This window comes from Bombina bombina, chromosome 1 (genome assembly GCF_027579735.1).
Source record: "Bombina bombina isolate aBomBom1 chromosome 1, aBomBom1.pri, whole genome shotgun sequence".
NCBI classification, from domain to species: Eukaryota; Metazoa; Chordata; class Amphibia; order Anura; family Bombinatoridae; genus Bombina; species Bombina bombina.
Window position 1 is genome coordinate 1,358,212,124 of NC_069499.1, and position 72,089 is coordinate 1,358,284,212.

At 38.5% G+C, this 72,089-nt stretch overlaps 1 protein-coding gene across 1 annotated transcript; it reads right to left on the minus strand.

Annotated features, from left to right (window-relative positions):
• Nucleotides 1-4,815: 4,815 nt before the first annotated feature.
• On the minus strand, nucleotides 4,816-59,125 carry EFNA4 (ephrin A4). Its single transcript, XM_053719662.1, has 6 exons — nucleotides 59,025-59,125; nucleotides 41,123-41,415; nucleotides 12,829-12,897; nucleotides 12,230-12,319; nucleotides 11,502-12,093; nucleotides 4,816-5,727 (listed from the first exon to the last, which is right to left on the minus strand). Exons 1-5 carry the CDS (start codon nucleotides 59,123-59,125, stop codon nucleotides 12,002-12,004), a joined length of 645 nt encoding a protein of 214 aa, XP_053575637.1. The 3' UTR covers nucleotides 4,816-5,727; nucleotides 11,502-12,001.
• Nucleotides 59,126-72,089: the final 12,964 nt, after the last annotated feature.

The window sequence follows — 72,089 nt, forward strand, 5'->3', positions numbered from 1 at the left end:
AAAAAAATACATCCAATTCATTATTGCATGTATTTATATATATATATATATATATATATATATATATATATATATATATATATATATATATATATACAGGGAGTGCAGAATTATTAGGCAAGTTGTATTTTTGAGGATTAATTTTATTATTGAACAACAACCATGTTCTCAATGAACCCAAAAAACTCATTAATATCAAAGCTGAATATTTTTGGAAGTAGTTTTTAGTTTGTTTTTAGTTTTAGCTATTTTAGGGGGATATCTGTATGTGCAGGTGACTATTACTGTGCATAACTATTAGGCAACTTAACAAAAAACAAATATATACCCATTTCAATTATTTATTTTTACCAGTGAAACCAATATGACATCTCAACATTCACAAATATACATTTCTGACATTCAAAAACAAAACAAAAACAAATCAGTGACCAATATAGCCACCTTTCTTTGCAAGGACACTCAAAAGCCTGCCATCCATGGATTCTGTCAGTGTTTTGATCTGTTCACCATCAACATTGCGTGCAGCAGCAACCACAGCCTCCCAGACACTGTTCAGAGAGGTGTACTGTTTTCCCTCCTTGTAAATCTCACATTTGATGATGGACCACAGGTTCTCAATGGGGTTCAGATCAGGTGAACAAGGAGGCCATGTCATTAGATTTTCTTCTTTTATACCCTTTCTTGCCAGCCACGCTGTGGAGTACTTGGACGTGTGTGATGGAGCATTGTCCTGCATGAAAATCATGTTTTTCTTGAAGGATGCAGACTTCTTCCTGTACCACTGTTTGAAGAAGGTGTCTTCCAGAAACTGGCAGTAGGACTGGGAGTTGAGCTTGACTCCATCCTCAACCCGAAAAGGCCCCACAAGCTCATCTTTGATGATACCAGCCCAAACCAGTACTCCACCTCCACCTTGCTGGCGTCTGAGTCGGACTGGAGCTCTCTGCCCTTTACCAATCCAGCCACGGGCCCATCCATCTGACCCATCAAGACTCACTCTCATTTCATCAGTCCATAAAACCTTAGAAAAATCAGTCTTGAGATATTTCTTGGCCCAGTCTTGATGTTTCAGCTTGTGTGTCTTGTTCAGTGGTGGTCGTCTTTCAGCCTTTCTTACCTTGGCCATGTCTCTGAGTATTGCACACCTTGTGCTTTTAGGCACTCCAGTGATGTTGCAGCTCTGAAATATGGCCAAACTGGTGGCAAGTGGCATCTTGGCAGCTGCACGCTCGTCTTTTCTCAGTTCATGGGCAGTTATTTTGCGCCTTGGTTTTTCCACACGCTTCTTGCGACCCTGTTGACTATTTTGAATGAAACGCTTGATTGTTCGATGATCACGCTTCAGAAGCTTTACAATTTTAAGAGTGCTGCATCCCTCTGCAAGATATCTCACTATTTTTGACTTTTCTGAGCCTGTCAAGTCCTTCTTTTGACCCATTTTGCCAAAGGAAAGGAAGTTGCCTAATAATTATGCACACCTGATATAGGGTGTTGATGTCATTAGACCACACCCGTTCTCATTACAGAGATGCACATCACCTATTATGCTTAATTGGTAGTAGGCTTTCGAGCCTATACAGCTTGGATTAAGACAACATGCATAAAGAGGATGATGTGGTCAAAATACTCATTTGCCTAATAATTCTGCACTCCCTGTATATGTATGTATATGTATATATATAATGAATGACCCCTGTAAGTCTGTGTTTAACCACTGGAAAGAGGTTGAACACATAGTTATTGGAATGGGCCGTTAAAAACCCATTCCAGGGCCAATTATGAGTGGGGCAAAAATGTTTTGCACGCAAGCGATAAGGAGTTTATCTCAGGTGTATTTATGTACGTGTATGTATATATATATATATATATATATATATATATATATATATATATATATATATATATATATATATATAGTGTATTTACAGACATTTAAAAAAAAAACACATATAGATAGATGCATTGGAGCCCTTTGCTATCAAGTAGATTAAAACATGAAAATAATTAAGGTTTTAACTATGTATTTACAGTAAATATTTCACATTCAAATATTCTGCACATAGGGAAATATGTTCTCTGCGTTTTTAATATTAATATAAATATATATATATATATATACATATATATATATATATATATACACACACACACACACACATACATACACACACACACACTTATATATAAGTTGTATGAAAAAGTTTAGGCACCCCTGACAATTTCCATGGTTTTTCATTTATAAATAATTGGGTGTTTGGATCAGCAATTTCATTTTGATCTATCAAATAACTGAATTACACAGTAATATTTCAGTAGCGAAATGAGGTTTATTGAATCAAAGAAAATGTGCAATATGCATCAAAACGAAATTAGACAGGTGCATACATTTGGGCACCCTTGTCATTTTGTTGATTTGAATACCTGTAACTACCTAGCACTGATTAATTGGAACACACAATTAGTTTGGTGAACCCATTAAGCCTTGAACTTCATAGACTGGCAAGTTGGCCAATTGCAAGTTGTGGTTCTCTTTGACTCTCCTCTGAAGAGTGGCAACATGGGGGTCTCATAACAACTCTCAAATGACCTGAAATCAAAGATTGTTCAACATTATGGTTTAGAACGCTACAAAAAGCTATTGCAGAGATTTAAGCTGTCAGTGTCCACTGTGAGGTAATATAGTGAGGAAATAGAAGACCACAGGCACAATTCTTGTTAAGGCCAGAAGTGGCAGGCCAAGTAAAATATCGGAGAGGCAAAGGATGGTGAGAACGGTCAAAAACAGCCCACAGACCACCTCCAAAGACCTACATTATCTTGCTGCAGATGGTGTCACTGTGCATCGTTCAACTATTTAGCGCATTTTGCACAAGGAGAAGCTGTATGGGAGAGTGATGCCACGCCACAAACAGTCGCTTGAGGTATGCAAATGCACATTTGGACAAGCCAGCTTCATTTTGGAAGAAGGTGCTGTGGACTGATGAAACAAAGATTGAGTTATTTGGTCATAACAAGGGGCGTTATGCATGGCGGCAAAAGAACACAGCGTTTCAAGACAAACACTTGCTATCCACAGTAAAATTTGGTGGATGTTCCATCATGCTGTGGGGCCAGTGGCGGTACTGGGAATCTTGTTAAAGTTAAGAGTCACATGGATTCCACTCAATATCAGCATAAACTGGAGAATAATGTTGAGGAATCAGTCACAAAGTTGAAGTTACGCCGGGGCTGGATATTTAAACAAGACAATGACCCAAAATACTGCTCAAAATCTACTCTGGCATTTATGCAGAGGAACAAGTACAATGTTCTGGAATTGCCATCCCAGTCCCCAGACCTGAATATCATTGAAAATCTGTGGGGTGATTTGAAGCAGGCTGTCCATGCTCGACAACCATCAAACCTAACTGAACTGGAGATGTTTTGCAAGTAGGAATGGTCCAAAATACCTTCATCCAGAATCTCATTACAGGCTATAGGAAGCGTCTAGAGGCTGTTATTTCTGCTAAGGGAGGCTCTACTAAATATTGATCCAATATTTCTGTTGGGGTGCTCACATTTATGCACCTGTCTAATTTCGTTTTGATGCATATTGCACATTAACTTCCAGTGCATATGTGCAGATACCTGCAGTGTACCCTAGTTTCTATAATAGCAGCACACATGATTAGAGAGAGGTGCATACATTTATTTAGTGTTTAATGACCCTTTATGGTACTGTTTGGGAAGTGCCAATCAGCAAAGGGAGTTGTACAGCTGGGTGGTGAGACTATTGCCGCTGAATGGGTGACCAGCAGTATGAATGGGAGCCCTTTGTGGGGGTTAAACACAGAGTTGCTGGTGATAAAATGACATGCTCTAACAAGTTAGAGAATGTATTGTTCCCACTATTATGGACCTTTAAATTAGGCGAGACAATCATTTTTACATAATATGCACAGTATATCAGCTACACAACCAAAGAGCAGCATAATAAAAAAAATGGGAGATGTATTTCTTCTGATGCCTTGTTTACCTAGCTTTTCTATAGAGAATATTGCAGCATTCATATTTTTACTATGGGTGGACGTTTCATCAATAAAAAAAACAGCCATTTCCAATGACAAAATAAAGGAGACATTTTGTAAACGATGCAATACCAGTGGGTAAAATAAACTGTTGGAAACACATTAAAAGGGTTTCACGGTACAAAATTCCTTTAAAGTTAAAGCATGATACAATGATGTTTAGTGGGACATAAAACCCAAAAATGTTCTTTCATGGTTCAGATAGAGCATTCAACTTTCCAATTTACTTCGGTTATCAAATTGGACTTTGTTTTCTTGTTGTCCTTTGTTGAAAGGCAGGAAGGCAAGTTCAGGAGTGTGCATGGGTCTGTAGTTCTATATGGCAGGGGTCAGTAACCTTGGGCCCCCAGATATTTTGGAACTACATGTCCCATGATGCTGAGACAGCCTAAAGAGTGTCTCAGCATCATGGAAAATGTAGTTACAAAACATCTGGGGGCCCAAGGTTGCTGACCCCTGCTATATGGCAGCAGTTTTGCAACAATGTTATACATTAGCAAGAGAGCTAGATGACCGCACTACTTCCTGTCATGTAGTGCCCCAGTCATGTGCACGATACCTATAAAGATATCTTTTCATGTCTCTTTAAAGGCTACCAGCATAACAGCCTAGAAATGACATAGTACTGAAAGAGTTAAGACTACAAATATACACTGGATAAACCTACTACGTTTTTGCATCATCAAAATGTACATTAAACAGATCCTATTCAACTCTACATATATCAATTATTTTGACACAGAAGGATATTTGTAATATTTTATTTTTTTTGGCTCAGTTTCTAACAAAATACATACATTAATGTAAATTCATAAAAAAAAAGTTTTTGTAAACACAATGAATACTGCAAGTTATTTATCTTCATAGAAGACAGAACTTCGTTCTCCTGACCGAAAACAATTCTCCTAGTCTGCAGGAGCAGAAATGGCTGCCCTTTTGAAGAAGGACCAATTCCACTTTTTTAACCCACCCTACCTGCAAATCTGTATAGCGTGTGCTTAATACATTGAGATTAAGAAAGGAAGAATCCTGTAGGTATAAAGAAAAATAGAATAAAAATAAAATATTTTGAGTGCACTTTATATACAAAATATAGGAAGATTTTTTTTTTTGCACCAATTAAACTTTAAGTGGAGAGAAAGAGAAATGGAGGGGATAGATGCTGCAGAGGAGGAGGACATCAGAGTGTTAGAGGTCTCTAGTGGGGAAACAGATTGTGCATCTTGTATAATGTAGCCAAGGGAGTTTGAAGCTTTGCAGACATTTTGTTCATACTTTTGTGCAGTTGTGCCTTGTACACTTAGGCGCATATTTTATGATCAACCATCAGCTTCCCTTTACCTAAAGTAAATTCAGATACAAGTAACCCTCCAATCCATGGGTGTATACTTTAATATAAATTTAAGAGTAGAGCACTTAGAAAATAAAAATACAAAAAGTGATGTAGAAAATCGGTTCTCAGGTGAGCTTTGGGCCCTAATTTCCTTAAAGAAGTCCACATCTTTGGTTGGGAAAGAGATCCCTTCTCAGTGCAAACGGCAGGACGTAGATCCTCACATAGTTAGAGAACTCAGGGATATCCAACAATATCTACCAAGTAGCTTTCCACCACTTCTCACTGATCAATCCCCAATTAAAAGGGTCCGTTCTGTGGTACCTGGTCAATAACAGAAAAGCAGAGATTAGAAGGGGTGTATGCAAACTAACTATACAAGGAAAACAAATATATTTTGCACTGGATTGTAGTGTGGAATTAAAGATTATACATAAAATCATATAGAACACATAGAAAGTTGTTATTTAAATGCTTGTCTTAAATTGGTTCAGTTAGACAATTTAAATATTCTATATCAAATCTGTTAAACAGTGTTTTTAATGGTTAAAAAAAATAAAAAAAAAGGATTATGTCAAGTGTCTCAAATATCTTCCAATTGCTAAATTCCTGTCCTCAAGTTAATTGCTACTCATGTTAAAAGGGAAATTTAAAGATTAAATTAATGACTGGTTGATAATGGTTTCTCCCACATCTATGTTGGTGGATACAGACATGGCTCTACATACATGAAAATATTGCAAATATTAAAATGGAACTAAGAAAAATAACTGATGATGCTTTTTTTTTTTTTTTTACAGATATGAAAATGATCAGGACTGCTTCTACACAATAAAAATGCATATTGAAAAATAATAATAAAAAAAAAAAATACAACTCCATATGTATGTAATTATTTTCATTATATATAGCTGGGAATTTCCCTTATTCTTGGGCTATTAAGATACTGTAGGGGGAAAAATCCTATATTTTATATTGGATTGACTAGTAACTTTGGCCTAGATTTGGAGTTTGGCGTTAGCCGTGAAAACCAGCGTTAGAGGCTCCTAACGCTGGTTTTAGGCTACCTCCGGTATTTGGAGTCACTCAAAATAGGGTCTAACGCTCACTTTTCAGCCGCGACTTTTCCATACCGCAGATCCCCTTACGTAAATTGCGTATCCTATCTTTTCAATGGGATCTTCCTAACTCCTGTATTTAGAGTCGTGTCTGAAGTGAGCGTTAGACATCTAACGACAAAACTCCAGCCGCAGGAAAAAAGTCAGTAGTTAAGAGCTTTATAAACCGGCGTTAGCCCAGAAAGCTCTTAACTACTGTACTCTAAAGTACACTAACACCCATAAACTACCTATGTACCCCTAAACCGAGGTTCCCCCACATCACCGCCACTTAATTAAATTTTTTTAACCCCTAATCTGCCGACGCCACCTACGTTATACTTATGTACCCCTAATCTGCTGCCCCTAACACCGCCGACCCCTATATTATATTTATTAACCCCTAATCAGCCCCCCTCAACGTCGCCTTCACCTGCCTACACTTATTAACCCCTAATCTGCCGACCGGAGCTCACCGCTATTCTAATAAATGTATTAACCCCTAAAGCTAAGTCTAACCCTAACACTAACACCCCCCTAAGTTAAATATAATTTACATCTAACGAAATTAATTAACTCTTATTAAATAAATTATTCCTATTTAAAGATAAATAAATACTTACCTGTAAAATAAATCCTAATATAGCTACAATATAAATTATAAATTATATTATAGCTATTTTAGGATTAATATTTATTTTACAGGCAACTTTGTAATTATTTTAACCAGGTACAATAGCTATTAAATAGTTATTTATTATTTAATAGCTACCTAGTTAAAATAATTACAAAATTACCTGTAAAATAAATCCTAACCTAAGTTACAATTAAACCTAACACTATACTATCATTAAATTAATTAAATAAACTACCTACAATTACCTACAATTAAACCTAACACTACACTATCAATAAATAAATTAAATACAATTCCTACAAATAACTACAATGAAATAAACTAACTAAAGTACAAAAAATAAAAAAGAACTAAGTTACAAAAAATAAAAAAATATTTACAAACATAAGAAAAATATTACAACAATTTTAAACTAATTACACCTACTCTAAGCCCCCTAATAAAATAACAAAGACCCCCAAAATAAAAAATGCCCTACCCTATTCTAAATTACTACAGTTCAAAGCTCTTTTACCTTACCAGCCCTGAACAGGGCCCTTTGCGGGGCATGCCCCAAAGAATTCAGCTCTTTTGCCTGTAAAAAAATAAACATACAATACCCCCCCCCAACATTACAACCCACCACCCACATACCCCTAATCTAACCCAAACCCCCCTTAAATAAACCTAACACTAAGCCCCTGAAGATCTTCCTACCTTATCTTCACCCTGCCAGGTTCACCGATCCGTCCTGAAGAGCTCCTCCGATGTCCTGATCCAAGCCCAAGCGGGGGGCTGAAGAGGTCCATGATCCAGCTGAAGTCTTCATCCAAGCGGGAGCTGAAGATGTCCATGATCCGGATGAAGTCTTCATCCAAGCGGGAGCTGAAGAGGTCCATGATCCGGATGAAGTCTTCTATCAACGGCATCTTCAATCTTCTTTCTTCCGGATCCATCTTGCAGACCTCCGCGGAACATCCTCTTCTCCCGACGCCTACTAGCCGAATGACGGTTCCTTTAAGGGACGTCATCCAAGATGGCGTCCCTCGAATTCCGATTGGCTGATAGGATTCTATCAGCCAATCGGAATTAAGGTAGGAATATTCTGATTGGATGGAATCTGACCCAATCAGATTGAGCTCGCATTCTATTGGCTGATCGGAACAGCCAATAGAATGCGAGCTCAATCTGATTGGATCAGCCAATCAGATTGAACTTGATTCTGATTGGCTGATTCCATCAGCCAATCAGAATATTCCTACCTTAATTCCGATTGGCTGATAGAATCCTATCAGCCAATCGGAATTCGAGGGACGCCATCTTGGATGATGTCCCTTAAAGGAACCGTCATTCGGCTAGTAGGCGTCGGGAGAAGAGGATGTTCCGCGTCGGAGGTCTGCAAGATGGATCCGGAAGAAAGAAGATTGAAGATGCCGTTGATAGAAGACTTCATCCGGATCATGGACATCTTCAGCTCCCGCTTGGATGAAGACTTCAGCCGGATCATGGACCTCTTCAGCCCCCCGCTTGGGCTTGGATCAGGACGGATCGGTGAACCTGGCAGGGTGAAGATAAGGTAGGAAGATCTTCAGGGGCTTAGTGTTAGGTTTATTTAAGGGGGGTTTGGGTTAGATTAGGGGTATGTGGGTTGTAATGTTGGGGGGGGGTATTGTATGTTTATTTTTTTACAGGCAAAAGAGCTGAATTCTTTGGGGCATGCCCCACAAAGGGCCCTGTTCAGGGCTGGTAAGGTAAAAGAGCTTTGAACTGTAGTAATTTAGAATAGGGTAGGGCATTTTTTATTTTGGGGGTCTTTGTTATTTTATTAGGGGGCTTAGAGTAGGTGTAATTAGTTTAAAATTGTTGTACTATTTTTCTTATGTTTGTAAATATTTTTTTATTTTTTGTAACTTAGTTCTTTTTTATTTTTTGTACTTTAGTTAGTTTATTTCATTGTAGTTATTTGTAGGAATTGTATTTAATTTATTTATTGATAGTGTAGTGTTAGGTTTAATTGTAGGTAATTGTAGGTAGTTTATTTAATTAATTTAATGATAGTATAGTGTTAGGTTTAATTGTAACTTAGGTTAGGATTTATTTTACAGGTATTTTTGTAATTATTTTAACTAGGTAGCTATTAAATAATAAATAACTATTTAATAGCTATTATACCTGGTTAAAATAATTACAAAGTTGCCTGTAAAATAAATATTAATCCTAAAATAGCTATAATATAATTATAATTTATATTGTAGCTATATTAGGATTTATTTTACAGGTAAGTATTTAGCTTTAAATAGGAATAATTTATTTAATAAGAGTTAATTAATTTCGTTAGATGTAAATTATATGTTAATATAATGTTAGTGTTAGGGTTAGACTTAGCTTTAGGGGTTAATACATTTATTAGAATAGCGGTGAGCTCCAGTCGGCAGATTAGGGGTTAATGTTTGAAGTTAGGTGTCGGCGATGTTAGGGAGGGCAGATTAGGGGTTAATACTATTTATTATAGGGTTAGTGAGGCGGATTAGGGGTTAATAAGTGTAGGCAGATGGAGGCAACGTTGTGGGGGGCAGATTAGGGCTTAATAAATATAATATAGGGGTCGGCGGTGTTAGGGGCAGCAGATTAGGGGTACATAGGGATAATGTAAGTAGCGGCGGTTTACGGAGCGGCAGATTAGGGGTTAATAATAATATGCAGCGGTCAGCGATAGCGGGGGCGGCAGATTAGGGGTTAATAAGTGTAAGGTTAGGGGTGTTTAGACTCGGGGTACATGTTAGGGTGTTAGGTGCAGACGTAGGAAGTGTTTCCGCATAGCAAACAATGGGGCTGCGTTAAGAGCTGAACGCGGCTTTTTTGCAGGTGTTAGGTTTTTTTTCAGCTCAAACAGCCCCATTGTTTCCTATGGGAGAATCGTGCACGAGCACGTTTTTGAGGCTGGCCGCTTGCGTAAGCAACTCTGGTATCGAGAGTTGAAGCTGCGTTAAAAATGCTCTACGCTCCTTTTTTGGAGCCTAACGCAGCCTTTATGTGGACTCTCAATACCAGAGTTGTTTTTATGATGCGGCCAGAAAAAAGCCGGCGTTAGTTTTTCGGGTCGTTACCGACAAAACTCCAAATCTAGCCGTTTGTCTTTAAAGCGACATAAAACAAGTTGAGATAGAGACAAAATATAATAATATGTACATTAATTACTTTACCTGCAAATTTATACTGCAGTACCTCGCCATTAACCCTTTCTTTTAAGTTTCTGAATTATACAGCTCTAATTCCCCACACAATTCCTTTTATGGCTGTAGCTATATCCATTGTTATTTAGGTAAAATGCACAAATGAATAGGGATTATCTGCTGGAGCTTGCCTAGAAGCCGTGAACTCAGTTGAAATACAATGCCTGCGTCTAAACACTGATAAGAGGGGTGGAGCACAGTGTCCAGACAGCATGGCTATTTTAAGTATTTTTGCAAATTATTTTAAAAATACTTCCCAACAATTTTTAAACATTTTTTTTCTTAATTAGCCCTTTTAGGATATGCACAGATCTCAACCAAGAATATCCTGTAAATTGGATTTTGCTGGCGGGCTCCCGGATTACAAAGTATTTGTCAAGCAATTTGTTAGCATAAAATAAAGTCCACTATGTGTCGGAAAAAAACCATTGCAGTTTACATTCACTATTTTGCTTGCCTCTGTGTGAAAAAAAAAAAAAAAAAAAAGGAGCTTGTCGCACCCCCCCCCCCAAAGTGCTTGTAACGCAAATTCTGTCACCCAAGTTTCCTTCAAAATGTCACAGATTGTGCAGTAGACAAACTCATTTATAGCTAACCCTTAGGGCTCGATTTAACAAATCCTTCTCCCACCTTTGATTGCAGGTTCGCACAAGCGAACCTGCAGTCAGGATTTATCAAGCAACGGTCATCAGATCACTCCTTCCTTGCCCTGTTCTCCACCTCTTAGGTGAAGAATTTCAATCTCCCTGGTCTTGTCTGGGCGGGAATATTGACAGTTCCTGCTCACGTGTGATTGGCTGGGCAGGGGGAGAGGTTGCACGTGAGCACACCATTGCTCGTGTGCAATGGTAAATGTGGGCATCAGATTTCTGCCTGCCAGAGGAGAAGCCAGAAGGAGAGGGACAAATATATATGCCATTGTCTATGTCAACAATTAAGGGAGACAAGATCTACTCAGTTTTCAGGTAGCTTTGCTAACATTTATTTGGTAAATAAATATACGTAGTCCCTTGTAAGGAAACCAAAATAATATTCAATATCACTTAAATATTTTACTTTAAATGAACCTTTATTTATTTACTTATTTATAAAGTGAGAGAAGACTCTCTAAAAATGAAGATGCTTGAAGATGGGTGTTAGGTGTGAACTTACCTGAATGACATTAATACGGGGACAGTGGTAAAGGAAATGGGAGATATTGATGATCATGGTGTCAGCCTGGAAACCCGGGAGTGAAGAAAATAGAAACTGGTAGCACAGATGCTCAGCAAGAGAATCCCATCTCAAAGCTGGATTGCTCCTTTCTTTAGTAAGATCATATCAGTCAGGTCAATGAAAAATTCTGCTAGATCTCTCCACACGATAATTCCACCTCAGACTATTCCTTTCCACTACCAGAAGATTATGGTGTAACAGTTCCACAGGCAGAGAGTCTGATCAACAGCTTTTGTGCTTTGGTCCAATGTAGAGAGCATCAGATTTATGGGGCAGGCTGGGGTTTGCCCCCAGAATCCTTCACTCTCCTAAAGTGCAGTGGAGATTATTTGGAGTTTCTCCATAAAATGTCTGAAAAGACAAGTTCTAAGCAACAAAATACAAGAGTCCTGTGCAATTCCGATTGTCTCTAAAGCATGTTCTAGAGCATGAGTGGGTCAGTTCCAAAGCAGAAGAAAGAGGCACAGAGTGACAAGTAAAGGGGATACTTTGATGGAGAATGAAGAGCTTCCCAGAGGCCTCCTGGGATCTGCAAGAAACAAGTACAATTATTACTAAATATTGCTGACAACCATTTTCACGCACGCACTAAAAATAAATAAAATAAAAAGGGGGGGGGGGGGGGGGGCTAAGGGAGCTTAGTGAACTAATTAAACAATATTTACCCCCTTGACCTGAAGTCTTGCTTCCGCCTCCAGCTCCTGGTGCTCCTCCACGTGGTTGAGATTTGGGAACCTCTGTAACAGGTTTTACAGCTGAGAGAGAAGACAAAAGATTAATAATTTGACCCAAGGATTTTCACAGACTATTAGCGGCATGGTGTACAATGAAATGGCATACAGAAAATAAAAATGTGTTTAATAGGACATGGGAAATTAGTACTGAAATAAATAATAAAAGAAAAAAAAAACATGGGTACAAATAGCATAAAAGGAAAAAAAAAAAATATGTCAGGATGTTGGACATTTTAAAACAGAATGTAGGATGTGGTAGACAAAGAATCAGTTTATAATAGTATCTATGTTGAAAATTAAAACCATCAGATGGGATCAGTAAAAGTTTATATTAGATATATAATTTATGATATGATGAAGTCCTAGATCTAATGTTTTGAACAACTGTGATAATTAACAGTTAAAAGCCCATATTATATTAGGGTATTTACACGTTCTGATGGAGTACTTATAAAACACAAACCCTTGCAAAGAAAGTCTTATCTGTGGATGTTGTACCATAATCAATATTTGAATCCCAAAACACTTACTGGTGGGTTTACAGCAAACAGATACACGAAGCCTTAAACAGTCACCAATACTGTCTGCATCTGGAACAGCTGGAAGAGAGAGAGAGAGAGAGTAAGGGAGTCAGAGTTATCTATATCAGTGATTTTTAACCTTTTTTTTGCCGTGGCACACTTTTTTACATTAAAAAATCCTGTGGCACACCACCATCCCAAAATTTTAAAAAAATCACACATTGTAGCCTAATACAGCATATATATATACACATACACACAAACACACACATACTGTATGTATTGTGCTGTTATGCCATGCCTCCTACAAACTACCCCTGCACTGGGAACGGTGTAAAAGCCGGAACGGAACGGAACAGGCCGGAACAGGCCTTTTACGAAGAAAATTGATTTAAAATATAATGGGATGTATTAGAGACTCTTGAGAACAATTTTAGGAACAAGAATATTTGTGATATAATAATTAATTAACGCTTTAACTACCAAAATAGTGTCCGGAACCAAACATAACAGCCCGGAACAGCACCTTCCCAGGAAACCAGATACACCAAATTCACATGTGACTAAATGTAATAAGTGTAATCAGCCACAAACCATCCACAGAAACCACATTCCAATACCCGTTCCGGCCTGTAAAACGCTTTTTCATGTGACGGAACGGCACCTACCCAGCAAAATATACAGACCAAATTCACCAGCCACAAATAACTAGATGTGGTAAGTGTAATCAACCACAAACCATCCACAGAAACCACGTTCCAATAGCCGTTCCGGCCTGTATAACGCTTTTTCGTGAAAAGTGACGGAACGGCACCTTACCAGAAAACCAGATACACCAAATTCACCAATTACACATAACTAAATGTTATAAGTGTAATCAGCCACAAACCACCCACAGAAACCACATTATGATATCTGTTCCGGCCTTTAATACACTTTTTTTTATAAAAAGTGATGGAACGGCACCTTCCCAGCAAAATATACAGACCAAATTCACCAGCCACACATAACTAGATGTGATAAGTCTAATCAACCACAAAACATCCACAGAAACCACGTTCCAATACCTGTTCGGGCCTGTAAAACGCTTTTTCATGAAAAGTGACAGAACAGCACCTTACCAGCAAACAAGATACACCAAATTCACCAGTCACACAAGTGACGGAACGGCACCTTACCAGCAAACCAGATACACCAAATTCACCAGTCACACATGACTAAATGTTATAAGTGTAATCAGCCACAAACCATCCACAGAAACCACATTAAGATATCTGTTCCGGCCTTTAATACACTTTTTTATAAAAAGTGATGGAACGGCACCTTCCCAGCAAAATATACAGACCAAATTCACCAGCCACACATAACTAGATGTGATAAGTGTAATCAACCACAACCAACCACAGAAACCACGTTCCAATACCCGTTCCGGCCTGTAAAACGCTTTTTCATGAAAAGTGACGGAACAGCACTTTACCAGCAAACCAGATACACCAAATTCACCAGTCACACACAACTAAATGTTATAAGTGTAATCAGCCACAAATCATCCACAGAAACCACATTATGATATCTGATCCGACCTTTAATACACTTTTTTTTTATAAAAAGTGACGGAACGGCCCCTTCCCAGCAAAATATACAGACCAAATTCACCAGCCACACATAACTAGATGTGATAAGTGTAATCAACCACAAAATATCCACAGAAACCACGTTCCAATACCCGTTCCGACCTGAAAAACGCTTTTTCATGAAAAGTGACGGAACAGCACTTTACCAGTAAACGAGATACACCAAATTCACCAGTCACACATAACTAAATGTTATAAGTGTAATCAGCCACAAACCATCCACAGAAACCACATTATGATATCTGTTCCGGCCTTTAATACACTTTTTTATAAAAAGTGACGGAACGGCACCTTCCCAGCAAAATATACAGACCAAATTCACCAGCCACACATAACTAGATGTGATAAGTGTAATCAACCACAAACCATCCACAGAAACCATGTTCCAATACCCGTTCCGGCCTGTAAAACGCTTTTTCATGAAAAGTGACGGAACGGCACTTTACCAGCAAACCAGATACACCAAATTCACCAGTCACACATAACTAAATGTTATAAGTGTAATCAGCCACACACCATCCACAGAAACCACATTATGATATCTGTTCCGGCCTTTAATACACTTTTTTTTTATAAAAAGTGACGGAACGGCACCTTCCCAGCAAAATATACAGACCAAATTCACCAGCCACACATAATTAGATGTGATAAGTGTAATCAACCACAAACCATCCACAGAAACCACGTTCCAATACCCGATCCGGCCTGAAAAATGCTTTTTCATGAAAAGTGACGGAACAGCACCTTACCAGCAAACCAGATACACCAAATTCACCAGTCACACATGACTAAATGTTATAAGTGTAATCAGCCACAAACCAACCACAGAAACCACATTATGATATCTGTTCCGGCCTTTAATACACATTTGATAGAAAAGTGACGGAACGGCACCTTCCCAGCAAAATATACAGACCAAATTCACCAGCCACACATAACTAGATGTGATAAGTGTAATCAACCACAAACCATCCACAGAAACCACGTTCCAATGCCCGTTCCGGCCTGAAAAATGCTTTTTCATGAAAAGTGACGGAACAGCACCTTACCAGGCAACCAGATACACCAAATTCACAAGTCACATGTGACTAAATGTAATAAGTGTAATCAGCCACAAACCATCCACAGAAACCACGTTCCAATACCCGTTCCGGCCTGTAAACCGCTTTTTCATAAAAAGTGACGGAACGGCACCTACCCAGCAAAATATACAGACCAAATTCACCAGCCACAAATAACTAGATGTGGTAAGTGTAATCAACCACAAACCATCCACAGAAACCATGTTTCAATACCCATTCCGGCCTGTAAAATGCTTTTTCATGAAAAGTGACGGAACAGCACCTTAACAGCAAACCAGATACACCAAATTCACCAGTCACACATGACTAAATGTTATAAGTGTAATCAGCCACAAACCAACCACAGAAACCACATTATGATCTCTGTTCCGGCCTTTAATACACTTTTTTTATAAAAAGTGACGGAACGGCACCTTCCCAGCAAAATATACAGACCAAATTCAACAGCCAAACATAACTAGATGTGATAGGTGTAATCAACCACAAACCATCCACAGAAACCATGTTCCAATACCCGTTCCGGCCTGTAAAACGCTTTTTCATGAAAAGTGACGGAACGGCACTTTACCAGCAAACCAGATACACCAAATTCACCAGTCACACATAACTAAATGTTATAAGTGTAATCAGCCACACACCATCCACAGAAACCACATTATGATATCTGTTCCGGCCTTTAATACACTTTTTTTTTTATAAAAAGTGACGGAACGGCACCTTCCCAGCAAAATATACAGACCAAATTCACCAGCCACACATAATTAGATGTGATAAGTGTAATCAACCACAAACCATCCACAGAAACCACGTTCCAATACCCGATCCGGCCTGAAAAATGCTTTTTCATGAAAAGTGACGGAACAGCACCTTACCAGCAAACCAGATACACCAAATTCACCAGTCACACATGACTAAATGTTATAAGTGTAATCAGCCACAAACCAACCACAGAAACCACATTATGATATCTGTTCCGGCCTTTAATACACATTTGATAGAAAAGTGACGGAACGGCACCTTCCCAGCAAAATATACAGACCAAATTCACCAGCCACACATAACTAGATGTGATAAGTGTAATCAACCACAAACCATCCACAGAAACCACGTTCCAATGCCCGTTCCGGCCTGAAAAATGCTTTTTCATGAAAAGTGACGAAACAGCACCTTACCAGGCAACCAGATACACCAAATTCACAAGTCACATGTGACTAAATGTAATAAGTGTAATCAGCCACAAACCATCCACAGAAACCACGTTCCAATACCCGTTCCGGCCTGTAAACCGCTTTTTCATAAAAAGTGACGGAACGGCACCTACCCAGCAAAATATACAGACCAAATTCACCAGCCACAAATAACTAGATGTGGTAAGTTTAATCAACCACAAACCATTCACAGAAACCATGTTTCAATACCCATTCCGGCCTGTAAAATGCTTTTTCATGAAAAGTGACGGAACAGCACCTTAACAGCAAACCAGATACACCAAATTCACCAGTCACACATGACTAAATGTTATAAGTGTAATCAGCCACAAACCAACCACAGAAACCACATTATGATATCTGTTCCGGCCTTTAATACACATTTGATAGAAAAGTGACGGAACGGCACCTTCCCAGCAAAATATACAGACCAAATTCAACAGCCAAACATAACTAGATGTGATAGGTGTAATCAACCACAAACCATCCACAGAAACCACGTTCCAAAATCTAGTTATGTGTGTCTGGTGAATTTGGTCTGTATATTTTGCTGGGAAGGTGCCGTTCCGTCACTTTTTATAAAAAAGTGTATTAAAGGCCAGAACAGATATCATAATGTTGTTTCTGTGGATGGTTTGTGGCTGATTACACTTATAACATTTAGTTATGTGTGACTGGTGAATTTGGTGTATCTGGTTTGCTGGTAAGGTGCTGTTCCGTCATTTTTCATGAAAAAGTGTTTTACAGGCCGGAACAGGTATTGGAACGTGGTTTCTGTGGATGGTTTGTGGTTGATTTCACTTACCACATCTAGTTATGTGTGGCTGGTGAATTTGGAGTGTATATTTTGCTGGGAAGGTGCCGTTCCGTCACTTTTTATAAAAAAGTGTATTAAAGGCCGGAACAGATATCATAATGTGGTTTCTGTGGTTGGTTTGTGGCTGATTACACTTATAACATTTAGTCATGTGTGACTGGTGAATTTGGTGTATCTGGTTTGCTGTTAAGGTGCTGTTCCGTCACTTTTCATGAAAAAGCGTTTTACAGGCCGGAACGGGTATTGGAACATGGTTTCTGTGGATGGTTTGTGGTTGATTACACTTACCACATCTAGTTATTTGTGGCTGGTGAATTTGGTCTGTATATTTTGCTGGGTAGGTGCCGTCCCGTCACTTTTCATGAAAAAGCGTTTTACAGACCGGAACGGGTATTGGAACATGGTTTCTGTGGATGGTTTGTGTCTGATTACACTTATTACATTTAATCACATGTGACTTGTGAATTTGGTGTATCTGGTTGCCTGGTAAGGTGCTGTTCCGTCACTTTTCATGAAAAAGCATTTTTCAGGCCGGATCGGGTATTGGAACGTGGTTTCTGTGGATGGTTTGTGGTTGATTACACTTATCACATCTAGTTATGTGTGGCTGGCGAATTCTGTCTGTATATTTTGCTGGGAAGGTGCCGTTCCATCACTTTTTATAAAAAAGTGTATTAAAGGCCGGAACAGATATCATAATGTGGTTTCTGTGGTTGGTTTGTGGCTGATTACACTTATAACATTTAGTCATGTGTGACTGGTGAATTTGGTGTATCTGGTTTGCTGGTACGGTGCTGTTCCGTCACTTATCATGAAAAATAATTTTTCAGGCCGGATCGGGTATTGGAACGTGGTTTCTGTGGATGGTTTGTGGTTTATTACACTTGTCACATCTAGTTATGTGTGGCTGGTGAATTTGGTCTGTATATTTTGCTGGGAAGGTGCCGTTCCGTCACTTTTTATAAAGAAGTGTATTAAAGGCCGGAACAGATATCATAATGTGGTTTCTGTGGATGGTTTGTGGCTGATTACACTTATAACATTTAGTTATGTGTGACTGGTGAATTTGGTGTATCTGGTTTGCTGGTAAGGTGCTGTTCCGTCATTTTTCATGAAAAAGCGTTTTACAGGCCGGAACGGGTATTGGAACGTGGTTTTTGTGGATGGTTTGTGGTTGATTACACTTATCACATCTAGTTATGTGTGGCTGGTGAATTTGGTCTGTATATTTTGCTGGGAAGGTGCCGTTCCGTCACTTTTTATAAAAAAGTGTATTAAAGGCCGGAACAGATATCATAATGTGGTTTCTGTGGTTGGTTTGTGGCTGATTACACTTATAACATTTAGTCATGTGTGACTGGTGAATTTGGTGTATCTGGTTTGCTGTTAAGGTGCTGTTCCGTCACTTTTCATGAAAAAGCGTTTTACAGGCCGGAACGGGTATTGGAACATGGTTTCTGTGGATGGTTTGTGGTTGATTACACTTACCACATCTAGTTATTTGTGGCTGGTGAATTTGGTCTGTATATTTTGCTGGGTAGGTGCCGTTCCGTCACTTTTCATGAAAAAGCGTTTTACAGACCGGAACGGGTATTGGAACATGGTTTCTGTGGATGGTTTGTGTCTGATTACACTTATTACATTTAGTCACATGTGACTTGTGAATTTGGTGTATCTGGTTGCCTGGTAAGGTGCTGTTCCGTCACTTTTCATGAAAAAGCATTTTTCAGGCCGGATCGGGTATTGGAACGTGGTTTCTGTGGATGGTTTGTGGTTGATTACACTTATCACATCTAGTTATGTGTGGCTGGCGAATTTGGTCTGTATATTTTGCTGGGAAGGTGCCGTTCCATCACTTTTTATAAAAAAAGTGTATTAAAGGCCGGAACACATATCATAATGTGGTTTCTGTGGTTGGTTTGTGGCTGATTACACTTATAACATTTAGTCATGTGTGACTGGTGAATTTGGTGTATCTGGTTTGCTGGTAAGGTGCTGTTCCGTCACTTTTCATGAAAAATCATTTTTCAGGCCGGATCGGGTATTGGAACGTGGTTTCTGTGGATGGTTTGTGGTTTATTACACTTATCACATCTAGTTATGTGTGGCTGGTGAATTTGGTCTGTATATTTTGCTGGGAAGGTGCCGTTCCATCACTTTTTATAAAAAAGTGTATTAAAGGCCGGAACAGATATCATAATGTGGTTTCTGTAGTTGGTTTGTGGCTGATTACACTTATAACATTTAGTCATGTGTGACTGGTGAATTTGGTGTATCTGGTTTGCTGGTAAGGTGCTGTTCTGTCACTTTTCATGAAAAAGCATTTTACAGGCCGGAACGGATATTGGAACGTGGTTTCTGTGGATGGTTTTTGGTTGATTACACATCACATCTAGTTATGTGTAGCTGGTGAATTTGGTCTGTATATGTTGCTAGGAAGGTGCCGTTCCGTCAATTTTTATAAAAAAAAGTGTATTAAAGGCTGGAACAGATATCATAATGTGGTTTCTGTGGATGGTTTGTGGCTGATTACACTTATAACATTTAGTTATGTGTAATTGGTGAATTTGGTGTATCTTGTTTGCTGGTAAGGTGCCGTTCTGTCACTTTTCACAAAAAAGCGTTTTACAGGCCGGAACGGGTATTGGAACGTGGTTTCTGTGGATGGATTGTGGTTGATTACACTTATCACATCTAGTTATGTGTGGCTGGTGAATTTGGTCTGTATATTTTGCTGGGAAGGTGCCGTTCCATCACTTTTTATAAAAAAGTGTATTTAAGGCCGGAACAGATATCACAATGTGGTTTCAGTGGGTGGTTTGTGGCTGATTACACTTATAACATTTAGTTATGTGTAATTGGTGAATTTGGTGTATCTGGTTTGCTGGTAAGGTGCCGTTCTGTCACTTTTCACGAAAAAGCGTTTTACAGGCCGGAACGACTATTGGAATGTGATTTCTGTGGATGGTTTGTGGTTGATTACACTTACCACATCTAGTTATTTGTGGCTGGTGAATTTGGTCTGTATATTTTGCTGGGTAGGTGCCGTTCCATCACTTTTCAGGAAAAAGCGTTTTACAGGCCAGAACGGCTATTGGAAAGTGGTTTCTGTGGATGGTTTGTGTTTGATTACACTTACCACATCTAGTTATTTGTGGCTGGTGAATTTGGTCTGTATATTTTGCTGGGTAGGTGCCGTTCCGTCACTTTTCATGAAAAAGCATTTTACAGGCCGGAACGGGTATTGGAACGTGGTTTCTGTGGATGGTTTGTGGTTGATTACACTTATCACATCTAGTTATGTGTGGCTGGTGAATTTGGTCTGTATATTTTGCTGGAAAGGTGCCGTTCCGTCACTTTATATAAAAAAGTGTATTTAAGGCCGGAACAGATATAATGTGGTTTCTGTGGGTGGTGTGTGGCTGATTACACTTATAACATTTAGTTATGTGTAATTGGTGAATTTGGTGTATCTGGTTTGCTGGTAAGGTGCCGTTCCGTCACTTTTCACGAAAAAGCGTTTTACAGTCCGGAACAGCTATTGGAACGTGGTTTCTGTGGATGGTTTGTGGTTGATTACACTTACCACATCTAGTTATTTGTGGCTGGTGAATTTGGTCTGTATATTTTGCTGGGTAGGTGCCGTTCCATCACTTTTCATGAATAAGCGTTTTACAGGCCAGAACGGGTATTGGAACGTGGTTTCTGTGGATGGTTTGTGGTTGATTACACTTATCACATCTAGTTATGTGTGGCTGGTGAATTTGGTCTGTATATTTTGCTGGAAAGGTGTCGTTCTGTCACTTTTTATAAAAAACTGTATTTAAGGTCGGAACAGATATCATAATGTGGTTTCTGTGGGTGGTTTGTGGCTGATTACACTTATAACATTTAGTTACGTGTAATTGGTGAATTTGGTGTTTCTGGTTTGCTGGTAAGGTGCCGTTCCGTCACTTTTCATGAAAAAGCATTTTACAGGCCGGAACGGGTATTGGAACGTGGTTTCTGTGGATGGTTTGTGGTTGATTACACTTACCACATCTAGTTATGTGTGGCTGGTGAATTTGGTCTGTATATTTTGCTGGGAAGGTGCCGTTCCATCACTTTTCTATCAAATGTGTATTAAAGGCCGGAACAGATATCATAATGTTGTGGTTTCTGTGGATGGTTTGTGGCTGATTACACTTATAACATTTAGTTATGTGTGACTGGTGAATTTGGTGCATCTGGTTTGCTGGTAAGGTGCCGTTCCATCACTTTTCAAGAAAAAACGCTTTACAGGCCGGAACGGGTATTGGAACGTGGTTTCTGTGGATTGTTTGTAGTTGATTACACTTATCACATCTAGTTTTGTGTGGCTGGTGAATTTGGTCTGTATATTTTGCTGGGGAGGTGCCGTTCCGTCACTTTATATAAAAAAAGTGTATTAAAGGCCGGAACAGATATCATAATGTGGTTTCTGTGGATGGTTTGTGGCTGATTACACTAATAACATTTAGTCATGTGTGACTGGTGATTTTGGTGTATCTGGTTTGCTGGTAAGGTGCTGTTCCGTGACTTTCCATGAAAAAGCGTTTTACAAGCCGGAAAGGGTATTGGAACGTGGTTTCTGTGTATGGTTTGTGGTTGATTACACTTATCACATCTAGTTATGTGTGGCTGGTGAATTTGGTCTGTATATTTTGCTGGGAAGGTGCCGTTCCGTCCCTTTTTATAAAAAAAAGTGTACTAAAGCCGGAACAGATATCATAATGTGGTTTCTGTGGATGGTTTGTGGCTGATTACACTTATAACATTTAGTTATGTGTGACTGGTGAATTTGGTGTATCTGGTTTGCTGGTAAAGTGCCGTTTCGGCACTTTTCATGAAAAAGCGTTTTACAGGCCGGAACGGGTATTGAAACGTGGTTTCTGTGGATGGTTTGTGGTTGATTACACTTATCACATCTAGTTATGTGTGGCTGGTGAATTTGGTCTGTATATTTTGCTGGGAAGGTGCCGTTCCGTCACTTTTTATAAAAAAGTGTATTAAAGGCCGGAACAGATATCATAATGTGGTTTCTGTGGATGGTTTGTGGCTGCTTACACATAACATTTAGTCATGTGTGACTGGTGAATTTTGTGTATCTGGTTTGCTGGTAAGGTGCCGTTCCGTCACTTTTCATGAAAAAGCATTTTACAGGCCGGAATGGGTATTGGAACGTGGTTTCTGTGGATGGTTTGTGGTTGATTACACTTACCACATCTAGTTATTTGTGGCTGGTGAATTTGGTCTGTATATTTTGCTGGGTAGGTGCCGTTCCATCACTTTTCATGAATAAGCGTTTTACAGGCCAGAACGGGTATTGGAACGTGGTTTCTGTGGATGGTTTGTGGTTGATTACACTTATCACATCTAGTTATGTGTGGCTGGTGAATTTGGTCTGTATATTTTGCTGGGAAGGTGCCGTTCCGTCCCTTTTTATAAAAAAAAGTGTACTAAAGCCGGAGCAGATATCATAATGTGGTTTCTGTGGATGGTTTGTGGCTGATTACACTTATAACATTTAGTCATGTGTGACTGGTGAATTTGGTGTATCTTGTTTGCTGGTAAGGTGCCGTTCCGTCACTTTTCATAAAAAAGCATTTTGCTGGCCGGAACGGGTATTGGAACGTGGTTTCTGTGGATGGTTTGTGGTTGATTACACTTATCACATCTAGTTATGTGTGGCTAGTGAATTTGGTCTGTATATTTTGCTGGGAAGGTGCCGTTCCGACACTTTTTATAAAAAAGTGTATTAAAGGCCGGAACAGATAATATAATGTGGTTTCTGTGGATGGTTTGTGGCTGATTACACATATTACATTTAAACACTAGAGGATAGACAGATTAGGGGTTTAGATAGCACTCACTCTCACTTTCAAAGGTGACATTATAAAACATACATGCTTTATTTAATTAAGTAAAAAAGAAAAGGGGGATAAACCTCCCTAGAAATGGTTAAACTACCCACAACCTTAGAACCAAAAACAACTTTTAAAAGCAAATAAACCGCTAGTCACTCCTCTGTTTCCTGGCCGGGAACTGGAAACACCGGCATCAGGTGGCTAGAGTGACAATGCGGTATTAGACTCTAAAGTTTAAATAACAAACGCGTTTCGGCTCCGTGAGCCTTTGTCAATGTTTCACTTAGAGATTCTAAAATGAATAAGCCGAGGCTGTAGTGTGCGCGGCTTTTTATTTGAACCTTGTACTATTGCTATCCAATCCGGAGGGTGCTACAAGACAACGCCTCATTATCTATCAATGGGCGTTCAGGTATGCTTCCACCCACTGTTAAAAGAACTAGGATTGGATATTAGTTAGGTTCTCTTCTAATGGTCTGCACTATTATTGGTGGATTATATCAGAAAGGTAAAAGTCAATCACGCTCTTTCTCTTGCATTACTTAAAAGATGACATTTATTACCATCCTATAACGGTGAATTGAAGATATATATTATCAATAAAAAATCGTTCAATTTGGAAATTAATCCAACACCGGATAAATCTCTTATAAAGTGTTATTATTTATCATTCATGGTAAGACATCAACCTACAAGTAAGATGCATATTAATTAGAATCCTAATTTCAATCCCTATTTGCTTATAGATAACAATTCCTTAGAAGATAGTCTATAGCTCCCCATTATTGTGTTATTCACAGAGTGTATTTCATGGTTGCCATAAATATCGCACTTGTTAAAAAGGATTGTGTTTATATTTATATAAGCTTCTTAGGTTATACATGCACAAAATTCTTATACAAAGCTCCACTATGTATCTTACAATTATAAAATAATATGACTTTGTACAGTAGGTGATTACAGATATATGTGCAGTTTTGAAAAACAAATATAATGATTCTATTGCATCTATATCACTAGCAATCAGAGCATCTGAAGTCAGTGTGTGAGATGGTTAGGTTATAATGTAGGGTGGTGGGTCACATATGACATATAAAGGCCATTGACTTTCTTTAGCAAAAAGGATTAAACAGGACAAGAAAACGTATTATCGTCTCACTTTGGCCTTGTTTATTTATCATTTACAGAGCCCTTATGTTAGCTTGTCTATGGACTATTTGATATATGCCCAATTCACCGTTACACATCCAATTATTTCGGTGGCCAAATTATTCATTATTGGGAACCACGTATCACTCTAAAATAAAGTGATATTAATTGGAAATACAAAACACATACTGACAGACAGCAATAGAGAAAGTAATCACTATTCAGATATATACCCAATAATTGTTAAACTCATTCATGCCATTGGGTATGACAGTGTTCAGATTGAAAACCCATTTGGTTTCCATCTTTAACAGTCTGTTTTCCGTATTCCCCCCTCTTATTCCTGGTTTCAGTTTCTCTAATCCCCAGCATTTTAAAGCATTGGTTTTCCCACTATGATATTGAAGAAAGTGTTTAGCTACACTCGTTATTTGTTTTTTATCTTCAATATCTTTGTGGGCTGTCCTTATATTGCTCAGATGTTCAGTTATACGTTTACCCAGACTGCGTGTAGTCATGCCAACGTAATATAAATTACAACTACAGGATATGCAGTAAATTACGTTGGTACTTTGACAATTGATGTGTTCTTTTATGGTCCACGTATAATTAAATCTGTCCACTATAGATTGTTTTTTTACCATATGCTGGCATACTTTACAATGCCCACAGCCTATAGAACCCTTGTAAGTTGGAGATTTCTTTGCATTCCTGTCATAGTGACTAGTTATAAGCTTGTCACTGATGTTACTTGCTCTCCTGTATGTTACTAACGGTCTCTCAGGTAGCAATGGTTTTAAAAGTGTGTCCTGGGTAAGGACATACCAATGTTTTCGTAAAATGCTGGTAATGTGATCACTTTGTGGTGAGAAAGTGGTAATAAACCTAAGAGGGGTATTAGATTCTTTTAATTTGGGAGTTAAAAGTTCCCGTCTATCCTTCAGTAATACTCGATTGTAAGCTTTGGCTAGTAACTTTCTAGAATAACCACGTTCCAATAATCTCTCTCTCAGATCTCTCGCAGCTATCTTAAAGTTCTCAATAGTACTGCAATTACGTCGTAGACTTATATATTCCCCCATTGGGAGCCCCCTAATAGTTGCTGGATGGTGATAACTATTAGCATCTAAAATATTATTAGTGGAGGTAGGCTTTCTGTATGCCGATGTTTCAATAGTATTATCGGTTTTATGAATATACAGGTCCAAAAATTCCACTTTTGTCTTATTTATGGTAGATGTGAGGTATAGTCCAAAGGGATTGTCATTGAGAACTGTTATAAATTCAGTCAAAAGGTCTGGTGGTCCATTCCATACGAATAATATATCATCTATATATCTGGACCAGTGGGAGACATATTTGGTCAGATGTTTAAGGTCTTCATTGAAAACCACTGTTTCCTCCCACCAGCCCAGATATATATTAGCGTATGTCGGGGCACAGGATGTGCCCATGGCGGTACCACATGTCTGTAAATAGAATTTATCGTCAAATACGAAAAAGTTGTGAGTGAGTACAAACTTTAACATATCCAAAATAAATTCTTTAACCTCTTGAGTCATATTTGTATTCTTGTTGAGATAGTGTGTGGTTGCTCTACAACCTCACTCAGTTTTTATACTAGTGTAGAGCGATTCCACATCACAAGTTACCAACAGAGCATTTGTATCAATCTGGAGATCATTGATTTTATTCAAAAGATGCATTGTATCCCTCGTGTATGATGGTAGGGATTCTACAATGTATCTAAGCCGAGGTAAATCCTCTGAATTACAGAATTACAGAATTCTACTTTGCAATCCTATGGATATGTTCCTTAACAGTTACAATAAACTGATCAAATCAGCTCTAGCATGTGGTACTATAGATCAAAAAGAATTTAACTTTCTAGAAATTACACAACCCAAAATAGCCACTCTATATTTACTGCCTAAAATTCATAAGGATACTATCAAACCACCAGGGAGACCAATAGTCTCAGGGATCGGTTCCTTAACTGAGAAAGCTAGTAAATATATTGATGCTCGGCTTAGATACATTGTAGAATCCCTACCATCATACACGAGGGATACAATGCATCTTTTGAATAAAATCAATGATCTCCAGATTGATACAAATGCTCTGTTGGTAACTTGTGATGTGGAATCGCTCTACACTAGTATAAAAACTGAGTGGGGTTGTAGAGCAACCACACACTATCTCAACAAGAATACAAATATGACTCAAGAGGTTAAAGAATTTATTTTGGATATGTTAAAGTTTGTACTCACTCACAACTTTTTCGTATTTGACGATAAATTCTATTTACAGACATGTGGTACCGCCATGGGCACATCCTGTGCCCCGACATACGCTAATATATATCTGGGCTGGTGGGAGGAAACAGTGGTTTTCAATGAAGACCTTAAACATCTGACCAAATATGTCTCCCACTGGTCCAGATATATAGATGATATATTATTCGTATGGAATGGACCACCAGACCTTTTGACTGAATTTATAACAGTTCTCAATGACAATCCCTTTGGACTATACCTCACATCTACCATAAATAAGACAAAAGTGGAATTTTTGGACCTGTATATTCATAAAACCGATAATACTATTGAAACATCGGCATACAGAAAGCCTACCTCCACTAATAATATTTTAGATGCTAATAGTTATCACCATCCAGCAACTATTAGGGGGCTCCCAATGGGGGAATATATACGTCTACGACGTAATTGCAGTACTATTGAGAACTTTAAGATAGCTGCGAGAGATCTGAGAGAGAGATTATTGGAACGTGGTTATTCTAGAAAGTTACTAGCCAAAGCTTACAATCGAGTATTACTGAAGGATAGACGGGAACTTTTAACTCCCAAATTAAAAGAATCTAATACCCCTCTTAGGTTTATTACCACTTTCTCACCACAAAGTGATCACATTACCAGCATTTTACGAAAACATTGGTATGTCCTTACCCAGGACACACTTTTAAAACCATTGCTACCTGAGATACCGTTAGTAACATACAGGAGAGCAAGTAACATCAGTGACAAGCTTATAACTAGTCACTATGACAGGAATGCAAAGAAATCTCCAACTTACAAGGGTTCTATAGGCTGTGGGCATTGTAAAGTATGCCAGCATATGGTAAAAAAACAATCTATAGTGGACAGATTTAATTATACGTGGACCATAAAAGAACACATCAATTGTCAAAGTACCAACGTAATTTACTGCATATCCTGTAGTTGTAATTTATATTACGTTGGCATGACTACACGCAGTCTGGGTAAACGTATAACTGAACATCTGAGCAATATAAGGACAGCCCACAAAGATATTGAAGATAAAAAACAAATAACGAGTGTAGCTAAACACTTTCTTCAATATCATAGTGGGAAAACCAATGCTTTAAAATGCTGGGGATTAGAGAAACTGAAACCAGGAATAAGAGGGGGGAATACGGAAAACAGACTGTTAAAGATGGAAACCAAATGGGTTTTCAATCTGAACACTGTCATACCCAATGGCATGAATGAGTTTAACAATTATTGGGTATATATCTGAATAGTGATTACTTTCTCTATTGCTGTCTGTCAGTATGTGTTTTGTATTTCCAATTAATATCACTTTATTTTAGAGTGATACGTGGTTCCCAATAATGAATAATTTGGCCACCGAAATAATTGGATGTGTAACGGTGAATTGGGCATATATCAAATAGTCCATAGACAAGCTAACATAAGGGCTCTGTAAATGATAAATAAACAAGGCCAAAGTGAGACGATAATACGTTTTCTTGTCCTGTTTAATCCTTTTTGCTAAAGAAAGTCAATGGCCTTTATATGTCATATGTGACCCACCACCCTACATTATAACCTAACCATCTCACACACTGACTTCAGATGCTCTGATTGCTAGTGATATAGATGCAATAGAATCATTATATTTGTTTTTCAAAACTGCACATATATCTGTAATCACCTACTGTACAAAGTCATATTATTTTATAATTGTAAGATACATAGTGGAGCTTTGTATAAGAATTTTGTGCATGTATAACCTAAGAAGCTTATATAAATATAAACACAATCCTTTTTAACAAGTGCGATATTTATGGCAACCATGAAATACACTCTGTGAATAACACAATAATGGGGAGCTATAGACTATCTTCTAAGGAATTGTTATCTATAAGCAAATAGGGATTGAAATTAGGATTCTAATTAATATGCATCTTACTTGTAGGTTGATGTCTTACCATGAATGATAAATAATAACACTTTATAAGAGATTTATCCGGTGTTGGATTAATTTCCAAATTGAACGATTTTTTATTGATAATATATATCTTCAATTCACCGTTATAGGATGGTAATAAATGTCATCTTTTAAGTAATGCAAGAGAAAGAGCGTGATTGACTTTTACCTTTCTGATATAATCCACCAATAATAGTGCAGACCATTAGAAGAGAACCTAACTAATATCCAATCCTAGTTCTTTTAACAGTGGGTGGAAGCATACCTGAACGCCCATTGATAGATAATGAGGCGTTGTCTTGTAGCACCCTCCGGATTGGATAGCAATAGTACAAGGTTCAAATAAAAAGCCGCGCACACTACAGCCTCGGCTTATTCATTTTAGAATCTCTAAGTGAAACATTGACAAAGGCTCACGGAGCCGAAACGCGTTTGTTATTTAAACTTTAGAGTCTAATACCGCATTGTCACTCTAGCCACCTGATGCCGGTGTTTCCAGTTCCCGGCCAGGAAACAGAGGAGTGACTAGCGGTTTATTTGCTTTTAAAAGTTGTTTTTGGTTCTAAGGTTGTGGGTAGTTTAACCATTTCTAGGGAGGTTTATCCCCCTTTTCTTTTTTACTTAATTAAATAAAGCATGTATGTTTTATAATGTCACCTTTGAAAGTGAGAGTGAGTGCTATCTAAACCCCTAATCTGTCTATCCTCTAGTGTTTAAATGTATCTTATTTAAAGGGGTAGCACCGGAATACAAATTTCTTATCTCACTTACCTACAGTGTAGTGCCAGTTTTTTTCTTTTTGTTTTCAACATATTACATTTAGTCACATGTGACTTGTGAATTTGGTGTATCTGGTTTTCTGGGAAGGTGCTGTTCCGGGCTGTTATGTTTGGTTCCGGACACTATTTTGGTAGTTAAAGGGTTAATTAATTATTATATCACAAATATTCTTGTTCCTAAAATTGTTCTCAAGAGTCTCTAACACATCCCATTATATTTTAAATCAATTTCCTACATAAAAGGCCTGTTCCGTTCCATTCCGGCTTTTACACCGTTCCCCTGCACTGGGAGTAAAAAACAAGCAAAGTTTAAAAAATGTCACACTGTTGTCAGTCTGCCGTGGCACACCTGAGGATCTCTCACGGCACACTAGTGTGCCACGGCACACTGGTTGAAAAACACTGATCTATATCATGAAAAGGATGAAAGATAAAAAAGGTAGAGTATATAACTGTTCAATCCCCATTGTCTGTCTCCTATGTAGCAGATTATGTATAGAGAGACACACAAGTAACATATCTTTTGTGAAGGAGAGAAGACAAGTGTGGCAAATGCATTTATTCAATGTATAAGAGACACATTATACCCTGGCTAACAGCCTGCCATCCTTAGAGTGCTGTTGCTTCAATTATTAGCCAACAAGGTCTCATGAGAATACCTGGAGGTGTGCCACTCCCTACACTAAGAGCAAACACTACTGAATTCCTGCATGGTGACCTTTCAGTGGCTCCCCTAAAACATTCTTCCTGTAACCCAACCATCACAATTGGGTCACGAAAAATGTAATAACAGGCTTTCTGCCTGCATAAAACGACACGGACTGGTCTGACCGCACATTAGGAATTCTGTTACAAGCTGTTACACAGCCCCCCCCTCCCCAAATAAACAAAATAAATCAGTGCATGTCAATCATTGTATCATAAGAGAGAATCCGATATATAAAATGCTCTTTTTTCCTGCTACACCAAAAATAAAGGTGGGGGGGGGGGGAATATAAATAAAGCACAGAAGAGAGGTTGAAATATAAAATCAGAAAAAGAGCTGAAATGTATTTATTATTAACTATTTGTCCAGAGTGGAATTTTGAAAAAAAAAATCATAAAATAATAATTAAAAATAACAAACACTTTAATATGTATAACTTGAAATATTTAGAAAGCATATAATACATACAAATTTGCATTTTTTTTTTTTTTTAAAACACACACCACACAACTTCAAGGTTTTGGGTAGATTTTTTAACACACTAGGGATAAAACTAGTACAAGAATTACTAAGGCATGCATAAGTATACCCTAAGTATTAGCCCTGAGATTAGAGATATGGGTGAAGTAAAAGGGCTAATTAATGCTTATCTTAAAGCAAATCTAGGTTTGTATACTGAAGTGAAAAAGTTGGAGAAAATAAGAAACTGGAGATCTACCAGGGGGAAAAATAAAATAAAAAAACCAAACAGAAATGTGACCCTTCCCCTCTGTAAACACAGGATAGGACCCCTGACCGCCATGTTTGCGTATCCCTGCTGAGCAGTATTGGGAGATGCATACAACTCAGGAGGAAGAAAAGACCACCAGAGAGGGGAGGATGAAGGCTAGATGACCTAGGGACTGGATAGTGTGCGATTTATACATGGTCTTCATCAGGCCCAGCAGAAACTTCCACCTTTTAAACATCCAGGAATTAGGGCAACGTGTTGGAAACATTATACGGGACCGTTGGGATTAACCAAACAGGAAACACCTGGGCTGCGCACCGGTTCTGCATGGCACGTGGGGGTTAACTGGCCCCAATACACATGAGAAAGTCATTACAGCAAGAGAGAGAAGCTGAAGACTTCCTTATAAAAATGAGCGGGAACTGGTAAATATATATATATATATATATATATATATATATATATATATTTTTTTTTTTTTTTTATTGCTTAGACTAGTAACTAGCCAGTGACTTTTCCCCTTAACTGATGTGACGTCAAATAGCAGTTTAAAGCTCATTTTAGATTTAAAGGGATAGGAAAGTCAAATTTAAACTTGCATGATTCAGATAGAGCATGTCATTTTAAGACACTTTTACATTCACTTCTTTTTTCAAATGTATTTTATTTTCTTGGTATCCCTTGTTGAAAAAGAATACGCACATATCTTACACTAGTGGGAGCTGGCTGCTGATTGGTGCCTGCACACATTTGTCTCTATTGATTGACTAACCGGATGTGTTCAGCTAGCTGCCAGTAGTGAACTGCTGTTGCTTCAGCGAAGGATAACAAGAGAATGAAGCACATTTGATAATAAAAGTAAAATTGGAAAGTTCTTTAAAATGGTTTGCTCTATCCAAATCATAAAATATTTTTTTTGGGTTTTATATCCCTTTAAGTTACAAGAGTAGCATACAGAAATAGGCACACAATGCCCATAGAGGTATAGTAACAGATCCTTAAATCTCTTGGAAATTAAAAAGGGACGCTAAAGACAATGTTAACCTTTCATTTACATACACAGCATGCAATTTTTAGAAACTTTCTAATTTACTTGAATTTTCAAAAATCTTTCACTATCTTTTTATATGCACACTTTAAAAAAGGTGCCAAGTTCTTACCGAGCATGTGCAATAGTTCAGTTTATACATATGTGTTTTGTGAATGGCTGTTACATGATTCTGTGGGCAAGGAGAATGGAATAAACTTTGAAATTTGTATGGGGGGGGGAATAAAAAATGCAGTGTTCATATGAAATTCAGACTAAGCACTACAGCATTATGCATTTGTCGATTATGCATTGCTACTGTATTTAAAAAAAAGGGACAGTATACAATTTAAAATTAACATTGGATTACTTATCTCTCCTACCTCTTACATTCTTTTCTTTAGCCAATACTTAATTATTGAAATTATCAGTATAGATGGGGACATACCGGCCCAAAACAGCTATTTCAAATGTCAAAATAAAAAAAGGTAAAGTAGTCAGTTGTAAACAATTTAACTCACTCCAGCAGCTAAAATGGATAATTGGGAACAAAGTAAAGGGGAGAATATTTGTGCGATCATGAAAGCCAAATACAGTAAGTTTTTCTCCTTTTTTGTTAGAAGCATTAAACTACTCTTAAGATCCCACATGCCACCATGGTAAATTGGGGGCTGACAAATGCATTTAAATTTAGGAGCCAATAAGAATACCGAGAAGACATTGTGCCTGAAAAGCTGTGTACTTCCTAGTAATGCTGACTGGCTAATAATAACATCATCTGCAGATCTATTGCATTTAGGGTTGTGATGTACATAATAAATAGCAACAGCAGCAATGTATTTTGACAGGATTACAAGGTTTATTTAAAGGACCAATACATACAGTAGATTTGCATAATCAACAAATGCATAATAACAAGACAATATAAAAGCATTTAGTCTGAACTTCAAATGAGTAGCAGATTTTTTTCTGACAAATTTCAGTTATGTCTATTTCTACTCCTCATGTATCATGTGACAGCCGTCAGCCAATCACAAAATGCATATAAGTATTATTCAGTGAATTCTTGCACATGATCAGTAGGAGCTGGTGACTCAACAAAATGTGCAGTATTTTTATATGTACACTTTTTAATGAAGTAAAATTTGGAAAGTTGTTTAAAAATTGCTTGCTCTATCTGAATCCTGAAAGTTTAATTTTGACTTAAGTGTCCCTTTAAAACTAATAAAGAACACTCATCACTATCACAAAGTTTAGAGGTTATGTTCTACACTCTAATGTAGATAAAGTCAAAAAGAATATTGGGGACAGAGATCTAACATTTAACTACAAGCATAAAGATTACACATACCCAGAAGAAAACAAATAAACCAAAAAAATATATATAAAGAAAATTAACCCTTTAAGGACACAGCTTTCAGTTTGCTCAATTGTTTTATGACGGAAAAATTCCGTCATATGTCCTTAAGAGGTTAAATAAAAAAATGCACACACACACACACTGTAAAATTATGCAAAAATCCTCTGTTAAGGAAATAGTTAAATTAAACCCAGCCATGAAAGACAGTGAGGAGCCTGGTGGCTGCCTCTTAATATAATGATCTTCACAACTAGTCTAAAGTGGCTGGTTTAATCAGGACAGATTGTGGCCATGACCTTTCACCTCTGAAGTGCCTGTATGTAGATACCCCCAGGGAAAGTGGCAGGTCAAGAAAAGCTACAGCTGATAAGGTATGTCATGTTTACAACCCTGGGAATAAAGATGCCCTGACCTCCAGGACTAGTAGAAGGGTCATTAGGATGTCCAACCAGATTCATTTAACATTTACAAGATACCAGAAGATTTTATGTCAGAGCACAGCCCTCCCAGGCAGACAAGCTGACGCACCCTACTTCATATGCAATACTTGTGGCAAACACCCCTTACAGGAATTATCCTCAGGCCTAAAATTCTCATGTCACAGAATTACCGACTACATGAGAGCAAGAGCTAAATACTGCACTCCCATAAAGCATCAGTAAGGAAACCCCTCTTTTATAGCAGCCATTTTAAGGATTATGGCTTTTGTAACCTTGTAAATGGTTTGGACAATGAATATAAAACGTAACTAGCCATACCTCACATCTATTTAAGGGGATATTAATGCAATAATAAAATAGTGCGATAGATAATGTAATTATTGAATTCATGCCCATTGATGCCCTTGAGCTGAACACTCCAATGAGAAAATATGGTGCAGCATACACACATATCTGCCAATCACCAGCCATGTCCTGTTCATGAAAGGCCCAGCAGGAAGAAAAAAAAAAAAACACACACAACACTCCGGATAAATGTGTAAAACTCAGACTAGTTTCTTGGTAAGTTGTTGCACTGGAGAAATTGCAATATGCTTTTCTCTTCATAGCTGTTAATTACTTCATTTTCAGCGGGCACCTACTCAGTTATTCTTGTTTTTTCATATTCACTGCCTAAGGTAAGAATGAATTGTCGTTCTCTACATATGACGTTTGTTATGTTAAAAAAAATAATTGAAAGCTTTATTTAAAGAAAAACACCCTCCCCCCCCACCCCACATCTGTTGTCTTGCACAGTGGAACCTGCACAGACAGAGGTCATTGCAAATATGCATAAGGGTAATGTGGAATTCAACAGTCTGGAGCCAGGTTCTCTAAAGCTTTCTGGTCTGGCTAAATTCTATAAAAATGCCTTGTCAGTATTATGAAGCCTCTCCCTCAAGGATTGTTTTAAAGGCAATTTTTACCTTGGCAATTGCCTATCACATTAACAGAACATGAAACTTTAAAATGTTTCTTTCATGATTCAGATAGAGCATACAATCTTAAACTAACTTTAAAATTTGCTTCTATTATCAATTTTTTCATTCTCTTGGTATCCTTTATTTAAGGAGCAGCTATGTACTACTGTGAGCTAGGTGAACACATCGGTAGACCAATAACAAGAGGCATATATGTGCAGCCACCAATCAGCTGTTAGCTCCCAGCTCCTCAGCCTACCTAGGCTAGGTATGCTTTTCAGTGTCCTCCGTAGAAAAATGTTGCCTGCTGGGTGGCACTATAAAGTAGGTGGCAGTGTATTACCTTCTAATATTATAACAGTTACTACTATCCAAAACACAAATCAATTGCAAAATTAAAAAAAAATTTGAGCAATAAACATTGAAAAAATGTTAATTAGGTCATTCTAGTTTTTTGGGCTAAAAATGTTAGCAGGGTGGTCAGTAAAATTAGCCGGGTGGTGCACCCATTAAAAAGGTCCTAGTGAGAACACTGCTTTTCAACAAAGGATACCAAGAGAACAAAGCAAAAAGATAACAGAAGTAATTTGGAAAGTTGTTTAAAAATTGTATGCTCTATCTGAACCATGAAAGAAAATGTCTGGGTTTCATGTCCCTTTAAGGGGAGTTCACACCAAGCTGGTGTGTTTTTTTAGAATTGGGCCCCTGATCTGTAGAACTTCATACAGTGTATTCTCCTCCACCTATAGCATTTGCAGTAGTATTTACTCAGAAAAAAAAAAAATCTACTAGTAATTTGTAGTTCAGACAAACTTCAAAGTTATGTATATTTCCACTCCTCCTGTATCATGTGACAACCATCAGCCAATCACAAATGCATATGTGTATATATTCTGTGAAATCTTGCACATGCTCAGTAGGAGCTGATGACTCAAAAAGTTTAAATATAAAAAAAAAAAAAAAAAAGACACTGCACATTTTGTTAATGAAAGTAAATTGGGAAGTTGTTTAAAATTGCATGTTCTATTTGAATCAAAGTTTCATTTTTGACTTGAGTGTCCATTTAAGAGCTCTCTAGATTAGATCTGTAGGTGTCCCAGAGACAAAGTGGTTCCACTTCTATTTAATCTCTTGATATCTGGTCTAGGGAACCACACACAGTGCTGTACGTGCTGCCTCAGTCATGCAGTCTCCACTTGTCTATAACCCCAGGATAACCCTAGAGCATGTACAGCGTTGACAGCTGCACAGTAGTGCAGCCATAGTTTAAAAGGGACAGTAAAACACCTTGTAATTACAAGACATTTCTGTTGTGTTGCACCGATACCATTTTTTTAAGAAGATCGAGTACCGATACTTTTTTTAAAAAATACTTGCCGATACCAATTACCGATAATTTTTTTTTTTTTTTTTTTTAAAGCTCATGTGACAGTTTAAGCACAATACAGACTTTTTTTCAAATTTAAGATAGCTTCTTTATATTTATGAAGAACTCAAGACATTATGAAATAAAAGGTTTTATTTACTTGCGATCACAAAGTTGTAAAAACTCGAAGAAATTTCACAGAACATGTTGATAAATAAAAATATTACAATAAAATATATTAATAACAATACATAACAAATGTAAAATCACAACCAACCAAAAGTGCAATACAGTTAAAAATATAACAGTGCACTGTTTTATCATGGGGAACAACACTATGGGATAGATTGCATTGACTGGTAAGCTTTACAAATGTTCTCATTACATGTCCAACTCCATTAACGTCTATGGAGTTGGAAATGTGAACAGAGCATTGGTAAAACTTACCAATCAAATGTTATCTAAATCTAGTTCTATAAATTGTAGGATGAGTGTTCATAGGAATTAACTTAATATATCCTATGAACACTCTTCCTACAATAATATAAGCTAACGATGTTCCTCAGAGTACAGTATGTTTTGAGCATAATTGTGTAAGATGAGAACTAGCAGTATAACAGGCAATCTAGCAATTAGAAAAAAAAATCAAAAAAAAAAATCAAGTAAGTGGCAAGTTCTTTTTAAGGAACATCTCTGCATGTTCAGCTATAAGTTTCTTTCTGCTATTAGTAAGGAAGTTTGACGCTAAGCTGAACAGTCTTTCACTTTCCACACTACTGCATGGGGCGGAAAGATATTTTTGGGCCATTAAATCCCAGTTTATTAACTGCCCAGTAATTCAGGGGTTTGTCTGAATGAGGTACAGTGATCTCTCCCAGGTAGGCTTCCAGCTGTATAGTAGCAGCTTTTGGAGCACTAATTTAATTTAGGGTTTAATGTCCCTTTAAGGTGATGGTAAATCTGAGCGTTTAACAAGTGCGAGAATTTACCAACACTAAAAAAAAAATATAATAAAAAAAATAAATAAATGGTGCTAAACTCACCCCAACTGTGCCGCTGCAGCTTGTTAAACTCAACGGCTCCGTCCGCCCAAGTCACAGAACTTTTCTACCAGTGAGGTGACGTTTGCACCTCTAAACCAATAGCTGTGCTAGCATACAGAACCCAGAACACTGTCAGCTGACATGCAGAGCTGTTGGTTTAGAGGTGCAAAGGTGGTGAAGGAAAGCCCTGTGCCGTGGGCATCTGGAGCTGCTGAGTTTAAGCAAGCTGCAGCGGCACAGTTGGGGTGATTTTAGCACCCTTTTTTTTTTTTTTTTAATTATTAACTGATGACTTAAACTCTACTTTTATTTTTAGTGATGGTAAATCCTAGCATTTGTTGAACAGTCAGATTTACCACCACTTTAAGTTAAAAAAAAAAGTTACAAGTGTTAGAAAATCATTGTTTAAAGTTTACAGGAGTATTCTGCACTACGATGCTGCGGTGAACATGAACAATGTGCAGTTTTCCCATTTTATAATGACATCAAATAGAGAGAAAAGGGCTTTGTCCATTATAGAAATGAGTGATTTATATTAACAAATAATATCTATGCAAGGTAACCTCAATAGGAGGGTTGTTTGTACTTAAACCATGCACAATAATCATTTTACATTCCCCAGTTAGATAAGTTAAAAGGGATATAAAAAAGTGCAAAATGAAAATGCTTTAATATGTTAAAGGGATAGGAAAGTCAATAATAAAAACTTGCATAAATCTGATAGAATATGTCATTTTAAGACACTTTTACAGTCACTTCTATTTTCAAATGTACTTTGTTTCCTTGGTAGCCGTTGTTGAAAAAGAATATGTACATAACCTACACTACTGGGTGCTAGCTAAATATAACTGGTGAGCCAATGACAAGAGACACATTTGTGTAGCCACCAATCACCAGCTATCTCAGGATATGTACATATTCTTTACAACAAAGGATACCAAGAGAATCTGTTGATCTATTAACCTGCCCGTCCTGATCAGTAACAATAACTACATTTCAAACAAACTACATTTCAAACAAACAAAATTTGAATTAAAAATATCAGTGTAATTCAAAATAATGTAATCTCTAAAACATAACCTGATACGATAAATCCCTATATATACACTACTAAGAATACCTTTACCATCTTAATCTCCACACCAAACTTCATGAAGACAAGTACAGTGCTTTTTGCTGTAGCTTTGTCTTAAAATATTCATATGGCTATAAAAGGAAAAAAAAAAAAAATATATAAACTTTATATCCTAAAGGGATAGTAAAGTACAAATTAAAATTTCATGAGTCAGATTGGGCATATAATTTTAAACAATTTTCTAATTTACTTTTATCAAATTTGCTTTGCTCTTTTGGTATTCTTAGATGAAAGCTAAACCTAGGTAGGTTCATATGCAAATTTTTAAGACCCTCTTATCTGAATGCATTTGACAGTTTTTCACAACTAGAGGGGGTTAGTTCATGTGTTTCAGATAAATAACATTGTGCTCACGCACTTGGAGTTATTAAAGAGTCAGCACTAATTGCCTGAAATGCAAGTCTGTAAAAAGATCTGAGATAAGGAGGCAGTCTGCAGAAGCTTAAATACAACGTAATAACAGAGGTAAAAAGTATATTAATTTAACTGTGTTGGTTATTCAAAACTGGGGAATGGTAAATAAAAGGATTATCTTTTTAACCTTTTAACGCCGTTATGCCGTTCTATTCCGTCATAATTACACTGGGCTTTAAAGCCGTTATGACGGAATAGAACATCATAACAAACGGCTGTCCTGAAGCCTTCTGTGCTTCTAGGACTTGATCGCGGTCTGGAGGGCGTTCCTAGGGTTGTAGGGACGCCCCCCAGATGCGATCCAATAATTGAAATCTCGCGATTGTATGCACGATCGCGTAGTTTCAATTTGTCTACATCGGAACAGGTGTTCCGATGTAGGCACTTTCACCCTGTCACTAAAGGGTTAAACAATAATGTTTTCAGTGTATACTATCCCTTTAAACACACACACACAAAAAAAAAAAAAAAAATTTAGAGAGTTTTTAGTGACTCCAAATCTTTCATGATTTAGATAGGTCATATAATAAACATTAGTAATCCAATGACAATAGGAGTTTATGTACAGCCACCAACCAGCAGCTAGCTCCCAGCTCGTGAGCCTACCTAGGTATGCTTTTCAACAAAGGATTCCAAGACAATGAAGCAAATTAGAGAACAGAAGTGAATTAGACAGTTGTTTACAATTGTATGCCGTTTCTTAATCATGAAGGAAACATTTTTATTATTTCTCTTAAATGAAATTCAAAATATCTGCTCCAGCCCCTCCCCACAAAAGGAAACATTTTTTTTTAAGGTTTTGTTAAAATTAGTAGGTCATAGGTAAGTGGGAACCGTCCTGTTTAGAGTTGTACTTGCATGTAATTTAAAAGGACACTTTACCCAAATTTGTTCACAATGATCCATTTTACGTGCTAGAGTGTTTACCTTTATTTCAACATTTGAAATAGCTGATTTAGCCTGTGGTAATCCCCACCTATACTGAAAGTTTCTGTACTTTAAGGGAAAGTCAAGTCAAAATTAAACTTTTATAATTCATATAGAGCATGTAATTTTAAACATTCCAATTTACTTTCATTATCAAATTAGCTTTGTTCTCTTGGTATTCTTTGTTGAAGGATAAACATAGGTAGGTTCATATGCTAATCTCCAAGCCCTTGAATGAAGCCTCTGATATCAGTGCATTTTAACAGGGTTTCACAGCTAAACAGCGCAAATTAATTTGTGCCATATAGATAACACTGTGCTCACTCCTGTGGAGTAATTATGAGTCAGCACTGATTGGCTAAAATGCAAGTTTGTCAAATGAACTGAGATAAGGGGACAGTCTGCAGAGGCTTAGATACAAGGTAGTCACAGAGATAAAAAGTTTATTTATATAATCGTCTTGGTAAAGCAAAACTGGGGAATGGGTAATAAATGCTTTAAACAATAACAATTTTCAAGTAGACTGTCCTTTTACGTCCAGGCTATTGACAGGCTATGTAAACAAAGCCAGTAGAAGAAATTATACACCCAGTGGGGTGTAGAAGAGATAACTAATAAAATGACAAATTTTCCATTGTTCTCTCTAAGTATTGAGCTTTGGTTTACAGACAAATGTGAGATAAGAAAGCAAGTGTGTGTACACAAAGCAATAGCATAATGAGATGATTTCACCTGTAAGCTCAACCCATTGTAATAGGCTGTGGTTTTGAAGCACAAAATAAGCTATTTCATATACACAAATAAACATGAAAATGCAATGTCTCATAATTGTATACTCCTATGCAGCTGGTATAACAAGTCATTAGAAATACATTAATATAAAAACAATTTTACAGTATACTATCCATTTAAACTTCAGATTTCCATTATAGTGCAGCTGAAAACTGGAATTCCCCTCCATACTCGATTGAAAAGTTAACAGCTATTAAGCCAATGGTCAGCAGCAGCTGCACCACCATCACAATCGTTGGATGCGTTAAAGGGACATGAAACCCCAAACTCTTCTGTCATTATTTAGATTCAGATTATTATTTCAAACAACTTTCCAATTTACTTATGTTAGCAAATGTGCTTCATTCTCTATGTTCCCCAGTTTGTAGTGCAAAAATGACGTGCTCTAACAAAATAAGAGTGTGCGACCTTTGCACTTCAATGTCCCTTTAAAGTTTTGCAAGAACAGACATTTTTGCCATTAAACTCTAGATATATATATATATATATATATATCTGTGCACTCAAGAAATGTGGTGAGCTCCAGAAATCTGAATAAGCTCCAGGACATGATCTAGATCTATTAGCATACCCCTTTTACTCACACTTGAGATACTCACATATGTAATAATACTCTTCTCCTGGTTGGAACTCAAATCCCAGAGAGAATGGGGTGAATCTCTGAATCTTTTCAGAAAATTTGATGGGTCCAAATGGGGCATGTGGTCGATTACACTCCCAGCGTTTAAAAGCACCTGGTGTTTCATAGCAACCTTCATACCCCTCTCTGTTCACCATGTACAGGATGAAAGATTCTGTATGTTCCAGGGGTATTCGAGCATCATAATGTGGGCAGTAAATGTCCAGGTAATCATTTATAGCCAAGCGAACGGTGTAGTCACCTCTAAAGAACCTGTGGAGGACAAGAGACAATCAGTTTAGGTCATAAAACGAGTGTGAGTGTCAGGATAATAGGGCAAACAAGCTTAAAGGGACAGTCAATGAATTTAAATCACGTCTATGATGGATCAAGTATCCTCTTTTCTCTCTATTTGATGTCATTTTAAAATAGGAAAATTGCATATTGTTCACAACAGCATCATGGTGCAGCCGTATTTAAGTTTACAGGAGTATTCGGTGTTAAACACCGATTTTCTAACACTTGTAACTTTAACTTAAAGGGACAGTCTACACTAAAATTGTTATTGTTTAAAAAGATAGATACGCCTTTACTACCCATTTCCCAGCTTTGCACATCCAACATTGTTATATTAATATACTTTATAACATTTAAACTTATACATTTCTGCCTGTTTCTAAGACACTACAGACAGCCTACTATCTATCACATGCTTTTTATTAGCTTTTCACAACAGGAGACTGCTAGTTCATGTTAGCCATATAGATAACTTTGTGCTCACGCCCGTGAAGTTGTGCACAACACTGCACTAATTGGCTAAAATGCAAGTCAATTAATAAATAAAAAGTCATGTAGTCAGGGGGCTGTCAGAAGAGGCTTAGATACAAGGTAATAACAAAAGGTACAAAGTATATTACAAGTATATTAATAGAACTGTTAAAGGGATTATCTATATTTTAAATCAATACATTTTGACTGTGACTTTAACATTGCTTCTGTGTTATCACCAGTGATAAACTTTATAGCAAAATTAAAAGTCTGTTATTAAGGGGGAAAATTGAAAGAATTTAAACCCAAGACAGGTTCATGACATGAGTATGGGATGGTGCAGAGGAAGGAAAAGCAGAAACATGCTGGCAGGTTACATAGCATGGTAAGGAACACAAAAAGCACTGTGAACCATGCGCCCTCTCACTGACCAGCAGCGTGCAGCTGTTAAGGGAACATTAAAGACAACAACCTAGTATCCACTGATAATGAAGGTTGCCATCACACACAGCTGGTTGGTGCAAGTGATAGCACTCTCATATAGAGACCCTCAAACTTCAAAGGCAGTACCGATTGCCCTGGGTGAATTGGGACTCCATCTTTGCTCTGAATGTCTCAGAGGATTCCTTACAGCTAATGCAAAAAACAGCTGCATGAAGCTCCAGGGTTTACATCTAAGGGTCATTGGGAAGGAGCACTGTATTGTATGGAAATACAGTGAATATTATATGCCCCTCCGTTAACACTAATGTAGGGACATGAGACATTGTTGTAATTAGTATAGCAACATGAATATTAATAGTTGTGCAAAATACTTTTAAACATTTGATAGGAACAATCAAGTCAAAATTAAACTTTCAGGATTCAAATAGAGCATGCAATTTTAAGCAACTTTGTAATTTACTCCTATTATCAATTTCTCTTCGTTCTCTTGTTATCTTGAGAGTTCTATGAATACAAAAGTATTAAAAATGATATAAAACTACCTTTAAGTTACACGTATAAGCCGTATTATGACATGTAAATATTGCCTAAATTAAATTACGATATTAATTAACACTTGGTTCCATGCCCTCCAAACTGTCCCAGTTTCCGGAGGCAATCATGCCAAAAGCCAAATCTTCTCCGGTCCCAAGCAGTTTGCCTACACTCTCACTTCACAGGACAACAGCCAGGGTTTGGCCTAATGAAGATAAATACTTGTACAAAAAAAAAAGACCCATACTCACTGGACTTCAAATACAGTGAAAGAATTCTTTAATGTGTGACGTTTCGGGGACTTGCTCCCCTTCCTAATTTTATATACACACACATTTTAAGAAATATTTAGGGCCACACACAGCCTACCTTGCTAATAAAGAGTAGTGTCTGTATTATGAACCCTGCAGTAAACTAATCTCCCAGGGTGCTTATAATTATATTATAATACAGTCCTCCAAAATTGCTAAATTTACCCACAAAACAATTTATTCCTTAAGAGTGTCTCATCTTTCAAAGAAATGTTATAATATTTATTATATGTTATAATAAATGTTATATACTTCTCTATTCCTGAATACTAAGTTATTTTTTTTTACATATACACACTTATGTGTTTGCCTATATCAGTATTTGTTTTGCGTCAGAGATGCCAGTGGAGCGTGCTGCAGGTAGCGTGCTCTCAGCTAACCATGTCTCAGGTAGACACTCCACCCTTGCACGCTATGCGTGAAGAGGCGTGCAGGTAGAATAAATATTTGTAGAATGTACGTGTGCCAGGAAGGAGTGTGCAAAGGATCACATAACCGTACACTGCAGCTGGGGGTGGGGAGATATAACGCTAGGACAAAGGCTTTAAAAAAAAAAAAAAAGGTTGGGGTATGAAGGACAAAAAATGCTGAGACTGATATGACATTGTGGTCAGCAACTCTCTACTCAGGATCCCCACCTTTGGGAAATATTTATTTAAAATGTCAGATTATATAAATAGATTATAAACTCTTAGACTGCAAGCTCCATAGCACAGGGACATTTTTACAGAGTGATGTGCATCTATGCCAGGGGTAGACAACATTTAAATAAATCTGAGAAATAAACCAAGTAGGAGGGGAAGTCAGATATATAGATATATATATATATATATATATATATATATATATATATATATATATATATATATATATATACATACACACATATATACATACACATACATTTTATAAATGTAAAAGGTTTCCTACTTTCTTTTTTTTCTGTCTATCTTTGTAAAAACAGAGACAGAGACAGAGAGAGACACACACACACACACAGACAGAGAGAGACACACACAAAGAGACAGACAGACAGAGAGAGAGAGAGAGACACAGAGACACAGACAGAGAGACACAGACACACACACAGAGAGAGAGAGACAGACAAAGAGACAGAGACAGAGAGAGAGAGAGAGAGAGAGAGAGAGACACACAGAGAGAGACAGACACACAGAGAGAGACAGAGACACAGAGAGAGAGAGAGAGAGAGAGAGAGAGAGAGAGAGAGAGAGAGAGAGAGAGAGAGAGAGAGAGAGAGAGAGAGAGAGAGAGAGAGAGAGAGAGAGAGAGAGAGAGAGAGAGAGAGAGAGAGAGAGAGAGAGACAGAGACACACACATTTAAGAGCAATAGCTACCTTGGATTTCCCAAACTTTGCAATAACGTGCATCTACAACACTTTAGTGAAGAATATAAATCTGCTTTATTGGCATGGCAGGGAGATATAAAAGTGTTGCCAAACAGTTTGTGCACATTATTTTTTCATACTAGCCTCTGTAGGAATGCTGCTCCCCTCAAAATATGAGGAGGAGTGGGGGTGCATGCATCACTGCACCTCCCCCTCTCTAGCCAGGATATGCTGAGGCCTGTACAGGCAGCACACATTCCAACCAGTTACCTGGAGTCACATTCCCAAATCCCAGCACCCTCCCCCCCCTACACTGCAAGATTCCCACAACCCTTTCACTTCTGGTTAAACGAGGAACAAATCCCATCATAGCCACTGAACATGACTGAAGCAACAACTATATCAGATACTCACAGGGAAGTCAAATGTATTTTATACAGAGACAAGGGCTGTGTGTAAAATGGACACATCAGACTGGAAAATCATTCAAACATAAAAAGTATTTATACATACTCCTGCAGAAAGTTATGTCAGTGGGATGCCAAAAAAAAAAAATAAACAAGTTTTTATTTTCTTTAAAAAGGAAAAAAAAAAAAAATGCTGGAAACATTTATATAATTTGTACACAAAACTCAACTACTATTTTTTTGTTTTGTTTATAACACCTCCCAAAATTGGCTCTCAAACACACACATAACTCCCTTTCCTCACTCATGCCCCTCACCAAAGCTCAATCATTATGAGTTATTACACCCACTTCCCCACATGTTCAGACCCCTTACAGGATAATCCTCTACTCAGACAAGGCTCTTACTGCAGGGTTTTTTAACCTTCAACTGGTATTATACATTTTTTCCTAATCAACCCTAATGAGAACATAAATATTGTTGGTCTAAAACATTTTAGTTTGTAAAAATTGTGCAACAATGCTGTTAATTCCCTATGCGGACATTGTTATTCTGCATAAAAAAGAACAAAAATAGAGGAATCAAATATAATTGTTTATTTATTTTTTTATGTCCTTTATGAATGGATCTTTAGAAGAACACAAAAATATTTTGCTATGATTTCCCTGGCACATTTTAATAGATCATCAGGCTTAGACAACACTTTTCCTGATGCATATTATTTTCTGAGGTGCACAAGAACAGATTTAGTAGTCATCTGCCTCAATTGCTTATGAATCAAGGTGTATTACAAAAAAAAAAAAAAGAAAAGAAACTTAAGCTCTGGAAAGCCCCTTGCTTAAAGGGACAGTCTAGTCCAAAATAAATTTTCATTATTCAAATAGAGAATGTAATTTTAAACAATTTTCCAATTTACTTGTATCGCCAATTTTGCTTTGTTCTCTTGATATTCTTAGTTGAAAGTTAAACCTAGGAGGTTCATATGCAAATTTCTAAGCCCTTAAAGGCTGCCTATTCTCTCAGGGCATTTTAACAGTTTTTCACCACTAGAGGGTGTTAGTTAATGTGCGACATATAGATAACACTGTGCTCGCCCGCGTGGAGATCCAGTGAGCCAGCTCTGATTGTCTAAAATGGATGTCTGTCAAAAGAACTGAAATAAGGGGGCAGTTTGCAGAGGCTTAGATACAAGGTAATCACAGAGGTAAAAAGTATATTTATAACTGTGTCGGTTATGCAAAACAAGGGAATGGGTAATAAAAAGGGATTATCTAACGTTTTAAACAATAACAGTTCTGGTGTAAACTGTCCCATTAAAGGAGACATTAAACACCCCAGTTGACCCCAGGACCTTATTAGTGGGTTCACCACCCGGCTGATTTTGATGACCACCTGGCTAAAATGTTAGCCAATATTAAGCTAAAATGAGCTAATATTAAAAATGTTCAATTATGCATAAACAAACCTTACAATGTGCTTTCATTATTTATTTATTTATTTATTTAAAGGGACAGACTACTCAAAAATTGTTAGTTTAAAAATAGAGATAGGCCTTTACTACCCATTCCCCAGCTTTGCACAACCAACATTGTTATTTTAAATATACTTTACACATTTTTAAACCTTTACATTTGTGCCTCTTTGTAAGTCACTACAGACCGCCTTTTATCTTAGTGGATTTTTATTAGCTTTTTACAGCAAGATACTGCTAATTCGTGTGTGCCATATAGATAACATTGTGCTCCCTCTTGTGGAGTTGTGCAAGAACCAGCACTAATTGGCTAAAATGCAAGTCTGTAAATAGCCCTGAGATAAGGGGGGCTGTCTGCAGAGGCTTAAGATACAAGGTAACCAAAGAGGTAAAAAAGTATATTAACCCCTTAATGACCAACAGTGACATATGTTGCTGGTCATTATGGGATTGTCTAGGTATAATAGTGCAGGTCTTACCACGAACAGGAAGACCACGCTACTAGACCCTCCCTCACTCCTGTAGGCTTGCTAAAATAGCGCTATTGAAAAAGTCACCCCCATAGAATATAACTGTGTTGGTTGTGCAATAAAAAAAAAAAAAAAAAAAAAAAAAAGCAGTTGACTGTCCCTTTTACTAAAAATTGTAGTGTTTCCACTCTCTCCAGGGAGGCATTCCATGGAATGCAGGACCCAGAAACAATTATATGATAATACACAGCGATAGGTTGATATGTGCAGGAGCTTGTTTATATAGTGTGCTTGTCCCACATTTTTAATAAACAGGTGAAACTATTTTTTGAGCTTTCTAGGGAGCGTAGAACAAAGCACAATTTTAAACATAAAAGCAAGGAGATATTTAAAAAACAAACTGCAATACTTGTAAAACGGTTTCAAAAGTCAAATTTTAGCACAGAGTGGAAAAGCAAATGTGGGTGAGCAAAAAACAAAGAACAGAAAAATCACAGCTCAACATGCAGACTCAGCACAATTTTCCCTGGCTCAGCTGGACAAAACAAATCCAAGATACACACAGACAGCTGACCTTATGTATCCTAAATCTAACCATGGCACAACACCCAGTCCTAAAACACACAGAGAACACCTCATGCAGCGCCTAGCCATTTTAGTTTACAAAATTACTGTATAGCACTGTGGATAGTAAAAACAAGGGCAGCAAAGCAGGAGCCCCATAAAACAGGTCGCTTTCTTGCAAAGTGAAACAAAAGAATTGTAAAAAGTGAATTGAGTTATGGCAAACATATACACAGTACAAAAAAAATATATATATCTCTCAAGGACAGATATACATTGTTGTTTTTTTGTATGTACATAGGTAAGTAAAACTGCCAAACATTATGGTCCTGTAAGTAATATTTTATGGTAGCTTTGGCTCTCAAAATCAGGATTCTTTAAGGTGTGTGGCAATAACAAATGCTCTATGAATTTAAAAATGGTCACTCTGATCAATCTATGCCTGAGATACACTTAATCTGCTGGTTTGCTCTAATTCTCCCATGTTAACCAGTATAGAGAAACCCACTAATCTAATAGCCAGAACTGCTGTACTTTTAACAGGCTCCCCTTGTGCGCGAAGCAACATACAAGTGTGGATCAGACTTGTCCCATTTAAGTATTCAAAAATGTAGTCCCAAAGTCCATTTAAAAACCATGGGCAAGATTACATATGTGGCGTCGTTCACAAAAGCCAGTGACGCCTGTTTTTACACAGTTTTGGTATCACATATGGTGCCGCATCTAAATTATATAGATATATTTCACCCGTCGCCCGCAATTTTTACTCCCATAAGCTAACATAGAACCGTGTCGCAAATCGGTATCACATATTCAGCGCATGAACTTACACGGCGAAAATAGAGAAATTTCACTTTATTTTCACCTCGCCACACATAGGCAGGCGCAGCAAGCCTTACACTGAACATGTGAGCACCGTAACTCCCATAACTGCCTGAAAATATTAACAAACACCGAACGCATGCGCAATATCTACCGGTCAACCTCCACCGCAATAACTAATAAAGTATATAATCCGCCATTAACTTACATCGCAATAAACCTAATAAAGTATATTATCCGCTAAACCCCCACAACATAAATAACTAATTAAATTACTAAGACGGTGACCCCTAACCTAACACCACCTAAATTAAAAAAAAGCTAACATTACTTAAAAATAAATTAAATTTAAGATTAAAAAAAAAAAAAAGTTTAACATTACATAAAATAATAAATCAATTATCAAAAATAAAAAAATTAAACATAATCCCTATGAAAATAACCCCCCCCCCAAATAAAGACACTCCCTAATCTAATACTAAACTAGCAATAGCCCTTTAAAGGGCCTTTTGTAGGGCATTGTCCTAAATTAAACAGCTCTTTTACCTTAAAAAAAATAATACTAAGTCCCCACTCTAACAGTAGAACCCACTACCCAACAACCCCCCCCCCCCAAAAACACTAAAAAAAAAAATCCTAAACTACCCATTGCCCCTAAAGGGGCATTTGTATGGGCATTCAGCTCTTTTACTGCCCTTAAAATGCCATTCAGCTCTTTTACACTGCCCAAAATCCCTATATTAAAAAAAAAAAAAAAGAAAAAAGTCTAACCCCCAAATAGGTACTCACCGTTCTTGAAGTCCGCCGGAGAAGGTCCTATTCCAGGCGGTGAAATCTTCTTCCAATCGGCCGACATCTTCATCCAGGACTAAGCCGGCGCGGAGCAGGACAGGCGACCGTGGAGGATCCTCTTCATACGATCCCGCCGTACACTGAGCTCTCATCCTATTGGCTGATTTGAATTTGAAAAATCAAATCAGCTAATAGCAATGCAAGGAATGCCATATTTAAACGTGTACCTTGAATTCACTATTAAGTGTATGGCGGCGATCGTACAAAGAGGATCCTCCACGCTCCATGATCGCCAGTCCTGCTCATCTCCGCTCCGGCTTGGATGAAGGAAGTGGTCCCCGCTTGGAAGAAGACTTCACCACCTGAAACAGGACCTCCGCCGGACTTCAGGAACGGCGAGTACCTATTTGGGGGTTAGAGTTAGGATTTTTTTTATTTTTTTTTGGGGGGGGGGTTAGATTATGATTTTAAATGGGCAATCGTAAAAGAGCTGACTGCCCATACAAATGCCCCGTTAGCCTTTAGGGGCAATGGGTAGTTTAAGTTTATTTTGGGGGGGTTTAGTGGGTGGTGGGTTTTACTGTTCAAGGGGACTTAAATGCAAAAGAGCTGTTTAACTTAGGGCAATGCCCTACAAAAAGCCCTTTTAAGGGCTATTGGTAGTTTAGTATTTGATTAGGGGGTGTTTTTATTTTGCGGGGGCTTTTTTATTTTCTTTTGTTTATTATTTTCTGTAATTTTAGACTATTTTTTTAATTTAATCTTAGGTTTATTTTTCTAAGTACTGTTAGGAGTTTATTTTAATTATAATTTAGTATTTTATTATTTTATGTAATTTGGGGTAAATTTAGTGGGTGATAGGTTAAATTAGTTATTTACTTTGTGGGGGTTTGGAGGATTAGCGGTTAATAGGTTAATCAGGGTACTTGCGTTGTGGGGTTTTTGCGGATTGGGTTTAGGGGTTAATACATTATTAGTTGCGATGTGGGGGGGATTGCGGATATAGGAGTTTTTACGTGTCGGGTTTTGGGAGGCGGATTAGACTTTTACTGGAGATTTTATTTATTTTTTCCCTTAGGCGCCGGCAGTTTCTAAAGTGCCGTAAGTCACTGGCAACTCCAAAAACAAGTACTCACATTTCAGGACATCGATAGTTTATTCGACTTACGGCACTTTATGAACTGCCATCGCCATATATGTGATATCCCGATGTGGGAGGTGAAATAACAGGCGATGCAGGTTTCAGCAGTTGCGCTAAAGTCTGTGCCGTATATGTAATCTCGCCCCATATGTACTTAGTTATGCAGTAAAACCAAATTAGATATAGACCACCCCAACAATGTGTGACTTTGTCATAAAATGTTTAAGAATGTGTAGTTTAAAAAAATATTATAATAATAATAAATATACCACTTCAAAATGGATCAGTTTCTCTGTTTTTACTATTTGTAGGTTTGAGTAAAATAGACATTTTTTATTTATTCTATAAAACTACTGATAGCATTTTTCACAAATTCCAAATACAAATATTGTCATTTAGAGCATTTGACAACTGGTCAAAATAACAAAAAAAAGATGCAGCATTTTCCAACCTTGAATAATGTAAAGAAAACAAGCTCATATTAATTGTCAAACAATAGAAAACTATTGTTCTAACGTAGCAAGAGTTCAGAAATCAAATATTTGGTGGAATAACCCTGATTTTCAATCACAGCTTTCAAGCCTCTTGACATGCTCTCCACCAGTCCTTCACATTGCTGTTGGGTGACTTTATGGTACTCCTGGCACACACAAAAAAAAAAAAAAAAAAAAAAAAAAAAAAAAAATCATCAAGCAGCTTGGCTTGGTTTGATAGCTTGTAACCATCCTTCTTCCTCATGATCACATTCCAGAGGTTTTCAATGGGGTTCAGGTCTGGAGATTGGGCTGGCCATGACAGGGTCTTTATCTGGTTGCCCTCCACTCACACCTTGATTGATCTGGCTGTGTGGCATGGAGCATTGTCCTGCTGGAAAAAAAACAATCCTTATATAGAGTTGGGGAATATTGTCAGAGCAGAAGGGTAGAAAGTTTTCTTTCAGCATAACCTTGTACGTGGCTTGATTCATGCGTCCTTCACAAAGATAAATCTGAACAATTACAGTCTTGCTGAAGCACACCCTGATTACCACAGAGCCTACAACGAATTTCACAGTGAGTGCGAGACACTGGCTTGTAGGCCTCTGTCTAACCATTAGACAACCAGATGTTGGGCAAAGCTGAAAATTGGACTCATTAGAGAAGATGACCTTATTCCAGTACTCTACGGTTCAATCCGTATGGTCTTTTGCAAAACTCAGCCTGGTTCTTCTTTGCTTATCATTGATGAAGGGTTTTTTCTAGCTTTGCACAACTTCAGCCCATCTCCTAAGGGCCTGTTTCGATCCATCCTTGCCATGCACTTTACCTAAGCTGCCATTTGTAATTCTTTTTTTTTTTAAGTCAATCGATGTAATCCTATGGTTGTTGAGTGACATTCCAATGAGTTGGCGGTCATCCCGGGCAGTGGAGAGACGATTTCGCCCTTTGCCAGTCTGTAGCTTTGTTGTTCCCAATGTCTGCTGCTTGACCTTGTTCTTATGAACCGCAGTCTTCAAAATTTTAAGGATGGAAGCAACCTGATGCTCACTGTATCCCTCTGCCAGTAAAGCCAGAATGGAACACTTCTTTCCTCACTCAAAACTTTTCTTTTGAACTATTTTGGCATGGTCAATAGTTATTTTCTTATTCCAAAATACTTTTGAGGTACTACTAGCACTGTTATATATTTATAAAATATTTTACTAGGAATGATACATTGAGATTTCTCTTGTTTTTAAGTATGTCCTGGGACCACAAAACATTGCAATGATACAAAAGGGTACAATAAAATTCAAAAACAACAACAACAACAACAACAACAACAACAATAATAAACAATAAATGCAAACATTTAACATAGAACTATATATATATATTCATTTAATATAAACATTTTTATAAAACAAAGCAGTAAATAGTCATAACCATTGTATTATACTATGAGAAAATATCACATGGGGCAATGTTTAGTAAAAGTGTTCTCGTTGAATTTGCAGACTTATGACCCTGTTGTGTAATTTTCGGGGCTTTAAATTGCATTTTATTTTTTTGCGGGACAAGAAAAAAAAAAGTTATGTTAAATAGTGGTCTTTTTAATATAAATAATACAAATTTGTACTTAATGTACCTTCAAAAAGAACAACATTTGGGACATAAAAATGAGAATCAACAACTAACAAAAAAAACCTCTTTAGAACACTTTATTCTTTGACAGATTCCACTTTACCCACATGTGAACACAGCTAAACTTGTATACTGGCACACTTCTGTGACACCCACAGAAAGCACACACGCCAATATCTGCCAATAGCAGGGGTTAAACTCACAGACTGAGGGGAATACTTAAAGGGACACTGTAACCAAAAATTTTCTTTTGTGATTCAGATTGAGCATGAAATTTTAAGCAACTTTCTAATTTACTCCTATTATCAAATTGTCTTCATTCTCTTGGTATCTTTATTTGAAATGCAAGAATGTAAGTTTAGATGCCGGCCCATTTTTGGTGAACAACCTGGGTTGTCCTTGCTGATTGGTGGATAAATTAATCCACCAATAAAAACTTGCTGTCCAGAGTACTGAAACCAAAAAAAAGCTTAGATGACTTCTTTTTCAAATAATGATAGCAAGATAACGAATAAAAATTTATAATAGGAGTAAATTAGAAAGTTGCTTAAAATTGCATGCTCAATCTGAATCACGAAAGATTTTTTTTGGGTACAGTGTCCCTTTAAAACAAAAATAAAATTTCACTGTTTTAACTAAACAGAAACGTTAATATTTATTTTTGTCTCAACATCTGGTAACAGAAATATTAGCATTTGAAACCAATGTAAACTATACATAAACAGCAATATAAATAAATACAAACATAAAAAATGTCAGTAAACTTGTATAACATTTTTTTTCCACCTAAGGGAAATTTATAAGTTAAATTAGCAAATGACCACAAGGAAATTCATATTACAGAATTTTAGAGCCTAGTTCTATTTAAACACAGAAACAGTAAAGAAATAGTAAAATTATAAAAAAAAATATTTTTATGTAGTCCAGAGGTGTCTAACGCTTTTAAACCAAGGGGCAATACTGAATTTTGCCACATAAAGAGTCAGATTTTATGGTTACATCTAAAGTTGGCATTTTACAATGTAGTTATTTTAAACTAAGGGACGTTCCTGAGCGCAAAATAAATTAAAGGCATACTAAAGTAAAAAATAAGCTCAAATAGAGCATGTAGCTTTAAGAGACGTTCTAATTTGCTTCTATGACAAATTGTGCACTGCCTTTTTATACACACACTTCTAGATTCTACTGTATTTAACGTTCCTTTAACAAAGAAAGACAAACATTCTTCTTGTGTTAATGTTAGTGTGTTTCATATTTAATAAAAAAATATAATATGTAATTGAATGCATCAGTTTAGTGACATTTAAGAGCCAGCAAGAAAATTAAGTGTCAGCTCTATATTATTTTCTACTACAAAAAAAAAATAATAAAAAAAAAAAAATAGTATTTTTATTTTATTTTCTAAGTACTTCCATAAAGTTGTGGGAAGCTGAAGACATTTAAAAAGCCCCATTTCACTGGATTAGACTGAAACAAAACTTTATACTTCTATATAAAACTTCAAATGAGAAACACTTTAGCAAAATGTTTGTCACAAACCTACACATAAGCTAAGACCTATAAACATACATGAAATCCACGCGGCCAGACCCAGTTAAAGAGAACTCTGTGTTGCATATGGGGCGAGAATGAGGAGTGACGATAAAACAAACAACATAGGGGGGCTGCACTGTGCTTCCTGAGACTTGTGGTTTGAATCATGTCCGCCAGACATCGATAAATGCCGTTAGCATACGCTGTCAGCATTTATCATCGCACAAGCAGTTCTGGTGAACTGCATGTACAATGCCAACCCCTGCAGATTCACGGACAAGCAACCACTAGCAGGGGGTGTCAATCAACTCGATCGTATGAGATTGGGTGGATTAATGACTGCCGCCTCAGAGGAGGCGTACGAGTTAAGGAGCGGCGGTCTCAAGACCGCTGCTTCTTAACTCCTGTTTCCGGCAAGCCTCACGCGGAAACAGGGGTATACAGCCCCATTTGGGCCATAAGTCGGCCCATTGGAATGGCTAAACCTGGTCTAGCATTATCAGTTTGTTAACCCTTGTGACAATCACATATGGTGGTAAAACATTTATGTAGCAAATATCTGCTGAAAAGGTGGCCGATAACCAAAATAGCCTCAAGATATAAAAAAAAATCCTTGTGCATAAACAGATAAAAAAAAAAAAAGTAATTGTTTTTTGTGCTATAAAAAGAGAGCACACAATGAACCACTTTAAGCACAAGGAAATAAGTTATATACTATAGTGTGAGGCTGACAGCTACTGCCCTCCAGGTTAATGTACCAATTGACACTGCAAAGTTACACACATATAGATTACACGTGAACTTTTTTTCAGCTACTATTCTTAGCACACTCATCTTGTGAAAAAAAAAAAAATAAATATAAATATATATATATATATATATATATATATATATATATATATATATATATATATATATATATATATATATATATATATATAAAGAAATTGTGAAAAAGGTGCAAAAAAAAGGTACTTGCCTCAACGATTTAGATCTAATAGAACTATACTAAACACTGTGCTGCCACAAACTACCTATTGGGGTTGTTGGGTCCCCAAAAACCCCCCAACCTCAATAAAAACTAAAAATTATGGTTATACAAGATGTAGTAGAATGTGAAGGGCGCTCAGTGTGTCTGACTAATATAATGATGTAATAATATTTATAATATTCAAGATAGAGTATATATATAATTACCAATAAAATATAGTAGGTAAAAGGTAGCAGTGGAAACAAATATCGCTGTATGAACCAATGTGTGTGTATAATAAATATATATATATATATATATATATATATATATATATATATATATATATATATATATATATATATATATATATACACACACATATACACTCTGATGTAATATACAAAAATCTATTGTGCACATAAGCTGTAAAGCACTGTATTTAGCACACAGAGACCTAAATATGAAATTGCCATTATACATTGGGTCCTAAAAAGTTCCGATTTCAGTTAAATCAGTTAACTTAGAGACATGGAGGCACTAATGCACTTCTGGGAGCTAGCTGAACACACGGATTGAGCCAATGACAAGAGGCATAACGTTATAATGCAAGGACCTAATGTCTGAACTTCCTTACAATAACATGTAAACCATGACTGAGTGTCAAACAAAACTCAAAAAAAAAAATAATCAGGCCACACACGCCACCTCTCTACACGGATGACAAGTACAGACCACACTTGGGTTTTTTTCAGACAGATTTCTAAGCCATGTGCCCTGCAGGTGAGGAGTGACTATGTAGTAAAATATAAGATGATTTTGAGAACAAAGCTGCTATTGTCACAAGTACTGGTTAAGGCTGAAAGGGAACTCAAAGTGCAGTATAACCAGCACACAGTGGATACATGACACAGAATACCAGTGGAGAAGGTAATCTGTATGACAGGGAACTACATGCATGCTTTTGGAATCAAGGTACATTCTAAGCAGGATGAATAGAATCAAAGACTTGATTATACTAGCAGACTGTCTCCTCTGTCCATGCCGTTCCCATAGCCTGAAGTTTATCCCTGGATAACATACCCCTCCCCTGGTGCCGAGCTGTAATTACCACTTTGATGTCCTATGAAAGCCAGAGTCAGATTAGACAGCAGGGACTTGCCTGGAACCAGGAACACTCACACCGCCCCGGAGAGCCCTTCCACCTTATTTTGCAGCATGAGGAGTGCTTACCATGGGTGACATAGGCTGAGAACATGGTAACAGGAGAAGGATAAAAACAAAATAGAAGTAAAAGGGCCACAAGTGTTTAGGAGGCATCAGAAGGTCAAACAGTCACATTCATGCATGGTTTATAAAAGTTAAAAATATAATGTACATTGCAGCCATTTTCACAAACACAGAAATTTCCAAGGTTTCTTCTTTAAATACACAGGTGCTGTTTGAAAGCATCTTGTTAGTATCCTCATGGGATAATCTGGCAGCTCCCCTAATAGCCAAACTCAACAAAAACAGCAAGGGACCATTTAGCCCTTCCCCCATTGCTGGGTCTAATCTATGCTACATAAATCTCTAAATCCAGCAGCCACTGTCAGTGCAGTTTGCAGACAAAAGGCTTCCTGGTGTGTGTTTATAAAAAGATCAACTCAGTTTTAATTTATCTGAGGAACCACTTCCCCCACTAATGACAGTCCTGAATTTTAGGAGTGGTGGATGCATGGAACTGCCTTCCACTGGGGTGCTCACATAAAAGCAATTAAAGAGATACGAAACAAAATTTTCTTTCATGATTCAGATAGAACATACAATTTTAAAACCTCCTAACATTTTATTTCTATTATTAAAATTGCTTTTTTCTCTTGATATCTTTTGTTGGAGCAGCAGCAGTGCACTACTTAGAGCTAGCTAAACATATCCAGTGAACCAATGAGAATAGGCATAGATGTGCAGAAACCAATCAGCAGCTAGTACCCAGTAATGCATTGCTGCTCCTGATCCTATCCTTTTCAACAAAGCATACCAAGAGAACAAAGTGAATCTGACAATAGAAATAAATAGGAAGGTTGTTTAAAAATTGCATGCTGTGTCCGAATCATGAAAGAGACATTTAGGGTTTCATGTCCCTTTAACCTTTATAGTTTACAATATGCACTTTAACAAGTTGGCCAATAATGTTTTGCAGAATAGTTTTTTATTAAACATAAAAAATACACAAAGTACTCACAATAAATAAAAGAATGGTCCTGTAACTTTTTTCAATGCTTTAGGCTCAGCAGTAAGGATTATAGGAGTAAGACAAAGAATAAATGAAAGGTTGCAGGGATGAGTGCCTCCAAGTATACAATACACCCTCTTACACAACCCTACAAACAGTCCCACAAAATCAGGCCAGGAGCTTTCAAATAGAGGGATTCCCAGGGGTAATTACTGGGATAGGCAGTGTGTGTACACAGATTAGTGCCTTTCATACACAGAATGCCGTCTGAGCAAAAGAGAACACAACTATTAAACTAAAAGGCAGTCTGAAAAGACCCAAAATGGCAACATTTAGCCTGTTTACCATCAATACTCCAGTACGTTTACAGTCAAATAAAGGATATCATTAAAAAAACCATCTCATGGGAAAACCTAATATTGTGACAAGCGGCATTTTCCATTCTCCAGCTGGTAGTTTGCCATAGCGATAATTCTATTTCTTAAAACCGTAAATTTCTGGAAAAACCGGACCATACAAAAACAGCAAACAACTAGGATTTAAATCAATCTACATTTTTACAGAAATGGCAAAAGGGCTAATCTCCATATATCTATGGGAAATCATAAATCAAGTGTTGGCTTTTACGTCTCTAAGTAAAATTAAAAGAAAAAAAAAAAAAGACATGGATTATTTTAAATTTCTGCAAAGTTGTTACTGGGACCTGAGAGTGTTTTTAATTATAGGAAGAAAAAAAAATGAAATTTGTAAATTGACGTCACATAAGAACATAGAATTCTGTGTCTGGCCAAGCACAATTATTTCATTATTTTACATGTTTGGTTACGGAATGAGAGCAGAAAGATAAAGAATTCTGATTAATACACAACTGAATGAGCCTGGGCCTGCTGTGTGCTTGCTGCCAGCGGACGTAAGCTTGGCCAACACAAACAGCACAAAGTCACATAGGCTGGGGAAATAATTGGCATTTTGGCTGAAAGAAAAAACAGTGTTTCTCCTGCCCAAAATAACAAGATTTTCCTGCTTACAGGAGGGAGCAAAAGGGGGTGACAGCAGAGTGTAAGCTCTTCTGGTTAAGTTCTTCATAATCCTTGTACAGTTAAAATAGGATCATTAAAATTAGATTACATTGTTTTCTAGTCTTTTAACTATGTATTCATTAAAATGTATGCATATATCATTCTGCTTATTTTAAATAAATATATATTATACATACACACACATATGTATACTTGCAAAAGCAACATTAATTTATTTTGTTACTTAGGTTGATGACCCTTTAGCTATGTACAAAGTATGCCACAGTCAAGATGTTCATGCAAATAAGAGGGGTGGGGGAGTAGGAGACCTCTATTGTAAGGGCCCTCTTTAATGTAAAGTGCAGCTGGGTACAAGACAAAGAACACTTCCCTGCTGCCAGCTCCAAGGTATGAGCAGAGAAGGGGGAGAGGAGCAGCAATACCAGTAAGTTTTAAGACAAAGTATTCCCCCTACTCAGTCTACCAGAAGAAACATAAAAAGGTATAAAGGGAGGGTCCTCCAAAGCCAGCAAGCACCCCAATCCCAGACTGCCCCTCCCCATCCTGAACCATCAAGATCATATTCTTTTTCTGGTTCTAATTAAAGAAATCACCCATCAAAGCACTCACAAAAGCAGCAGATCGGAGGGGGTAGAGAGACAGGCACATATGAAAGAGACAGGTTTCCTTGGAATAGGTACCGGTTACCATAAGGCTGCAGAAATACGTGAAGTGACAATCATATGCAGGATCTTGAAGGGAATGTAATTTCACAGGGTGTGGTGTGGTCACGGGAATAGAAAGTTTAAGCGCTGTATAGAGAGCACGATGGCAGTGCCCTGGGGTATGTGTAACGTTAAAGTTACGATCATTTGAAAGAGTGATGCAGGACAGAAATACAGGTGTAATATTAGAAGGGGTGATATAGTAGATCCGGGTGTAATGCAGTTCCCAAGTGATACCATCTTCTTACCTGGGGTTAGTACTATTCCAGTACACCGCATGCCTGGCACTGCTGCCCCTCCTTGCCAGCCCCAGTACAATGCTCAACCACAGCAGCCCCTCTGCCTTCATGTCTCTACTGCTTAGCTCTGGAGGGGAGCTGCTCCCTCACACCCAAGGTACCCAGGCCCCGCCCACAGGGGTTCAGCTCCAGCCAATCAGCGCGTGGCAGAGCTTTCAGGCTTTGCAAAGTTACATCTTAACCCTTTCTTACACGGTGTCAGATTCAGTTACTTACTTCATTCTGCTCCTCGTCACGCTGCGCTGAAGTATACGGCCGATTGCAAAGATTTGCACACAAGTAAATATTAATGAGAAGCAACTGTTATGCTCAGAGTGAAATACGCTTTCCTTATTATTTACCTGCAAAACCCACACACAGTTTACCAGTTTCATTTTCTTTCCCTTCTTGCTTCTTTTTTTAGCCAAGACTAAGCCTTTGCATCTCCTTCCTTCACCATTGCTGCCCTCTAGATCAGTCACACTTTCCCTCTCTTGCGCCCCATTCGCTTTCTTTTTGCTACTCCCCAACGCAGTCTAATTTGTAATTTTACAGCATGGCTGTCCTCTCTCATAACTCCCATGCGTGTCTCGTCTCCCTTTCGCCCTGTTGCTTCGCTCTCTCCTACTGTTTCCCCCTCCTGTTCCCCTCATTCACTCGATCTCCATATTTCTTAAACCCCTTCTCCCCTTCCTCGCTCCTGCTTTCCAATGTCTCATCCATATTTTGATATTTCTACCACCAGTTTCCCCAGCACCTACATCATTCGCAGATGATTCACTAAATAACAAATACTGAACTGGGAAGGGACATAAAACCCACGTTTTTTCTTTCATTATTCAGATAGAACATAATTTGTAAACAACTTTCCAATGTACTTTTATCAGATTTGATTTATTCTAGTGGTATCCTTTGTTGATGGAGCAGTAATGCACAACTGGGATGGAACTAGGTGAACTAATAATAAGATGTATTTATATTCAGTCACCAATCAGCAGCTAGCTCCCAGTAATGCGTTGCTGCTCCTAAACCTACCCAGGTATGATTTTTCACAAAGGATACAAAAAGTTTAAAGCAAATTTGAAACGGGAAGTAAATTGGAAAGTTGTTTAAAATTGTATTCTCTATCTTTATCATGAAAGAAAAAAATTGTGTTTCATGTTCCTTTAATTATGCCCTTTGTTTCTATTATAGGCTACAATTCCTCTCAGTCTATCCTATTTAAGTCGGAGCTTTTACAGTGCATAAGAAGCATACCTAAATATGCTTCATACACCGGCCTTTTAAACAGAGTGTCTGCACTGTTGGCAGTTTTGTGGATTGTGTTGGCAATGACTCAATTTACATGATACAAGCTACTGCCAGCTCTCTCACCAGACACACTGTTTAAAATGTTAGCGAATAAAGCGTATTTAGATATGTCACTATATATCAAAACAGGACAAAGCCTTACACGTTTATTTATACAGTACATATAATCAGAAATAGCACGCAATCTGCTAATAAATGTGCAAACAGATAATAGTGCACATCAATTTAAATAACTCCCACCAATCTAGGGGCTAGGTGTAAATAACAAGCTCGGCACTCTATCATGCAAAGCATAGTCCCAAATCACCTGATTTAAAGGGATACTAAACCCAATTTTTGTATTTCATGATTCAGATAGAGCATGAGATTTTAAGCACCTTTCTAATTTACTCCTATTATCAATTTTTCTTTGTTCTCATGCTATCTTGATTTGAAAAAGCAGTACTGTAAGCTTTAGAGACAGACCATTTTTTGTTCAGCACATGGGTAGCACTTGCTGATTTGTGGCTAAATGTAGCAAACCAATCAGCAAGCTCTACCAAGGTGCTGAACTAAAAAATGGGCCGGCTCCTAACCTTTTATTACTGCTTTTTCAAATCAAGATAACATGAGAACAAAGAAAAATTGATAATAGGATTAAATTAGAAAGTTGTTTAAAACTGTGTGCTCTATCTGAATCATGAAAGAAAAAATGAGGGGTTAGTATCCCTTTAATATAAACAATCCAAATGATGGACTATTATATCTGGGATGCACGTAAGCCAGGAGTAGTTGTAAACTTATAGTGTCCTGAAAAAGTGAAACTTAACCGTCTGTAGACGTCGTCTAGGCTTAGGGGCATAACCATAACACACACAACCAAGTGCAGGAGCTCATCTGAGTGAAGCAGCTGGTGTTGTGCACAGATCAACTAATTGCAAACCAACTAATCAATTATGAGATTCGTTGACAACTATTTTCATAATCAATTATGACGATTAGTTGTTGCAGCTCTAGATTTCATGCATAGCAAAAGGTCACACTAAAAACAGTGATAGATTTTGCTAAAAATATTTTTACTAATGCAATTATAAGTGCAATTATGTGCATTACAATTGTGTCCAGAAAATCCCTTTAAATTACCAGCCCCAAATAATTACTTCTGCTGTGTTACCTTATTCTAGGTCCTCCCAACCCAACTATTTCCATGATCTGCATCCTCTCCCCAATCTTCCCTATTACTCTGTTTCTCCAGTTTTTCTATTTTACTTCCCAATTTCAGTATGTCATTTTTCAGCATCACCTTGCTTTTCTGCCTTTCTTTTCGTCATGCATTTGTGTCTTTTCACCTTTCTCCCCACAGTATCCCTCTCTACCCACAACCACTGAATATCTAACTGATCTAGTTACTGCACTCAGATCCATTTCTCTCATACGCCCACTTCTGTTTTCAGTTTGTGGCCTAACAATGAAATGCGATGGATTTAACACTAACCTGTCTACACCAACCTTTCTTGATTTTCTATAAAACATGAGCATACTGACTGAGACCGCAGTTCCCCACAAACATTATATTCCCTAAACTGCTCCCCCCATTCATAAGCTCTGATCCCCCCTCACACACAGCCAGGCAGTAACTTCCAACACCAGCGCTGTTTTAAAACCCAGATATAAAACATATCTCTGTGTTTGCAGCCCGGCTTCATTACCAGTGTCTGGAAATCCTCTCTGAGAGCTCTGGATTATAAAGCTCTCCCTGCTAGACCCATGCTGTCACCTCTATAAAAACCCCAAACACTAACGAGGCTTCTCATTAAATTATCTGACACTTTTACTTTTTCATGTTGTATCCTCAGAGGATTGGGGCCTGAACTCTGCTAGCACTGCAATTCAATTAATATATGAATATCTGTATTATATCTATAGAAGCATAAATGTACTGAATGTGTTATAAACATAACTAAAAGTGTTTGCATATTATACACAGAGCTTGTAGCTATATCACACAAAGTGCATAACTATATTAAAGCATATTGTAAGCATGTCTGTATTATATACTTAAATTCCATAATGCGTCTGTATTATAAAACGGAACGAAAATCCAATTTTCGTGACAAATGTTCAATTAGTCCGAAAACGAGTGCAAAAAGAAAATGCACTAATGTGTTTGAGCATTTTATGATTGCACTATTGTCTGCATATATGTACAGATCTTGGTGAAAGTATTGGTACCCTTCCACTTTTTTTTTAGGAAAACGCACATTTTTCTCTGATCTATCTAAAAACTGACAAAAGTATTTGGTATCCACCATTCTTTATTTTAAATATAATAGAACAGAAACTTCACCTTTCCTTTATGACATTGACATATTATTTTATTTATTATTTAATTTATGACTGCCAATTTGCTTCTTTTATTAAGTGTTGAAGAGATACCTAGGTAGGCATCTGGCGCACTGCATGGCAGGAAATAACGCTCCCATCTAGTGCTCTTGCAAATGGATAACATTCTTGCAAAACTGCTCGTACTCGATCGGGTTGATTTCCGGCGATGTCTGTCCGCCTGCTCAGAGCAAATGGACAGGTTATGGAGCAGCGGTCTTTGTGACCGCTGCTTCATAACTGCTGTTTCTGGCGAGCCTGCAGGCTCGCCAGAAACACGGAGCTTGATAGATAGGCCCCAATATGTTTGTTAAGAATATTCAGGGGAATTCGTTTCCCCAAATATTCGGTGGCTGCAGTATTCGTTTTTTATGTAATTTAAATTGAAACGAAAACTGAATTTTCTTTAAACATTTACATTTGATTTAGTTAAAACTAATGCAAATGTTTCACAGTACCTTAATGCACTCCGCAGATCATGGGAAGCACCTTAACCCCTTAGTGACCAGACCATTTTTAAATTTTCTTACCCTTAAGGACCAGGGCTATTTTTACATTTCTGCAGTGTTTGTGTTTAGCTGTAATTTCCCTCTTACTCATTTACTGTACCCACAGATATTATATACCGTTTTCTCACCATTAAATGGACTTTCTAAAGATACCATTATTTTCCTTGTAATTTACTATAAAAAAAAAAAAGATAAAATATGCTGAAAAAAATGGAAAAAAACACTTTTTCTAACTTTGACCCCCAAAATCTGTTACACATCTACAACCACCAAAAAACACCCATGCTAAATAGTTTCTAAATTTTGTCTTGAGTTTAGAAACACCCAATGTGTACATGTTCTTTGCTTTTTTTTGCAAGTTATAGGGCAATAAGTACAAGTAGCACTTTGCTATTTCCAAACCATTTTTTTTTCTCAAAATTAGCGATAATTACATTGGAACACTGATATCTGTCAGGAATCCCTGAATAACCCTTAACATGTATATATATTTTTTTAGTAGACAACCCAAAGTATTGATCTAGGCCATTTTGGTATATTTCATGCCCCCATTTCATCGCCAAATGCGATCAAATAAAATTTTTTTTTTTAACTTTTTCACAAACTTTAGGTTTCTCACTGAAATGATTTACAAACAGATTGTGCAATTATGGCACAAATGCTTGTTAATGCTTCTCTGGGATCCCCTTTGTTCAGAAATAGCAGACATGTATGGCTTTGGCATTACTTTTTGGTAATTAGAAGGCCACTAAATGCCGCTACGCACCACACTTTTATTATGTCCAGCAGTGAAGGGGTTAATTAGGTAGCTTGTAGGGTTAATTTTAGCGTTAGTGTAGTGTAATAGACAACCGAAAATATTGATCTAGGCACATTTTGGTATATTTCATGCCACCATTTCACCGCCAAATGCGATTAAATAAAAAAAATCTTTAACTTTTTCACTAACTTTAGGTTTCTCACTGAAATTATTTATAAACAGCTTGTGCAATTATGGCACAAATGGTTGTAAATGCTTCTCTGGGATCCCCTTTGTTCAGAAATAGCAGACATATATGGCTTTGGCGTTGCTTTTTGGTAATTAGAAGGGCGCTAAATGCCGCTGTGCACCACACTTGTATTATGCCCAGCAGTGAAGGGGTTTATTAAGTAGCTTGTAGGGTTAATTTTAGCTTTAGTGTAGAGATAAGCCTGCCACCTGACACATCCCACCCCCTGATCCCTCCCTGACCCCTCTCAAACAGCTCTCTTCCCTCCCCCATCCCACAATTGTCACTCCATCTTAAGTACTGGCAGAAAGTCTGCCAGTACTAAAATAAAGTTAGTTTTTTTTTTTTTTTTTATATATTCTTCAGTGTAGGATACCCCCTTAGCCCCCAACCTCCCTGATCCCCCCCAAACAGCTCTTTATCCCTCCCCCCTCTACCTATTTGCTGCTATCTTGGGTACTGGCAGCTGTCTGCCAGTACCCAGTTTGCTAAAAAAATTAGATTTTATTTATATTTTTATATAAAAATTAATTTTTCTGTAGTGTAGCTGCCCCCCCTCAATACCTTCCCATTCCCCCTTTCCAGATTCCTTTTCCCCAAGTCTTATCCCCCCTCCCTCTGCCTCCTTCCCTTATTCTTCAAATAGACTAAGTAGGGCAAGCATGCTCCCGCCCCCCCCCCCCCCTCGCACGCTCCCGACGCCATCCCGGCAATACCAGAACCGGATCCACTTCAGAAGGAACTGCTCCAGCGATTGGCCATTTACCCGCCGCCCTCTCACCCACCAACAATCTGCACCATCACTGCCCGATGCAGAGAGGGCCACAGAGTTGCTCTCTCTGCATCTGATACTTAAAAAAGGTTATTGCAGAATGCCTCAATATCGAGGCATCACTGCAATAACCTGAAAGTGGCTGTAAGCGATCACGATCGCTTCTAGCGCTACAAACCCCTGAGGACGTGCCAGGCATGTCCTTGGTCATTAAATTACACTTTCTGTAGGACGTGCCTGGCACATCCTTGGTCGTTAAGGGGTTAAGGTAAGTATTAAACCCTTAGAAAAATGTAAGTAAACTAATGAATACTGACTATTTTCATCAGTATTTTTAAGTTTTCTTTCATTTACATTGTTGCATTCTTTGGAACGAAACTTGTCCAAAAACGAATGAACATTTCTACTCTTAACCTACCTAATATTTTGTAGCACAGCCTTTGGAGACAATAACTGTAATCAAGCGCATTTGTAGCTCGGAATTAGATTTCTACACTTTTCGATTGGGATTTAGGCCCACTCTTTTTGAGCAAACTCTCCAGTTCTCTCAGGTTTGATGGGTGCCTTTTACCAACTGTGAGTTTCTTCTCTTTCCACAGATGTTCAATGGGATTCAGATCTGAACTCATACAATACCACTTTGTAACGGTCCAATGTTTTCTTCTCATCCATCTTGGGTTATTTTTGAGGAATGTTTCGGGTCATTATCAATCACAACGGGTAATGGTCAGGATCTTCACTCTGGAAGAAGGTAAGCACAACAGGGGGCGCCACATAGTGTATCACCAGCTTCCACAGTTCAGCAACTTAAATTGACCCATGACCTGTGATTGAGGCACAGCTTTCTGACACTGGTCAGTACATTTAGCTCCAGAATGCCTTGATAGTCTTCTTCCTAAAGTAGTCTCTATGCTGGCACCAACCAGCAGACTGTGATCCACTCACATGGCTGCACAGGTGCCGAAGGATAATAAAACAGGAACAGCATGCCAAGTGTTAAATGACAAATGTTACTACACATGCTTGCAGCCTCCAGTTGCCAATTGTCAGCTAGCAGGGAGGCTGAGAGGTCCCTGCCTGTCAACTTTATGAGTAGTTTATATTTATATATATATATATATAAATGCTGTTATCTACCTATATATATTGTATTACTCTATGTTGTGCCCCTGTTTTGTTCTAGATTCTAGACCATGAGGCCTATTTAACAAATGTCTGTCGGACCTGATCTGAGAGTGCGGATCAGGTCCGACAGACATCGCTGAATGCGGAGATCAATACGCCCTCCGTATTTAGCATTGCACCAGCAGCTCTTGTGAGCTGCTGGTGCAACGCTGCCCCCTGCAGACTCACGGCCGACAGCAGGGGGGTGTCAATCAACCCGATCGTACTCGATCGGGTTGAACTGTGGCGATTCCTGTCCGCCTGATCAGAGCAGGCGGACAGGGTTATGGAGCAGCGGTCTTTAGACCGCTGCTCCATAACTTGTGTTTCTGGCGAGTCTGAAGACTCGCCAGAAACACGGCCTTCAAGCTCCATTCGGAGCTTGATAGATAGGCCCCCATGCCTTTGTGAGGAGTCGGTGGGACCGATCTACAGGGAGCAGCCTGAATTCACTTTGTGGACTTTTTTATTTATATATAGACTTTGTATTGTGCATCACACACTTTGTTGTGATTATTATCTTTTATTGGACAACTTTTGATATTATCGTTGATACAGACTTTGTATCTTTTTATTAGATGTCTTTTAATAGAATAGAACACTCCCTATTGAGTCTAATTATTTAGTCTTTTGTGTGATTTCGTCATGCCCTGCACAGATTTTGGGCACCCAGTGCCAGAGGCAGCAAAGCAACCCCAAAACATCACTGGGCCTCCTCCATGTTTCACAGTAGGGATGGTTTTCTTTTCTTTGAAAGTCTTTTGTTTCTTCTGTCCAAAGGACTTTCTGGCTGTCAATATGCATTTGGGCAAACTCCACTCAAGCTTTTTTTGTGTTTATGTCTTAGAAGTGGGGTCTTCCTAGGTCTTCTACCATAGAGCCCATTTTCATTCAGACAGTGACGGATGGTGTCACTAAACTGTTTCACCTTGAGCTTCAACGTCGGCTTGGATCTGTTTTGAAGTTGTCCTTTGTTTTTTCTCCACCATTCCATCCATCGTCAACAAAAAAACTGAACTGTGCAAGAACAATCTCCAGGAGGGTGCTCTAATATTCAAAAATATTAAAAACATAATATGATAAAAATTTAATAATGATGTGTCATGATTGATATACAATCGTAAAACTGTAATAACCCAATCATATAAACTTGAGTGTTATTAAATAAAATCAAAGTTGTTACTTATAAACTTGTGTACAATATATCAAGTGCACCAATGTGACAAGTGCAAAAATAGTGATTCAAATTATTCAAATAATAAATAGCAAAAGGCTGGAAAGTCCCCAAATAAGTGTCTGGAAGCCTTCCAAGTCGTTGCTCCTAATCAATCACAATGGGTAATGGTCAGGATCTTCACTCTTGAAAAAGGTAAGCACAACAGGGGGCACCACATAGCGTATCACCAGCTTCCACACTTCAGCAACTTAAATCCATTACAAATCAATACTCACTATTGTGCCTTAAACTACTTAATAATATTGGCAACAGTGCTTACAGGAACATAAAGCGCTTTAGAGATGGTCTTGTAGCTTTTATGTTGGCCATGCTTGGCTATTACCTTCTTTCAATGGCGGAACTTCCATTGTCACAAAGGTGGCATGTGCAACTGAGCCCTGGAGGGCCATTACAGGGTGGGGCCAACAGGTGTGACTGAGCCCTGGAGATCCCTAACTGCTGTGGAAGCCCAGGACCTTGAGGGTGCCCAGGATGCCAATAGTATAGAAAGCGTGGCAGTTACAAGTGCAGGCATTGTGAGGAGATGTTGCCTGGTGGCTGCGCACTCGCTGTACAGTGCAGGGTCGCGCTCACGCACCCAGGCGGGGCAGCATGTAACCAGCGGCAGGCCTAGCGATGGCAGTTCAAACATTATTATTTTACATTTTCAATGTTGGCTACCTTATGCCCTCTTTCTCAAACTCCGCACTGTGAGCTCTGCAGTGCATATGCTTTAAGAGACAATAATGCAGGGGCGGATGTGTGAGGAGCCTCATTGCAGGTTCTCTAAGGCTCCTCTAATGAGCCTGGATGTGAGTGTCATGTCAGTCATGTGATGCTGGGAGGCAGCATAGTGTGGCGCTCCTCTTCTGAGCCTAGATGTGAGCGACATGTCAGTCACGTGATGCTGGGAAGCAGCATAGTGCAGTGCTCCTCTTCTGAGCCTGGATGTGTGACATACCAGTCACTTGATGCTGGGAAGCAGCATAGTGTAGTGCTCCTCTTCTGAGCCTGGATGTGAGTGACCTGTCAGTCACTCTCTCTATCATACACTCACACACTCTGTCTCTTACATACACTCTCTCACACACACATAGATGCATACACACACAAACACTCTCTGTCTCTCTCACATACACTCTCTCACACACATAGATGCATACACACACTTACACATGCATACATTGACTCTCCTCTCTTACATACTGTCTTTTTCTCTCACACACACATGCGCACACACACACACCCTCTCTCTCACATATGCTCTCACACACACACTCTCTCACATATGCTTTCTCACACTAACGCCTAGATTTAGAGTTCTGCGTTAGCCGTCCAAACCAGCGTTAGGGGGTCCTAACGCTGGTTTTGGCCGCCCGCTGGTATTTAGAGTCAGTCAGGAAAGGGTCTAACGCTGACTGTCCAGCCGCGACTTTTCCATACCGCAGATCCCCCTACGCCAATTGCGTATCCTATTTTTTCAATGGGATCTTTCTAACGCCGGTATTTAGAGTCTTGGCTGAAGTGAGCGTTAGAAATCTAACGACAAAACTCCAGCCGCAGAAAAAAGCCAGGAGTTAAGGGGTAGCTAACGCACCCCTTTGGCCGCAGAACTCTAAATCTAGCCGATAATTAATTAAATGCCCTATCCTCCTGGCTTGCTGTAATAAAATATAATAAGAGCCATAAAACTGACTCAACCATAACTATGTACATAAACATAATAACCTTAATAACTTTATTCATAACTTAGAATAAATAACACACAGACACAAGTATGTGGGTAAAGACCCGTGGGTCACATTTATTATAGAACATGAGAACCGGCTGGACTCAACAGGGCCAGCTAAAACATGTGGCAGCAATCTAGCTAGGAGTAAGCAACCCCCTGCTAGGAAGAAGAGCAGCGCCCGTGAATGCCCACACAAGCGGAGCTCAGCTGCACGCAGAAGCTTAGGGAGTTCTCGTCATCTTTAGAATGGGGAGGGACCCCAGGCGTGCGCCTGCAGAGATCACCCTCCCCTGGCCAGCCGTCACTCTACCTCTGATGTCAAACCGGGGCGCGGACCAACCGCCACAAGAGACAGCCCAACAGGCACAGCTCTTGCTGCCACACCTATAGATGTAGTAAAATAGCACGCCTCAAATTACAGAGGAACAGGTCAATGCCCCTCTCAGAGAGGTGCACCCCGTCCCTTCTGTAGAGGCTCCTCTCAGCCGTTGTAATGTTCCCATGCTCTACAACAAAACCTCCTGACTGGCCTAAGAAGATCCTCCTTGTTGATCTTCTTACGGACCTGGAAAGCTGCGCGGTGGGATTACATGTGTCGCCACTCTATCCTGGGGATAATATTGGAACATCCTATTCTTACTTGAGGGACCCAAGCCTGAAACGTGCGCAGATCCGATTGAATAACTGCACTGAGCTGCTTGCACGGCAGGAGCCCCATATCATTCCCTCCAGCGTGAATGATTAATACATGGGGTTTCTCCCACCTGCGCAACGCCCCTTGCAGTAACTCAGGCAGAGCCTGCCACATAAGACCCCTACGCCCAACCATCTAACGGTGACACGGGATGAGGGGAACCCCAGCTGACGCCCATCAGGTCTTGCAATCGCCCGCAGCTCCGCCCAGTGGATGTATGAGTGACCTGTAATCCAAACCCTCAGTGGACCGCTCCTCGGCCCTAAGAAGAAATAAAAGTTAACCATGGAACACTGCAACAATAAAACATCAATCAAACAGTCAAAGGCCTAACGTACAATAGATACCTTTTAGACCTCCATCTCCCCAGAGCCCTAATGTGGTCAGCAGACCAACCTAAACCCGCGGCAGTAGTAGCCGCTCCCACTCTGAATGAATGAGGAGCAATGACCCTTGGGTCAAGGCCGACTCGAGATGCCGCCCAGCCCAATACTCTCCGTAACTGGAACCTCGTCAATGAGGATCCATCCTTGTGAACTAGGAACTGTGAGGAGCCCTCCGGACGCACGTCCATGTAGGCTTTGATAAGTCTGACTGGGCAACAGACCGACCCTTCATGGGCCGGCAAAGACAACCATGCTCCTCTCCCCTCTTGGTCGGTTTTGGATCTGGGAATGAAAACAAGAATCGACGACTCGTCGTTCTTGACGTAGGAATTCAGAAAGCCTCCAGGCTTGTTCTTCGAAGGGGGGGACCATTTCCCCCACCCTGAGTGCCCCGTAAAAAGCCAACCCAAAGGCAGCCGAAAACAGGGTGGCCTCATAGGCAAATGAACACACTGCCGGCAAGGCTTGACATAACACTACCAAACGTTCAATGGTAACCGGCTCCCTAACATCTCTTGTTTTGGGCACCATAAGCCCCCAACCCCTCAGCACCTGCCTAACCAGGAAGGTCCTAGAGTAGTCAGAGAGGCCATATAGTTTGCAGAAAAAGGACACGGCGGTGAGCCGAGACCCGACCGCAGTCTTTGAAACCCCATTACCTTTGAGTTCGGTAATCCATTCAAGAAGGCCCCATTGGTCGCCGTCGCAGGAAGGATGGCCCCTTGAGTCACAGAAGGCGATCCATTCTGTCCAATGCTTTACATAGGTTGTCCAGGTGGACAGGGCGAGCGAAGATCGGACCATCACGATCAAAGGTCCCCATCAAGTGCCACCTGCCATAAGTAATCAGGACAAGGCAATCCGTCAGTATCCGCATGAGGAACCAACGCATAGAAGGCTTCCCATTGAAAACGGGAAAGCGCATCCGCAATCCTATTCTGAACACCCGGGACATGTCTAGCATGGAACACAATATTCAGGCGCAGACACCTCAGCACCAAGAGCCTCAAATATCGCACTACCGGAGGTGAACCAGACGAGAGCTTGTTAATAGCGAAAACAATGCTCATGTTATCAGTCCAGAAAATCACCTCCCGATCCCGAAGCTGGTTGCCCCAGATTTCAATGGCAACCATGATGGGAATCAGTTCCAAAAGGCATAGGTTCCGAACCAGCCCTTTGTCCACCCACGCGCTAGGCCACGGGCCAGCACTCCATTGCCCGGACAAGAAAGCCCTGTACCCGTGAGACCCGGCAGCGTCTGTAAACAGCTGAATCACTGCGTTGGAAGGAACAACCTCCCGCCACAGGCAAACCCCATTAAAGTGGGTTAGAAATTCCTCCCAAACCTGAAGGTCATCCAACATTTCGGGAGATACCCGGAACCGTCGCGTCTGCGACCTCTCGCCGCATAACTGCCGCTCCATCCGGCGGAGGAATATCCTTCCCATAGGAATAATACTACCAGCAAAATTAAGCAAACCCAGCAGAGTTTGAAGATCCTTGACGGAGCAATACTGCTCCGATCTCATGCCGCGTACTGCCTCCAGCATACGCACCACTTTATCCCGTGGCAAACGGCACTGCCCTGCTGCGGAATCAATTTCAATGCCCAGAAAAGTAAGGCACGTACAAGGGCCCTGGGTTTTGTCCTCTGCCAGAGGAACTCCCATCCTGCCCATCAGCAGCCTAGTCACTTTCATCAAGAAAGCGCACTCAAAAGAACCTGCACGCCCGACGAGCAAAAAATCGTCTAAATAGTGTGCCAGGCCATCAAATCCTGCAACTGCCGCAATGGCCCAGTGCAAGAAGCTACTGAAAGGCTCAAAGTATGCACAGGAAATTGAGCAGCCCATGGGCAAGCATTTGTCCACGTAATACTTGCCTTCAAAACAACACCC

Coding starts and splice junctions, on each gene's coding strand:
- EFNA4 (XM_053719662.1), bottom strand. CDS start 59,125: ATGAAGGCAGAGGGGCTGCTGTGGTTGAGCATTGTACTGGGGCTGGCA. Junction 41,416..59,024: donor TGGAATAGTACTAACCCCAG/GTAAGAAGATGG, acceptor TGTCCTCCACAG/GTTCTTTAGAGGTGACTACA. Junction 12,320..12,828: donor TGTTTGCTGTAAACCCACCA/GTAAGTGTTTTG, acceptor CTTCTCTCTCAG/CTGTAAAACCTGTTACAGAG.